General features: G+C 34.6%; 3 protein-coding genes across 3 annotated transcripts; 2 read left to right on the forward strand and 1 right to left on the reverse strand.

Annotated features, from left to right (window-relative positions):
* Positions 1-5770: 5770 nt before the first annotated feature.
* LOC139858863 (expansin-A7-like) lies at positions 5771-8028 on the reverse strand. The gene is made up of 3 exons (XM_071847697.1): positions 7842-8028; positions 7105-7414; positions 5771-6083 (listed from the first exon to the last, which is right to left on the reverse strand). The coding sequence occupies exons 1-3, from the start codon at positions 8026-8028 to the stop codon at positions 5771-5773; spliced, it is 810 nt and encodes a 269-aa protein (XP_071703798.1).
* Positions 8029-15990: 7962 nt separating this feature from the next.
* LOC139860546 (uncharacterized) lies at positions 15991-18702 on the forward strand. Its single transcript, XM_071849297.1, has 8 exons — positions 15991-16060; positions 16125-16211; positions 16295-16366; positions 16475-16710; positions 16791-17042; positions 17139-17215; positions 17902-18208; positions 18661-18702. Exons 1-8 carry the CDS (start codon positions 15991-15993, stop codon positions 18700-18702), a joined length of 1143 nt encoding a protein of 380 aa, XP_071705398.1.
* Positions 18703-20315: 1613 nt separating this feature from the next.
* Positions 20316-22326, forward strand: LOC139860587 (uncharacterized). Its single transcript, XM_071849333.1, has 4 exons — positions 20316-20493; positions 21336-21451; positions 21556-21797; positions 21871-22326. Exons 1-4 carry the CDS (start codon positions 20350-20352, stop codon positions 21957-21959), a joined length of 591 nt encoding a protein of 196 aa, XP_071705434.1. The 5' UTR covers positions 20316-20349; the 3' UTR covers positions 21960-22326.
* Positions 22327-72089: the final 49763 nt, after the last annotated feature.

Consider the following 72089-nt stretch of genomic DNA (forward strand, 5'->3'; position numbering starts at 1 on the left):
ATGTAATATGGATTTAATGAGTTAATATTATATTAATCTCATTTGGTTTACGGTTGGAACTAGAAATGAATAATCCCTAAAACTTTAGAGATTACATAATCGCCGCGGAATATTTCTTCAACGTAAATGAAATAATGAATTAATACTTCATCACTCATTATTGTTGGTATCCCTCAGTGCCTGCGATGCGTATGATGTTAATGCTCGTAATGCGGCTTATGATGTTGTTGGTACTGCTGGTGCTGGTGCTGGTAGTGGTTTGATGTGAGTATAGATGATGAGAATTTGTTTTATTTTGTATTGTGAAAGAAGATGTTTAAAGTTTCTTGAATAAAAAGAGAGGTCAAGAGCTTTATAAAGGGAATGAAATGATGTAGGATGCACTTGCTAATGAAGTTTTGCTTTTCATGACAGTAAATAATTCACCATACAAGATACGGAGTAAAGGTCGGATAACCTCAATAATATTAGTAATATTATACTCGTTGCGGCATATCCTGGAAAGGAGAGAGAAAATGGTGTTACGAACGGGTCCGCCGGTAAGTGCCTCATGTTCTAACCGAGAGGCGAATTAGATTCATGAAAGAGATCGCCTTTTTCTTGTCTAAATTGGTTGATTCGTCCACGAACTCACCCCAGTTCATCCAAAAAAAAGTGATGACTAATTGGTTGGTTCATTCCGGTTAAACTGCTCTCGGAGCTCAAATGAAATTCCATATCGGAATAGCTTTTAGAATACGATGAACTCGAGCTTTGTGAAGGATCCACCTTACACGATCAGAGAAATGATTGTTGATATGAATAAAAAAATTAGGACTTAGATTGATATTCTTAATACATAATTTACACATGTATATTTAATACCAAAATCCCATAAGTTACGAAGGAATTTACGAAAGATGTCAGGCAGAGTCTAACGTGATAGATATGATAAGATATGAATATGTCTATGCACTATCTATGCAATAATTGCAGTAAAACGTGTCTAGATTAAAAATTGATAGGCAGGTAATTTCTGACAAAAATGATAAGTAAAATTTATAATATGCAGATACGGTCGAAGTTCAGACTCACTAATGCATCCTAACAACTACTGGTTAGACACACTAATGCAAATTCGGGTTCGCTAAGACCAACGCTCTGATGTTAACTGAAACAACCCGTCCATATTACTATAAAGGCGGTACGTTATTAATTGGTCTCATAGCGAGGTATTTGACCTCTATATGATACGTTTTAGAAAATATTGCATTCGTTTCATAAAAAGCACACTATTATTATACACAATGCATGTTTTAAACAAGTGGGCGATTATTTAAGAAATAATCCCCATAATACATCGGTTTCTAAATACTACACACGTGACATAACAGTCGAATATAATACATGACAAAGGTTTTATTGAATGCAACACTTCATTTAAAAAAAAAAAACAAAACATGAGACTCCATGCACAGCTTGCTCAGATAATGCAACAGCGGAAGACTTTCTTAAGGACCTGAGAATAAACATGCTTAAACAGTCAACACAAAGGTTGGTGAGATATATAGGTTTAGCATCGATATAAATATAGACCACAAGATTTCATAGTTATAAATATATGCACACTCGTAAGTGTATAAAAGTATTCTATAAGTTGTTGAGCGCTTCGGTAACCATACTTAACCATAAATGCAGCATATTCCCTTTACTATGAAATCTCCCTACACTGTACCAAGTGTAGTAAAAACGAAGTACTATGCAACCGTTTACGATACTAGAGCGACTAGCCCGGTTGGGGTTGTCAAACCCGATAGATCTATCAATAGGATTCGCGCTTACATGTTCTTACAACATGTAAATATTAGTTACCAAGCTATTATGGAAGATATGCAAGGTGGTATAACTCAACGTAGAATATATTTTAAGTACTTGTGTCCATGGCGTAAAACATAAAATGCATGTATTCTCATCCCAAAATATTTTTAGAGTTTAAAAATGGGACTATATACTCACGCTAGTAAAAAATTGTTAATAATAAGTTTTCAGCTTATTAAAAATATGGCCGTCGTCCTTAGATTCACGAACCTATAATAATAATAATGATTCAGATAAAAATACGACATGTGAATAAAATAAAACAAGTTCATAGAATACTTATATATTAATTTTTAACATTTTTATGTTAGTAGTCATTTGTTAGTAGTCCAAAATAGTCCGAAATGTCCAACAGTCCAATAATCGTTATATATATAATCTTAGAATTACCCCATGACGTATTGTATACGTATTGTCTTTGCATCAATCCAGAGACGTATTGTATACTTATTGTCTTAGGATTTATCAAAACGTATTGTATACTTATTGTCATGGAATGTACCAAGATTATTATATATATATACAATCTCGGAATTAACTAAGATTATAATATTTTGTTATACTAATGATAACATGTCCAAATATATATAGGATATAGGAAAAGTTAGTAAGGATATGGTTAATATAGTTTTTACAATATAAATTTCGTCCATACAACGTTAATTTTAGCAGATTTTGTTTTACTTGCCAAATATTCATTACAACTCCGTTTAAAGTGAATCAAATTGCTATGGATTCCTTAAGAAGTTAATTTTTTAAAAACAATTCGAAAAGTTCAGCCCATATATTAATATTCAGAGTTTTACCCTCTTTTTGTGCTGGTGGACAGATTTGGAAGAATCCCGGCACCCACCCAATATATGATTTTTGATAAAATACTTCCACTTTGTCTAAAATCATGAAAAAAATACTGAAAGTCTTATTTACATATATTAACATATTTCCAAAGTCTTAGCCTCGAACTCAAAGTCTAAGATAGGTTTTTAATTTCCAACCCAAAACAGCCCGCTTTTTACCAAATGGAGATTAAAGGATATATGTTAAGTTTCAAGGTGTTCTTCATATGTACAAGTTATAAGTTCTTATATTAACTTAATATAACATCATAATACATATAAATAAGTGTTATTAGAGTTATGTTAGAAAGATTAGATTAGTTTTTCAAACAAGTTTGGTGTTCACCAAAACAATTTCTAGTTTTTACAAGTTTTATAAGTATAATAAGATAGCAACTATACAAGGAATTGAACAAGGATTTTGAGAAGTATTTTACCTTGATTATGAAGAGAAAAGTTGCTGAGATTAAAGTATGATATGAGAGCATTCAAGTGTGTGTTTTTAGTTTAAGAAAATGTGGATTAAAAATGAGTTAAAATGGTCTTTATTTATAAGCTTATAATTTTGGCTTTTAGTGTGAATATCTAAGATAAGTTAAATTGTATTAAGTCATGCATGCCATATTAAATTGATTAGGTCATGGATGACATATTACACAAATAATTGCAGATTTCTATTGGTATATACTAATAGTAAATACTTCTAGAAGCTGTGTATAATACGGATAAAAATATCGTATGAATGCGAGTAGAATTCTTGAGGAAATTGAACGAAAATACGAGTATAGCTATCCTTTATATGTATTGGTATATTATAAAGTGTATTCAATACTTGTAAGGATGTATTTACACTCGTAATACATTATATGTAAATACATTTTAACATAAGTTAATTACGTCGTTTAAATAGTAACATATATATTGTTTGAAAACTCTTTAAATTAGTAGTATATATATATATATATATATATATATATATATATATATATATATATATATATATATATATATATATATATATATATATATATAATACTTTGTTAATATACTTAATGAGATATTTAATTATCATATTTTCAAGTTAAATATATATAAATCCATATATATATACACAATAATTAAACAATTAAATAATTAAATCAAGTTATGACGTTCGTGAATCGTCGGAATAAAAGGGTGACCAAAATCTTGTGTAAAACTCTTTTCGGAGGTTCAAAATTTATTAAAATTCATTGCTTATCAAGTCGGAATTATATAAAGATTAAGTTTAAATTTGGTCGAAAATTTCCGGGTCGTCACAGTATAGGACTATCAGAGCGAGACCTTTCAATTGTAATCGTTTGTTTACTCCACCGGATCTTTACGATCTTTATATATATATTAATATTTTCGCCGTAAAAAAAATTAATCCTAATACTTAAAAGAACGGTTTTATTAATTTTTTTTTAAAAAATAGGGTTTGTAAATTTGGAAAATAACAAGATCAGCAAGCCTCAAATTCAGGTGAAGAAGAAGGGTATAAAGACGGTTTTACTCTCACATGCAATGTACATGTCAAGAATTAACGGACTTATTTAACGGAAGTTAGACGGAGGGATGCTGATTGTCCCTTTTTCAAAATCAAAGGATTTTGAAGCAAAAAAAACCCCAAAGTACAGTGATTGCAATATTAGATATAACAGAAGTAGCAACGGAGCAAAAAAAAAAAAAGTCTAAATATAAAGCAAAATTTACAATAAGTATATCAGCGGGCAAGTAGGAATAGTACCCGGCTGACGTCATGCTGACGTCATCATGGCGTCAGCAAATTCGTCCTGTAGTTTTTTTTTTTTTTTTTTTTGAATTTTGGAGTTGTTGACTTTGTTTTAAAAATATATTATTTCCGTATAGCGATTGGCCATGGCCCAATATGGCCTAACTACTAGTTAAATGTAAAAATGATACTAACTCTTTATATTTTATAGTCGACCAAGACCATATCCGTTTCCAAGACCATAGTATCAGTCTATCCGATGAATAACGGACATCCACCACCTGCTCCAGCGGCACAACGACCATCTTCGGGGCCCTCTTTTCGTAAATTCTTAGCCGAAATCGTCGGATCTCTGGCCGGAGTTGCTGCACCAGGTGGGTTGTTTCACTTGTTGATGACAGCGTACATACTGTCGCAAAGAGTTTGTTCATTTCATGTTTGGGTGAATTTTAGATTTATATTTAAGCAACAGATGTGATAACGATGACAACAGTAGCTAGAAAAGCATTAGTGAGATGTTTGATGATGGCTGTAGCAACAAAAAGCATTGATATATTTGATATATAGAGGATGAAACGAATTTGAAGATTGAATTTGATTTAGCTTTACTAATTGTTAGGTTTGTATATATGAATATTTTTACTTTATGTTTTTAAGAAATAAGAATTGATGATAAAATTAGTTGAAGATGAGTTTGATGATGGTTAAACAAACATGACAAAATTTAACGATTATAACTAACCGTCGTTAATTAGTGGGTTGGCAATGATGATCACGTGATGTTCACGAGGAGTTAAAGTGGCGTCTAGGTTGTCTATCTCACATTTTCCAAATCGTAATTTTCTCAGAACAAAATTAAAGTACACAATTCTTTTCGTGCATCATAAAAAATATTACTTTTATTGTCAATTTAAGTAACTTATGTTATCTTTTTGTTTCATTAGACGAAATTTTATTACATAATTTACACAACGAATTTGACATTAATTCCTCACAAAAAGTTGGTATGAATCTTAAGCATATATTTTATATTTTTTTCATTATTATTTATTATATTATTTTAAACTACTATACAAATACAATACAATACAAAAATATATACAAATATAGTGATATACAATATACAATAGAATTATAAAATTGAACAAGAAAAGGTTTTCTCATCCTTGAACAAATTCTTAATATCGCAATCATCAATAGTGGAAATCGTACATTTTATAATGACAAAAAAGAAACGTATCACAAATCCTATATATATAATAAAAAATAATTGCAAAAATATTTGAATATATCGGCCTAAAATTGAGGTGGGTCGATAGATTAATTAATGGAAGTTGACATTGGCTTGGTAAGTCAACCCAAGGTTCCAGTTAGCCGGTGCAACATTATTACATATAATGGTCTGTTTTGTTGTGTAGGAAGTTAGCCTAAATGAGAGTGCTTGACCTTTAAGTGTTGCAAAAGCTTGATACGATGCACCCCAATTGTGGCTCATGCTAATCCATGCCGTCTTGGTTCCTTTGACCCACATGTTACTAATGTCACCCGCACCACCAACGTTCATTACGTAAACAAGTAGCCAGTAGCCATTGCCCTGAAAAGAAAATCTAAGACCACCGATCCTGGCGCAGGGCACCCTACAATTAAGAAAATATAAAACATCTTATGTCAATACCGATTATAATTGGGCACTAGATGATGTGTCATGTAATATAAAAGAGAACTATATTAAGTAAAAGAAAAAATTGAATCCAATTTTATTAAGTAGTTGACGTCCTGTTATTACTGTTGTAAAAGTTGGTTGACGCATCTGTTTGGAGACTAGCTCATCCTGACTCGCTCAAAAACACTTTAAAAGTCGATCAACGCTAAAATGTCGGGTCAAAGTCAGTGTGGCTGAATCGGTCGAGTCCTTGAATCGGCTGACCGAGTCAGGCCTGAGTCGGTCAAAGTCAAAATTAGATTAAATTTTTATTTTTTATTTTTTTAAACTTTAGATCTTTTGCCACATGCACGCACATATATATGTGCGTATGTAATGTGTGTGTGTGTGTGTGTGTATATATATATATATATATATATATATATATATATATATATATATATATATATATATATATATTGACGGCGATTGGGATCACTCGAGGGGGACTAAACCACCCGTTGCAATCATCTCCCATTTCGACTATGTCGATGCAGCGATAACAACCCCGCCCCCATCGCTGCCCGGGAGGAAACCTTGCTAGTAGAGGAAACAATCACATGATCAATTGGAACACACAAATCTGAGTAAATTACTCATCATTTTCCTTGATAATCGGGAAACCTCCTTCGTTTATTTTGTATTCTCTTCGATCCATTATAAGTGTTCAGGTTATTATTGTAGGGTTGTCCGATTATAAGTGTTAGTTTTTGTTTAACACTTTAACAAATCATAAAATATGTAAGTGGTAGAAATGAAAGTTGATTGATAAAAATTTTGTAGCTAATGAAATTTTTTATGAGTTATGACTAGTCAAAGTTGACACGTTGACTGTAGTCAAAGAGAGTATATGTAGTTTCTATTTATTTATGTTTTTAATTTTTTTTTTAGTGTAACATTATTGTATACTTGTTGCATATGTTGAGTTTAATGATAAATTTTTTTAGTGTATATACCTGCGGTACATGACTGGAACAATGCCAGCTTTCCATTGGGCAATTTTCTCGAAAGCAGGCTTAGCCATGTCGAAATGGGTTCTGGGCGGGTTGCACCATCCACCTTTATTTGAATCCTCGGACCAGTTAGGGGGGCAGAGGTTTGTTGCGGTTATAGTGACAATGCCTTTCGAGCACCATGGAGACGTGACACACCTCATCTGGAAGCATTGGCCGCACGCATACCCATTGCTAAAGATTGTTGAGCTCAGTGCAGCTGTATTCGTCCCGTATCCATTTGTCAGAATGTTTCCATATCCGCAAGCACCTCCTGATATCATTCATTAAGAATAGTCGTTAAGCATACCATATACTATAATTTAATTCCATTTTCATCCCTGTCATGAAGTATCCACCCATGGCACATTTCCCATATCATTTGGGGGGTAAAGGGGAGAGGGGTTTTACTTGGCCGTGCCCTTGGATCGGTTTCAAGGTTTCCTCCCGGGCAGCGATGGGGGCGGGGTTATTATCGCTGCATCGGCATAGTCGAAACGGGAGATGATCGCAACGGGTGGTAAAGTCCCCCTAGGGTGATCCCAATCGCTGTTAAAAAAAAAAAAAAAAAATATTTATACTTTGTAATTAATTAAACAGAGTTTAAGTTTATAAATTCAATCATGGTATGCTTAAATGTAACTCTACATATAGTTGTCCAAAATATTGTGTATATATATATATATAAAGAGATGTAATACCCATGGTTGAAGCTGCCGATTCGTCCCCATAAAACGTGGCATGGGCCAGAGTCCACGGACTAGGGCGGTACACAACCGGTACATGAGGACGTGCATAAACAGCTTCAACCAACACAGAACCAAATGACACAAATATGGTGATCATAATGAAGAGGTATAACACCCATGTATTTTGAAATGAAGCCATTGTAAAGCTTTTTAACTTATGGTATTGCTTATTGACTTAAAAAATGTTATAGACATTTATAGGACCCAAAACAATGCAAAAAAACAGAGTGGGTTTGTGACCCTCACGAATAGCTTGGTGTTTTTTAAGTCAAATCCTTTTATCTTATTTAAAATAAAATGTTATGACTTTTATTTCGAAGCTATATGAATATGTACTAATAGAAAATTAGTTGATAACGTGCGAGCAGGTTTTATTGTTTTTAAGTGAAAAAGAATGGGTTGTTGGATGACAAAATCCGTAGACATGGGCATACGTTTCAACTACAAGTTGCTTACTTTCTAACCCAATTTATGTTCGATATACATAAAAATTGTTTTACATGTACAGTACATAGCAACTAATTCATTTCTTGCGTGTTGTCAAAACAATTTCAACACTTTTAGGTAAAGTAGAATATATGTTGAAAGTATAGTAGAGGGAGCTGTTTTGATTTGGTTGCCTTGGTTAAAATAAAAGATTAGTTAAGAATAATTGGGAAGCCATGGTGTGGGTCATGAGTCATGACATACTTAATAGGAGAACGATAAAAATTAGAGAATGATAAAGTGTTCGGAGTTTTTAGGGTAAAAATTGGCCAGTCACAAACGTTTCAACTTTTGAATAAGCTAATTCGGAGTTTTAAAAAAAATATAATTAAAATGATGAAAACTCATAATTATAAGGCGGCATCGAAAAAAGTCAGAAACAATTATGGAATAACTCGGTCAGGGCAAGTCCATATGTGTAATATACTAATATTACCCTTTTCTCGAGTAACCAACCTATATGTGAAAAATCTTATTCATTTTCTTGTTTACACTTTATTCTTAAATAGTTTTCGCCTTCCAAAACTTATGTAGATCATCCTTCATTGCAATAGGGGTTGAACTATTCCACAAAGTGTAGCTTAGAAACTTCGAGTGGATGAGACAGACAATTAAAAAGGTGAATTTTGATTGGTATTTAACGTTCATTATGTAGACCTTCATGTCACGTTTTAGTCGAAAGACTTTTAAACAAAATTATCTCAAAAGCAAACAGAACCTAATTATAATTACTAATTATTGAGATGACATACTTATAAATGTTGGTCTGGTCGTCATTACTCTTTTGTTTCTTATGTCGATGCTTCTGATGTTTCGAAGGCCATTACGGAGTAAAATGGTTCCTCAATCCTTGGTAAAGCTATTCATGTTGGTAAATCGAATCGCTCTTCGGTGAGTCATGGTGATCGTCAAAAAGTTGTTGTGAACCATATTCTTAGATGTAAAATTGTACCAAATTTTGCGGTTACTAACAGGGTTGAGCTTTCGATTTTAGTTGTTGATTCATTACCCATGGTGGAAACGAAGGTGTCTACTTTTTAAATGCTTGTAATGTATATGTTGAAAACATTAGTAAAATCGGACCATTTGAATGTGTTTTAACTTGAGGTGATCATGAAGGCTATGCAAAGACTTTAGCTTACAATTCGGATGAACATGTTGTGATTCGACCGTCGTCAGAAGCAGCTGAAACTTTTTCAGTTTCGCGTGGATTGAGATTTCGGGTAACCCGAACACTTGTGTGTACAATATAGCGCTTTGGATGTGGCCGCTCTCTCTGGGGATGTGATTATTGTGGCTGTATCATCATCTTCGCTTGAGAATATTGTTTTTTTTTTTTTTTTTTTTTATTCAATCAAAATGTGCTAAACATATTCATGGTTTGGTTGAGGTTGACATCAAGGACAAAAACGGTTGTAAATGTAGTGTTTGAGTGTTGGAAATCTGTGATCACTCTAGCCTTAACCGAATTTTATTCTATAATTTCGATCGTAAGCTTATTAAATCGCCAAATTGTTTCGTAGTGTCGAATGGGATTAGTGCTCCTATTTTTGTTGATATGAGATTAGGAGGTGGTTAACTTGCATCCTTGTTATATTGAGGAGGCTTATGTTAAGGTTTATAATGTCAAAAACGATTATGTTGGAATTTGCGAGATGAGCCTGATCAAAATAAAACAGATGAATCAAAACAAATTCTTGATTTAGGGTCAAAGGTTAATAATTCTGGACAGGGTTTTGGGTCAGACTTGATATATAGTAACGCATCTAGATTAGATGTTGCAAACTCTTTGGTTCATGGGGCTTCAGAAGCAAATGGGATTGGGTGCAATCTTGAAGCAGATAATGGACTGTGCAGTGGGCCAAATAGGGTTGTAGATACTGGCCCGTATGATGAGGGGGTTAGGGTACCCATTATCAAGTTTGAAGATATCAAGTTTAAAATGACGTCTATGAAGAGAGATAAGCAAAAGGTCTTCTCGGATTCCAACAATAAACTTGATGTTGATAGCGTTTATATGCCGACGGAGCGACGGATTTTGGTCAGGGTGGTAGGAGGTATTGTGATTGTTTGGAACCGAGGAGCGGGAGGTTTTGTACGGAGTGGTATAGTTTAAATGGCCATTTGAAAAACCGCAAGAAGAAGCTTTGGCTAAATCAATTTTTAGAAAGAAGAAGGAAAAGATTGTTTTGTGTCCGTTTAATCTATACGATAATGTTAATGATATCGATTTTGGTGATGTTGTCCAAAGGTTGTTTATTGATGATCAAATCAGGGTGAGTGGGGAGTGTTCTTCGGCCGTGGGATTAAATTCGGGTGCAAATAGGTGGTGAGAGGTTTCTTCCAAGATTTAGAATATCGTGGTGTTATTATTCATTTCGAGGCTATTTTAGTTGGTGACGTATCATCAAATATCTTGACTTATAAGATCGTTAAGATCATCAATGGTAAGATGAAGATAGTGGTCCCCTAGTGCGTATGTGAGGTTATTTTTTTATTTTTCCGTAGGTTAATTTGCTTGGTTCTATATAGATGATTAATTTGTTTTTTCGTGGTTTTTATGATAGTTTAGTTTTTGTCAAGGTTTGAGCCTCTATGCTATTGTTTTGTATCCTTTAGTTGAGAGAGTTTTCTGTTTGAAAACGTCTTGTCTTTCATACGAGTTCGCGTTATTTTTGAATTTTTTTTATCTTAATTAAATTTTAAATAGAAAAATACTCCGTGTAAACAAAAACTCTAATTAAACCCGAATCAATATAGCTTTTGGACCCGGGTAAGGAAAGCCTAGAGATTTAAAATTGGGCCAAACTAATGGGGCTATCGAGTCAAAATTAGGGCACATCTTATCTGTAATCACCATCGGAAATCCACCCTCTCCTTTTTACAGGATCATCGTTCTTCACACAAGGTACCATTATCTCTTGTTAATTCCATTATCTTCATCGTGTTCTTGTTCACATTTTGATGTGTTATATAAAATTTACCGACAAAGCATGTCGAATCCATTGTTTGTTGCTGAACTTTTAAATCATGCTGTCAGTTGTCACTCGCAATGTTGTTAACTAAATTACTTGGTTAATGTTTATACCCGCTAGGTTTCGTGTTGAACTACACCCTTTAGTTATCGTCAATTATGGCTTAATAGTGGTTTCAGTGGATTATTTTATTATATAGTTAAATTAAATTGATAGATTATTAATTTCAGTAGTTTATGTCACTGAAGTAGTAATAATGTAGTAAGTAGAATTTAGCTGATACTAACATTTCATGGTAAGTAACAAACCTATAGAGAATTAATTTTGAAGAAGGTTGAGATAAAACTGAGTAATAAGTTGATAATTTTAAGAGATGGAAGAAAATAATGACTAGGGCTATGTTTGGGGAGGAGCTTTTTGAAGCTTTTTCGAGCTTTTAGCGTTTAACTTTTATGAAAAAAGCTCCTATAAAATAAAAAGCTTCGTTTGGTTATGAAAGCTTAAAGCTTTTGTTGGGATGGAAAAAGCTTCAAGAAGCTAGTTTATGAAACGCTAAGTTGAGTAGCGTTGAAGAATTTTTACTAGCGTTTGGTGTTGACTTTACCTACATACCCTTCAAATTATTAGAACCCTCCACGTAAATCCAATTGCCAGGCATCCAGATTTTTAATAATTAATATATAGAGACATATCAATATCAATTAATATTTAATTTAATTAATAATCGATGTACTTTTTATATATAGAGATATAGATATAGATATACCGATATAAAAGATATAAAAGCTATTGATATTTTTAATTTATAAATATTCAATATATAATCGATGTATTTGAATATAGGATACTGTGATATTATTATATACTCCGTATTAAAACATAAATTAATATTATTATTATGATATACAAATATAATATATATATATTTACACATATGTGTGTGTGTGTGTGTGTGTGTGTATGTGTCTATATACATACCAAATTAATGATATTTTTTCCGTGTCTATTATATATGTTTTCGGTTATTTGGTAATAACTATGTTTTATTAAACTAAAATAATGATATTTAAGTATTTTTTTCTAGTGTCCATTTTTGTCATTTTACTCATTTTATAACAGCTCCAGCTACTTTGCCAAACAATTAAATACATTTAAAAAGCTTCAGCTAAACGCTTTCAGCTAAACGCTTGCAGCTTCCAGCTAATTTTACCAAACATACCCTAGGCAGTAAGAATGTTTACTTATAGGCACTAGGCATAGCGATATAGCGCCTTTGGGTGACTCTAGGCAAGACACATACGCGAGGCACTGCCTTGGCGCTTTTTGTAAGTAGTTGGTTTTCCACAAGTAAATGCGTTCTTCTTTTTACTAAGCCACTTTAATGGGATATTATTTCATAATTTGATATCAGTCCATCTATTGTAAGGATCGTATAGCCCAAACACAATGTCCTGCAATATAAGCTCAAAAGTCCATCATTTTCTAAAACCAATTGGTGATAGAGGGACTTCCCCTTAGACTTATATACATACATTTGTTTTATCCCATGACCGATGTGGGACTTTGGTTTGCACCCTTACAAACCTCCCCTAAACCAATTGGTGATAGAGGGACTTCCCCTTAGACTTATATACATACATTTGTTTTATCCCATGACCGATGTGGGACTTTGGTTTGCACCCTTACATCTATACCAAATTATTCTTAATGTAAGTTCCTAACACAACTAAACGGATTTAACACAACTAACAACTCAAGCCTCCAAAGTCTAAATTACCAAATTGAAGCATTGATACTGTTTGAATTCTAAATTGTCACTAGATATTACTATTACTTGTTTACTAAATTAGAGACTAATTTGTTTAGCAAATTTTTTTTTTTTTTTGTCGTACTAGTTCATGTTAGTCAAAGCAAAGGTAGTCAAAGTCCGACTATTCCCCGGCTTGACTGACTAGCCTCTATGAGGTCTTGACCGACTAGTCCTCGACTAGAAACTTTTATAAGCTTGCCTACTTTGGTTGCTGGTAGTACGTATTTGCTGAATTGCTTTTGACATTGCGGGGAATAGCGATATATATGTCAAATTTTGACTAGTTTAAGTATGTAGGTGAGCTACTAACATATATGTGATATTAATTATGTAAGTGAACTACTAAAATATATGTGATAGTAGTTATGTTAGTGGACTAATAAAACATATGTGATGTGTAAACATAAAATGTTCCGAAGAAACCATTTATGAGTATTTTATGCATTAGGGTGTTTCATCTATGTAAGGCGCTTGCCTTAGCCTATTGCCTATTTAAACCAAGGTAGATGGGTGTGTTTAAAGAGTTATATTTGGAAGACCAATTTGGAATACCTTATGATTTAACGGAGTTATATAAGTTTTGTTTCATCTGCCTTTTTAGTTGCATGTTGATCAATCCTAGATGCAGCCTGAGACGTTTCTCCTTCTTCAAAATGACGCGGAATGGGCGTGGGAGGCCTTTTGCGTTTTAATTTGGCAATTTCAGCCACCTCCTGGATCACTTTCAGAATTTTCAGAATTCTGCAATAGAGTTTTAGTGCTTCTTGCCTAATTTAAAATTAATACCTGCGAGCCAAAAGCATTTTGGTCTTGAATTTCATCTCTCGCGCTTTCATCATGATTTATTATTAATCTTTGCGCATTCGGTGATATTTCACTGAGCGGCCATTCATAGTTGTTTGGGATGCGGAGGTCAAAACCTCTTTCCCTCAACAATTGTTTTGCCTCTAAGGGCGTAAGCACTCTTTTCGCAGTCTTTTTGGGCATTTTCGTCTCCGCGTTTTCAGTGGTATTACGCGCATTGCTTTCATTCAAGGTTTAAAAAAACGGAAACGCGCCTTGAGGCGTTTTCTCTTTGTGAGGCGAGGCGTATGCCTCGAGGCGAACTGAGGCGTACGTTCGAGGCGGAGTTAAAAAAATACATAGAAAATTATAAGTTCATTACAAGTTTCAATCGTTTCAAAATATAAGTTCATTACATCAACAAATACTCATAAAAAACACAAAACAAAGATTATAATCAAGCTCAAATAACATAAGGAATCATCATCATCATCCGAGTCATCATGATCTTCCACATTCAAATTCACTTCGTCATCATCCTCATCAATCAAATTAAGTTGAACTACCAACTTCCTAAATCCTAATGAATATTGTGTTATGTAAGTACGACGTATTTATTTATTTATTATTTATATACTTTAAATAATGAGAAAAAGGAAAGGAAGGATAACACATTTGAAAAGCATGTGGCTGATGGCAAGGACACGTATACATCTATTTTCATCAATTATATTACAGTATATCTTTTTCTTCTACAGACTAGATAGTCAACTTCTTTTTCCTTCTGCAAACTTCTTTTGGAGGCCAAAAGCACTTTACTAAAACATAAAAGCTGCCGCCCTAGTTTCCCTCCACACCAAATTTCCCTCCAATTTTAATAAAACATAAAAAAGCACTTTAATAAAACATAAATAAGCCGCCAATCGATGATTTTTGCCGCCACACCAATTTTCCCTCCAATTTTCATTGAGGCGTACGTTTTTTACTAACATGTGAGGCGCAGCAAAAGCTAACCGCCTCTACTTTTGAGGCGTACGTTTTTTATTGCTCTTTGAGGCGGACGTTTCAGAACGGCAAAATTGAAAATCGCATAGAGGCGCGCCTCGAGGCGATTGAGGCGTACGTTTTTTTAAACTATGCTTTCATTGACTAGACTTTTGTCCGCCTTTGCCTCTGCACTTGTAGAGGCTAATTTTAACCTCATTTCTTCTGCTTTTTGTCATTTTCTCAATCATAACATTTGATTGTGTTTCTTCATTTACTTTGGCGTTTGCGGATGCCTTTGTAAGTAACTCTTTAGTTTGTTGGCTAACTTCAGGACTTGCTTGAAAGTCAAAATTCGAGGCATTTTTCTGGTCAGATGCACCTATAGTGCTTGTACTCTTCTTTTTGTTGCACATAGTCATTTTCACTTAAGAATGCTTTCAAGCTTTTCGCTTTTTTTTTTATCAAGAACACTTTCTTGCAATGTAACAAAGAGAATGGCATGATTAGAATTAAGAAATGAGTTTAATAGCTCGATTAAAACGAACGTGAATTTCTCATTTCAATTCTATTCGTGTCCCACGGATGGCGCCAATTGATCAATCCTAGATTATCCAATAAAGGTTAATCAAGGATTGAGTGCAATGAGGGGGTACAATGGATGTCGATTAGGATTTTGGGACCTTATTGTCATATTTCGTTAAGTGCTAAACGATCAACAACCATGTCCCGGTCTTCGTAAATTACCTTAGCCAACAAAGATCAAGTCTCGGGCGAATTCACAAGAGAGATCAATATGACTAGGGCAATCCTTCCGGAATCAATAACCTCAAATGAGAGGCCAAGCTCCCTATTTATAGGTTTGAGACCTGCGCGGAAGTAAGATGCACACGCACTTAGGCATTCCGCACAAGTACTGCGAGAAGCCTACGCACTCTTTAATATTCCGCGCAGTCCCACCGCGTACATTTATACTTACTGCGGTTTAATATCTTGTGTCTTTTGCCTTTAAGTAGCTTTTCGCACTAAAAATATACATATACATGTGTATGTATATGATCACATGTCTTATAAATTTGCCGATCTTCACTCTAAAATATCTTATAGGCTGCTAATTGAGAAGATGGGAACTGGTTTGTTCATTTTGTTATTTTGTATAATGGATTGATGACTGTTCTTTTGTTTATATGATCTCAGGAAGCAAGACCATGTCCATTGATAATTCTGTAGTTGATTCATCGGTGACTGAATGGAAGCATGAAGTAGACCGTAACAACAAACAAGGTAGTGATCCCTAGTTATAATATTAATTTGGAGAATAGATAAAAAGATTATGTAATATGTTGTCATTTTATTCAAAGATACAGAGTTTACTCTTAGATTAGGCTTTTCTGTCATGTATATGTACCAACTTTTGATTATTTGTGGTGGGACGCCAGGTTGTGCTCATTTTTATGTTTATTATTGCTTGTACCAAAATAAATTTTGTTCATTTATTAAATCAGTGAATTAGTAGTTAAAATGAATGAGCTAGAATGTTGTTATAGAGAGCCCAAATGAGAAAGTAGACAAGGATGGCTATCGTTTTGGGGTGGATGATGAAGACCATTCTTGCGAACAGGTGGAAACCTCAAATGCGAATAATAAAAGGAATAAACCGAATGGTACAACAAGATATTTCATCATTAAGAGTTTAAACCATGAAAATATCCAATTATCAATTCAAAGAGGGATCTGGGCTACCCAAGTCATGAATGAACCTATTTTAGAAGACGCCTATCATGTAAGTTCATTTTCGGTTCAATATCCTTCATAGAAAAATGGGTGGGTCAGGCAGTGATACTGATATTCTTTATCTTGCAGAATTCTGGGAAAGTGATACTGATATTCAGTGTCAATATGAGCGGGTCGTTCCAAGGGTATGCGCAAATGATGTCATCTGTTGGGTGGAGAAGAGACAATGTTTGGAGCCATGGACATGGTGGAGGCAAACCTTGGGGTCGTAGTTTTAAGGTCAAATGGCTCCGACTACATGACTTGTCTTTCCCGAAAACTCTTCATTTAAAGAACCCGTTGAATGATTTCAAACCTGTTAAAATTAGTAGAGATTGCCAGGTCAGCAGTGCTGACATGTCTTAATTTTGCTGTTAATTATGGTTTATAATGTGGAGGCTTCGATCATTTATGTATAAATGTATTCATTTGTTTCAGGAGTTACCTCAAGATATTGGAGAAGCTCTTTGTGAGCTGATTGATACTGAGAGTCGTTTGGATGAAAACCACAATAGGTCTGCTTTTCTTTTTAATAAAGGTGGCAAATTGGGTGGGTAATGGGTCAAAATGTGTTATGTTTAAATTCATTAGTTTTCTAAAACGGGTCAAAAGGGTCTGGTCCATCTCTCAATCACATTTTTTTTTTTAACATCTTTTTTTTTTTCCTTATGACTTTTATTAATAATTATTGATCTACTTTTGTTTAGGGGTGTGCATAACCGGACCCAATTAGTTTGGTTCGGTTCTGTTCGGAGTTCCAACTTGTAGCAGAAATTTGAACCGAAGACCGGACCATATATTCTCGTTTTGTTTCGGTTAATTTTTGGTGTTATTTTCGGGCTCGGTTCGGTTCGAACCGAAGACCGAAAATATGGTAAAATGTGGACTGAGGACCAGACCGAAATAGCTCGGTTTGGTTCTTCATTATCGTTTCGTTTCCTCATAATCGGTTTGGTTCCTCGTTTTTTCCTGTGATATGTACACCCCTACTTTTGTTACATGACCCTATACTATTAAAAAATCACAAAAAGAATCTAACTTTTGTTACAAAAACAATTTTGGAGGTTTATGCCTTTAAATACACTTTGGGATGACTTTTGACCCATTTGACCATTGTGCTACCTGGTTAATTTTTTCTATGCTGTAACGATATATGTGGTTTCGAATCAATGGGTACTTGATATGGATATGTTGTATGCAGTTACGACTTTTGTGGTTTACGGGATGCGGAAAGTCATGTGGACCCTATGCATATATCCATGGCGGGTCCACCTTTGATGTATCCTACAAATTTCTACCATCATAAATCAGACGCAAGCAGATTTCATGTAGCACAACATAGACAAACGGGATCATTTCGTAACACATCAGAAAATTCTTTTACTAACAGAAACGTTGCTAATGTGGATACGGGCGGTGATGGTTCTTTATCATTTGATGGTTGGGATATGTCTGCAGAAAGAACCCAACATGATAATGCCCTTACCGATGATGATATTCTTGAAATGGTACGTTACAAAATGTCTGTTTTCCTTAAAATGTTTTCTGTTGTAATCATGGTTGCAAACGGCGGTTGCGTCGGCCGTTGCGGTACTTTGGTGACTAACCCGTCCCGTTTAGGCCAAAAACGTCTAATTAGTTGGTCAACGCTAAAAGTCAGGTCAAAGTCGGTCAAAAGTTGACTTTTTGTCTAGCCATATTCTGGTGTAAACGAAAAACCCAAGCCCATTTTATTACTATTAGTTTGGAAAAACACTGACTTAAGGTTGCGTTCGATAAAACTGAATGATTTAGCGCCGAAAAGGTTCATAATCTGAACGATTCAAATTCTCTGAATAAACTTGGTTTCGAATAAAAATAAGCCGTTTGATAATCATTTTGAATAAACGATATGAATTGGGTAAAATTACCTTATTAACGTGTTACATGAATTAGTAATCTAATATACTTGTTTGTTAAGTGTTATGGATATGATTTGAGCATAGATTATTTAAGTGCTTAAGGGTTAAGAGGTAAACAAACACACCCTAATTCTTAATAAATTAATATATACCCTATAATTATTTTATAAGTATAGAAAACATTATAAAAAAACCTATATACTATTTAAACTAACACCACGTCACTTTATTTGTGAATCTTCTATTTTCAAAATTATTATGTTTGAAATATGATTTATGACTGTAAATATATGCAGACTTATGAAGAGTATCTAGAAGCCCATGGGAGGGGCAGCCAAATGTTACATCAACCTTTTAACGCGACTTCTCGAAAAAGTCGTGACTCGTCTGTTAGTAAAGATTATGATGATGACTCGTAAGTACGCGTTTACTTTTAATTCCAGAACTGCAGAAATAGATATAAATACAATATGTAATAACTCGGTATTTTAACGTGTTATCTAGTTACTCACGGTCCCGTTCAAAGAAGAGGAGTCGTCATCACCATCATCATAGTCATAGTCACAGTCATCGTCACCATTCCTCTTAATGAGAGCAGGATGATTTTAGGTTTATTTTTACATCAATTGTTGGGCAGATATCGAATGAAGAACGTGAAGATGTTTGTACTGTTGGTTGATCTCTATGTACCATTTAACATGTGTAAACTAAATTTGTTAATCAACTTGTATATATAAATGTAGACTGATGAGGAGCAGTATAAGCTGTAACCTTATTACTTTTGTTTTCTTCTTTGGTGCTTAATTTTTGATGTTGATTGGCACATGGTTAAAGGTGTTAATTTTTTGGGCTAGTATATACAAAACTAGGTTTTTGAACCGTGTGTGAATGTGTTTTAACTAATATTTCTAATTCTAATTTATTGTCAATTATTCCATGACAAGAGTAACATTCAAGGTTGAAAATAATTTTATCTATAGTTCTTCTCCTTAAGACATGAGTTAAGAAAGGAAATAACTATACTAAGACACTTGGGGTGGTGACGTGTCAACTCAAAGTTTTGTTCGAAGTTCTGTTGTAACTTTAAAGTGAAAATATTGGAGTGGTTCAGAGTATAATTTGACCGATAAGAAAAAATAATGAAAAAAAAAGGGCTGGAGCTTAGCAAAACCCAGTGACTGACCAATTAAGGGTCAATCGGGGTCTGCCACCCCTAAGGACCCAATTCATTTTCAGGATATTATGTGCTAAAGTTCGACGTTTAATGTATTTATATGTTAAAAGTCAACATTTTATCCCCATTTATTTGTTGTTTTTTTTTTTTTTTTTTTTAAATTTTTTTTACATTTTGCACAAGTCGAAGATAATTCCAAGATTCACCACTGACATACCCAATGTCCAAAACACAATGCTGGCCTTGAACGTCACCGGAACGCCAAAGGGAGAGTGACGGAACTTCGAACTCACGGCATTCCGGATGGTAAACGGCAAAAAAATGTATCACTCGGCAGTCACTTCTTTTTCCTTTTCTTCTTTAAAAAAATTCAGCAACATCAAAATCTTTTTTATTTGTTTTTATTCTTTTTTTTTTCTTACTGAATAAATAAAAACTCTATAACACAGTGTGAAGTCGTATCTGAGTCTGAAACATAAAAATTGAAAGTAGCGATTTACTGTTTTGAAATCCCCTTATCCCCAAGCGGAAAATAATAAAATACCCTTATAATTTGTTCGATCTAATTATTTGAATGGAAAACGGCAATGGCGGTGGTGTAGAACATAATAATCCTCTGAACAAGAAGAGCAGATGCGAAGATGTAATCTCGAAGCTTAAAGATGACGGCGATTTCGATAGGCTCCGTCTCAGTATCATCAGGAAGCTTAAAGATAACGTAAGCTTCAAAAAATACATTCAATTTAGGGTTTATATATTTATATTTTATTGGATAACAGTAAATTGATACTGCTCATTTGCAGTAATTTTCTATATATGATATTAGGTGAAATCAGACTTAATTTGGTGAATCTGTGAACGAATTGTATATAACTAAAGGTGGAATGATTATTTGGAATACTTTATGTGCAGCTAAATTCATATACTGTATGTCAAACTCTAATTGCAATTGCTTCAAGCAATACTATCATATTGGGAGACTCGTAGTTGTTTGAGTGACAGTTTCATCTATATGCTTTTAGGGTTTGCATTCTTAGTTATTAGATACTTGTTGAATCGTTCTTTTTTTTCCTTAAGTGAAGCGGTTGGTTGTTAATTGTATTAAATTACTACTTTTCAATGTACGGTGAAAATTGGTTAGCGGCAATTTAATGAGCAATGTTTGGAGCTGGTTAGGGAGTTAAAGTGTGCAGTATACGACTTGGTTGCTGGATCATACGATTCTTAGTGTGAAAACCGAGGGAACTAGTTAATGCCTTAAGTGGAAAGATTGTGAATATTCAGTTTGTTGATAAATCATTGAACCAAGCGGGATTATGTATGGAAATAGATGAAACAGTTTTTAAATGATTTATATTTAGCATAAGGCAAGATAAAAAACATGGCTGGCTGCAATTTAGTTGTTTCAGTGTTATAGAAAAGGATGTACTTACACTTAGTTTCTTGATCGTATTAGAAAATTTGCTATTTGAAAAGGCTGTTATCTGTAGTTCTGAAATACTGCCAATTATTCACTTTTATTGCTGAAAACTAGTTTCCTTAATTTTATGTTTATTGCAGGAAGAGTTGCGTAATAGCATTGTGTCAATAGTGAAGCAGTCGGAGGCAATTAACCGTCCTGGGGCCGAGAACTTGAAGCCTCGCCAACTGTCTGATGCTATCCATCTAGAAGTTGGGTAGGTTATAGCCACATTGCTTTAAAGATGATGCCGTAACATTTATTAGTAGTGGCAAGGTTTCAGGGATTTGATTTTAATGTTATATCAGTTTTGATTTATAGGGGCAAATTAAATGAGAAGATTTCTGATGGAATTTGGGAAATCATGCGATCACCCGATGGCATGAAAAGCGAGATTACAGAAACTGTGAAATCAGTTTATTATAAACTCACAAGACCAACAAGAAACGAAAAACTCGAGTCCTCAGGACACAATCAAGAACGATTGTGTATCGAACACAATGGTCATAGATCCAATATCGAGGTTGATGGCTTATCGGCTAATGAACCAAAAGAACCTTCAGGTATCTCCCATACCGTACTGTTACGCATCATATTGATATCGTAAATCTAAACTTGATTATAATCTCTCTACAGAAGAACTGCAGAAAGAAACGATTCGGGATAACAAAGAACAAGGTGATGGTAGCGATGATGACCTCGATGCGCCACCTGGATTTGGTTAATGGGGTATCGTTTATTTTAGTTTCTAACTGCTAACAATCTTCTCACTTGATGGACCATTATGTTTTTTTAGAAAGTTTTCTTAAATATGTTTTTTATTTCAATCAATCTTTTAACCAACATTTGTGTCTCAGTACTTTGAACTCGTTGATTGTTCTTTACATGTTGAAATCAATGGTCAGTTTTTGTGACTACTAGCAATCTTTACCCAAAAGTTTATCGTTATTAACCTTGTGTTTAGTGATCCCGTACTGCTGTTAAAAAAAAAAAAGTTTATGGTTATTACTTTGTATTTATACTGAATTATGATATGATGTAGTGGTCCCAAGTCCCAATATTTATAAATCATGCATCAGAACGTGTCGAAAGCTATTAGCACCCGATGTTTATATGTATAATTATATAAGTTACTATAGTTGACATCTAAAATTTAAACATATAGTTCCTTGCACACATACATTTATCAGGAAGATAAAAAGTAAAGTCTGGAAGATTATTATAATATTGTGAAAAACTGAGTTTGATCAAACTTGATATATAAATGAGAGCAGATGATTTTGTTAGAAAGACAATTAACTGACATACCCACACAAATTCATACTTTTTCCACAAATATATACAAATGTCGACCGTTAGACTTATAGATGGGCAAAAAAACCGGATCCAGATCCGATCCGGTGACCCGATCCGGAACCGGATCCAAGCAAAACCGGACACAGCAAAAACCGGATCCGGATCCGAGATCCGATCCGGTTCCACCCGGATCCAGTTTTTCAAGAAAACCGGATTTTTTCCGGATATAAACCGGATTTTATCCGATCCGGTTTTTCAAAAAACTAGCCGTTTTTTTTTTTTTTTTTTTTTTTTTTTTTTTTTTTGCAGTTTCAGCCTTTTTTTAAAGAGGCATCAACAATGTTATCGGGTGTTTATTACCCAACTAGCGTACTAGTTTTAGAACAATTTTATATAATGACGGAAAAAATATGCGAATTTGCGAACTCAAATAATGTTATTTTTAGACAAGCGATTTTTCATATAAGAAAAAAACTAAAAAATATTTTGGAGAGATACCGAAGGTATTTTTATGTGCGGCCGCACTTGACCCACGATTAAATTTTAATGGGGTTGAACGATTGATGACAACAATATATACCAACTTTGATTGTGTGCATGGTGTTTTTGATGCCGAACCCAACTACCTTTTGAACCAAGTACACGCTTTTAATGATGTTTTTGAGAATATGTTTGGTATTTATGCAACAAAATATGGTCGACAATCAAACCCAATTGTTGACCAACCCGGATCATCTTCTCGAAGGAGCCGAGACCTCAAAATAAGTCTTTTTAACTTGGTACGTGAAGACGCTTCCAAACGCGCACGAACATCGGCACCCACAAGCGAGTTGGGAAATTATAAGATGACAAACTTTGCACTAAACATGAGTGAAGAACAATTTAACAACCTTGACATTTTAAAATGGTGGGAAACAAAACAAGACACATATCCAATATTAAGCATTATGGCTCGTGACTTATTTACCGTTCAAGCTTCAACCGTAGCTTCCGAATCGGCCTTTTCTTTGAGTGGTCGAATTATATCGGAAAGAAGGTCAAGACTTACCCCCCAAGCTGTGAAAGTATGTGTATGTTTGAAAGATTATTTGGATGGGGTAGATAGGATACAAGATCAAACTTCATTAGAAGGTCCGTTATATAACGACATTGAAGAATGTATAGAGTTTGAAGAAAATTTAGCGGGATTATCACCTACAACAACCGAAGAGAATTCCGACAATGAACTAAACGAAGTGGATGAAGGTGACTATGAACCGTTTGATATGGACCAAACCGAAATGAATGTATCGGGTTACCAACAAGCTTACCTTTCTCTAGTTGATGACCCCGCTTTTGAAGACTACGATCGAAGGCACCATCCTCAACGCGCTCAACAAGATAACACATTTGGGTCATTTGACGACTAAAGTATAACGGGTGATGGCCATGCCGAAGCTCGATATACTTTAGTCTTAATACATTATTGGGTGATGGCCATGCCGAAGCTCGAAATGTATTAATTATAATTGTATTGTTCGAATAAAAGTGTTTTTATTTTTATTATTGTATCGTTCGAATAAAAGTGTTATTTATATAATTGTATTGTTCGAATATTGTTATTTATATTATCTATTGTGTTAAGCAGTTGAGCATTATAACTTTTCTTTATACCGATTATATTATTGTTGTCAAACGTTAAAAAAATAGAACCGGTAAAAATATAATTCGCAAAATCGAATCCTAGTCCAAGAAAAATCCGAAAAAATCCGATCGAGATCCGAAAAAGAACCGGTTCCGGAAAAAAATCCGAAAAAAATCCGACGCCGAGAACCGGAACCGGATCCGGAACCGGTTCCGAAAAATCCGGACAAAAAAATCCGGTTTTTTTTTGTCCGAATCCGGTTTTTTATCCGGTTTGTGCATCACTTAGACTTGAACCCAAACGTACAAACTATATGATTAGAAGGTTCTTCGATACTGCGAGTCCATTGTCTATTTGGTAAATGATAGTAGTTGGTTATCCTTAAAAAACAAACAAGTACTAAGGGAGTATAAGGACCAACTGAATCTAAAGCAAAAGGGGTTGATTAAAATTATAACTAATCAATTATTGCAGCTAAAAGAGAAGTTCAATTGAAGAACAAAGTGTGGATGCATATATATTAAACAAAAACAATATAAAACCAAATGACGAATTATTGTTGTTATTATTAATATTAATATTAATATTAATATTAATATTAATATTAATATTAATATTATTTTTTTAGTTAATTATTTATTATATATATTATACATATACTATGAGAGATTGAGAGCAGATAGATTTGGTTTAGATTTGTGTCTGGAACTTGATTGAGACAGAAAATCATACATATATTCTGGACAATAACTAACAACAACTTAAGTCTTTTTTTTCTGTGTAAAACTTATTCTGTGATAAATAAACTGATTCTTTTTCCCGAAAAACAAAATGAGGAAATAAATATAAGGGGAGCTTTTATCAATAAATGAAAGTCCCAACAACCGAAACAACAGAATACATGAAAGGGGCAGGTCCTAGAGGTTGATTATAACGGTCCGTTATCTTTCTTCGGTTGATTTATTTCATTGTATTGTTGTGTATGTATTGATTTATGCTCCATTGGTTAGTTGTTTGTTAGTTTTTTTTTTACGGGGTGTTAGAGAAGCTCGTTTATAGATAGTTTTAGCTTTGATGGTTACTTTCTAGGTGCGAGCTTCCGCGTTTCACCCGTGGCCATTTGTATTTCCTGTTGAGGGCGTTTTCCTTTAGAAATCGACCTCGTTTCTATATGAGTATTCGTTTTTTCGCAAAAAAAAAAAAAAAAGAAAAAAAAGAAAAAAGAAAAAAAAAAATGAACAACCAAACATAAGAGACGAGAAAAAAAAAAAAAAAAAAAAAAAATCTAAACTCAACAAACGAAAGCTATAAAGCTAGGCCAAAGCAAACTACTACCACAAGAACCTACCACCGTTAAATACTAAAAACCAAACCGGATACCGAACAAACAACTCGGATCAAACTAAACCAAGACAACGAACACGAACAAACACTCCCTACCCCCAAACAATTATGCGGAGGAGTGACGTCATCTTTGTGCCCGCTTATAAAAACAGTGAACCTCCCGAGTGATCCTCTCCGATTCGCTCTATGCTTTCTTTTTCTTAGGATTTATGAGTTCACCTTTGACCTTTCAGAAACTAAAAATCTTGCCCGGCTTAGAAGAACCTTTCGGAGGCACACCCGAACCCATCGTCGTAGAAGTCTTCATCTTGTCGGCACCCCAACAACCAACCTCGAACGCATAATCATCCTCAAAACCATGATCACTCGAACAAATTGAATCGACGTTCGAAGAAGTCTTTGACTTAACCTTTTTATATGAGAATTTGAAGTCGCGCCGACATCCACACTCTTACCTTTATCCAACTGAACCTTATGCAACACACTGTTTTCCCTAAACTTATCATATGAGTCACTACACGTGTTACCTATACAATTCTCCCTATCGAGCCATCTGTATGCAAAGCAACAACCGGTTTCAACCCGACATTACCAAAACGCGCCTTAAAATCAAGTTCAATTGTTGAGAATAGACTAAAGAACAATGGAGAATCGATTATCCCTTGTCACGAAGACGTCCATCACAGGAATTTGAACAACGCCACATGCTCCACACCTTCCCGAGCAACATGGCAATCCAAGCCAACACTAAGACCATATGCATACGTTGTCACCCTTGTTGTCCCACAACACCTACAACTTAGCCTTGTGGGGCTGTTGTTAATGTTAGGAATTCGGTAGGCCCTAACAAGACACGTAATTCATCAAACCACCAAACCCACAAACGACAAACCATTAATAAAGCTAGAACGATAAATAAAAACGATAAACGACACAGGGTATTTAACGTGGTTATATCCCAACTCCAAAACACGGAGAAGGGTTTACTCCACGGGCGCAAACCAGAGATTTTTCACTATTAATTTTGTGCACACATTACAATGAGGCTAGGGGTTACAATTTATAGGAAGAGTTAAACTTGTCCACCAAGTTAAACTTGTCCTTCAAGCAAAAGACATTCATAAATATCTATTACTTGCTCCATACTCCATTCCTACTAGAAGATTTAATTAAGGCAACAAAATCTCTACGACTTGTTCACCAAGTCAAGCTCCCTACAACTTGTTCACCAAGTCAAGCTCCCTATGACTTGTTCACCAAGTCAAGCGCCTTGTTCATCAAGTCACGTCTTGTTCCTTTGATCAAATTCTTCACACCTTCAACAATCTCCCACTTGAAGACTTTGAGCAAACTCTTCACTACTCAACAATCTCCCACTTGAAGATTTTGAACAAACCTGAACATCAATCTCCATTTCTGACCAAGAACGTCAAACCACCATTATACCGCCAAACTCCATTTGGGACACACACTCATATCATATGCCGAATGAGTAGACTTTCGATACAAGGTCTTCAACACTACTTGTCTAAACTAGAAATCAATAACCGCCTCAATTGTCAATGTTGTTCAAATACCTATAGCAAATCCTGATCTTCTCTCAGCTACGACTTTTGATACCGCCGGAATCAAACATCCGGGTCACGCCGCTCTTCCACACCTGAGGGAAGGAAGTCTTTCGACATCAAAACCGCTAAGCTTCAACCCGATCTCCAGTTACTAACTTGGGGCCATCTCGGTTTTTTGCACCACCATCTTCTTACACAAGAAGATCAATTGAAGTATGCAACTCTTCAATTATAGGATTCTTCATGAGACTACACCACCTCACCGATCACTCTAGACATGTCCAATCCCGAACACACATGTCAATGATATAACTACCCTCAATTTTTCCATTCTATATTTTTCCTTATTAAATGCCCAACTAAATAATTAAACTTAACAATTATACTTTAATTAACGATTGTTAAGAATTATATTAATTAACTTAATGTAATAATTAATAAGTTAATAAAAGATAAAAATAATAAGCTTATTAACTTTTGTGAATAAATAAATAACTTTAAAACTTGTGTACTTAAAATATTTAAACTTGAATAATTAAGGCACCATTTAAGCTAAAATAAAGTACAAGGACTTAAGTGAAAAAGTTAAACCCTAATCCCCATAAACCCTAGCCGATTTTAGGAGGGTAAAATTACCCTTTTGCCCCTAAAAATTTCGGCCCTAAGCTACCCGCTTAACCCCCTCTTCAAGCTAACTTGTTCCCTAAGTAAATCTAACCCTAACCCTAATTCTAGAATTTTCCTAACACTCCTATAAATAGAGGCCTAACCTAAACCTTTTCATTGTACCAAATCACAATCAAATCTCTCTCCCAAAAATCTCTCTTCTCCCTCTTATTTTCGGCTCAAAACCGAAACCATCACCATCATCACCATCGAAATCCACCACCACCTTCAAGGGATTTCCAAGTCATCTTCAAGTGTTCTTCGCGTTCTTCGTGTTCTTCAAGAATCTTCGAGGTGTTCTTCGAATCTTCAAAGGCTTTGATCTTCAATCTTGATCGTGTTCATCTTTTCTTTGTTAGTCGTCTTCGAATCTTCAAAGGTATAACATAAACCCTAACTTATTTACATAAACTTTGAGTTTTGTTTAATTCATGTTCATGTTATAAACTTATTCATAAACATATACATAAACACACCTAGATCTATACATGAAAAAATATATATTAATATGTATGTATGTATGTCGACTAGAAAAAAAAAGGGGGAAAAGGAAAGTTTGATCTTCAAAACCCTAGATAACAATTAGGAGATTTGTTTGTGTTAATTAAGGAAACAAAATAAACCTACATATATACATATACATATCGATACATACATATATATACATGTAAAAAAATATATTTTATATGTATATATATATATATATATATACATATACATGAGTTACATACATATATCTATACTAAACCCTAATTACACCTAAACTATACTACTTTAATTAAAACCCTAAACCTAACCCTAATTTATTAAAACCTTAATTAATTATTAAACCCTAGACATTAATTAAACCCTAGTTATTAATTACTAAACCCTAATCATTAATTACTACTCTAATTAATTAGACCTAATTAATTAATGAAACCCTAATATTACTTATACTATTATTTAACACTTACACTTATACTATTATTAACACATATACTATACTACCTATATTATAACACATAAAAACATTTTTGGATATATATTGGATATATATAGATCTTCGAACTTTCTTGACGAATGGTTTCTACGAAACTCTAGGCGGAAGGGTTTGGATTTTTCGATTTAAAGGATCCTATAGCTCAAGCCCCTAGACCTGAAATGGCCATTCGAAGGGAAAGGGGTGATTGGAAGTATATCTAATATGACAAGTATCCTAAAATGGAAACACTTTTAAAATAGAAACTTTCTAATTATAAACTTACTAAAAATAGAAACTTTCTAAAAATAGAAACTTTATAAAAATGGAAACTTTCTAAAAGTAGAAACTTACTAGGAATGGAAACTTAGTAAAACAAACTATACTTAAACACTTACATACTTAAACTTAAACTTGGGCAAAACACTTACTACTCTTAAATGTCAATATGTTGACTTTTCTGCTCACTCATCCAACTTTCTATTCCGAGGAATAACTAGCTCATCTCTCTACTTACTAAGGTGAATTCATAGCCCCACTCTTTATTGCTAGAAAACTTATTTACTTTTATTGGGGTGAGACACATGCTACTTTTACTATTTACAATTTAGACACAAGTGCCAACTGTTAAAACTATGCTATATCCGGCTATGTTCGACTAAGTCCCTACAGTGATATTTTTAATTGCTCTTTGAATGCATGCTTAATTATTGGGGGTAGGCCTATCGGGAGTAACATCCCCGATACATTTGACCAAGTCATTGTATTACTTAATAATGAAATTAAACCGACAAGTATAAACTACAACTTGTCTTTGGGGCAAACTTGAACGTTTAGTCTAAATATCACGCATTGGCATAACTTTTTGATCCTGCGAGATCAACTTTACAAACTAAATCTTGTGGTCTAAAACAACGGTCAAACTTATTTGTTAAACCTATAAACTTCACTCAACCTTTTGGTTGACACTTTAGCATGTTTTGTCTCAGGTGCTGATTGATTCAAGCTTTCTTACTTACTACTTATGTGATGCTACTTGGACATAGGATCAAGAGATATCGCATTTACTACTTTTGCATTTGAACATTTACTTTATTCCTTTGTAACGACATTTCATTTTCCGCTGCGTACTCAATAAAGTTTATTTTATCATTTAGTATTGTTCTCGTATATTATAAAATGTTGGTTTATTTGATATTAAGTCACATTTCGCCCAGGCCCTAACTGGGGGTGTGATAAATTGAAATGTCCCGTTCTTATTGATTAAAAACGTTCCATATTAATTGATTTCGTTGCGAGGTTTTGACCTCTATATGAGACGTTTTTCAAAGACTGCATTCATTTTAAAACAAACCATAACCTTTATTTCATCAATAAAGGTTTAAAAAGCTTTACGTAGATTATCAATTAATGATAATCTAAAATATCCTGTTTACACACGACCATTACATAATGGTTTACAATACAAATATGTTACAACAAAATAAGTTTCTTGAATGCAGTTTTTACACAATATCATACAAGCATGGACTCCAAATCTAGTCCTTATTTAAGTATGCGACAGCGGAAGCTCTTAATAATCACCTGAGAATAAACATGCTTAAAACGTCAACAAAAATGTTGGTGAGTTATAGGTTTAACCTATATATATCAAATCGTAACAATAGACCATAAGATTTCATATTTCAATACACATCCCATACACAGAGATAAAAATCATTCATATGGTGAACACCTGGTAACCGACATTAACAAGATGCATATATATAAGAATATCCCCATCATTCCGGGACACCCTTCGGATATGATATAAATTTCGAAGTACTAAAGCATCCGGTACTTTGGATGGGGTTTGTTAGGCCCAATAGATCTATCTTTAGGATTCGCGTCAATTAGGGTGTCTGTTCCCTAATTCTTAGATTACCAGACTTAATAAAAAGGGGCATATTTGATTTCGATAATTCAACCATAGAATGTAGTTTCACGTACTTGTGTCTATTTTGTAAATCATTTATAAAACCTGCATGTATTCTCATCCCAAAAATATTAGATTTGAAAAGTGGGACTATAACTCACTTTCACAGATTTTTACTTCGTCGAGAAGTAAGACTTGGCCACTGTTGATTCACGAACCTATAACAATATATACATGTATATTAAAGTATATTCAAAATATATTTACAACACTTTTAATATATTTTGATGTTTTAAGTTTATTAAGTCAGCTGTCCTCGTTAGTAACCTACAACTAGTTGTCCACAGTTAGATGTACAGAAATAAATCGATAAATATTATCTTGAATCAATCCACGACCCAGTGTATACGTATCTCAGTATTGATCACAACTCAAACTATATATATTTTGGAATCAACCTCAACCCTGTATAGCTAACTCCAACATTCACATATAGAGTGTCTATGGTTGTTCCGAAATATATATAGATGTGTCGACATGATAGGTCGAAACATTGTATACGTGTCTATGGTATCTCAAAATTACATAATATACAATACAAGTTGATTAAGTTATGGTTGGAATAGATTTGTTACCAATTTTCACGTAGCTAAAATGAGAAAAATTATCCAATCTTGTTTTACCAATAACTTCTTCATTTTAAATCCGTTTTGAGTGAATCAAATTGCTATGGTTTCATATTGAACTCTATTTTATGAATCTAAACAGAAAAAGTATAGGTTTATAGTCGGAAAAATAAGTTACAAGTCGTTTTTGTAAAGGTAGTCATTTCAGTCGAAAGAACGACGTCTAGATGACCATTTTAGAAAACATACTTCCACTTTGAGTTTAACCATAATTTTTGGATATAGTTTCATGTTCATAATAAAAATCATTTTCTCAGAATAACAAATTTTAAATCAAAGTTTATCATAGTTTTTAATTAACTAACCCAAAACAGCCCGCGGTGTTACTACGACGGCGTAAATCCGGTTTTACGGTGTTTTTCGTGTTTCCCGGTTTTAAATCATTAAGTTAGCATATCATATAGATATAGAACATGTGTTTAGTTAATTTTAAAAGTCAAGTTAGAAGGATTAACTTTTGTTTGCGAACAAGTTTAGAATTAACTAAACTATGTTCTAGTGATTACGAGTTTAAACCTTCGAATAAGATAGTTTTATATATATGAATCGAATGATGTTATGAACATCATTACTACCTCAAGTTTAGTAGGTAAACCTACTGGAAGTGACAAGAAATGATCTAGCTTCAAAGGATCTTGGATGGCTTGAAAGTTCTTGAAGTAGGATCATGACACAAAAACAAGTTCAAGTAAGATTTTTACTCGAATTAAGATAGTTTATAGTTATAGAAATTGAATCAAAGTTTGAATATGAATATTACCTTGAATAAGAAAGATAACCTACTGTATATAACAAAGGTTTCTTGATCTTAGATGATTACTTGGAATGGATTAGAAAGCTTGGAAGTAAATTAGTAAACTTGAAGGGATTTTTGAAGTGTTCTTGAAGTGTTCTTCCTATGATGATTATAGCTTGATTCTTGAAGTGATTTTTGATGAAGATGATGATTAACTACTGGAAAAATACATTCATAATAGTGTGTGTGTGTTGAGAGAGAATTAGAAAGAGAATTGGAAGTGAAATGGAGTGAATGATGAGTGGTAATTGGTGAGTGGTGAGTGGGGTTAAAAGGAGTTCTAGTTAGTTGACTAGCTCATGGTAGAAGTTAAAATTGATTATTCATACATGACATAATCAAGAGTGGAATCCCATGCTAGTTCCTATTGGTATATACCCATAGTAAGTACGTTTTGAAGCTGTGTATAATACGGGTAAGAATACGACTAGAATTCTTGATGAAAGAAAAGAATGGGAAAGTAACTGTAACCATTTTCGTTAAGTATGAGTGTTTTAATATATGTCTTGAAGTCTTCCAAAAGTATTTTAATACATCTAAATACACTACATGTATATACATTTTAACTGAGTCGTTAAGTCATCGTTAGTCGTTACATGTAAGTGTTGTTTTGAAACCTTTAAGTTAACGATCTCAATTAATGTTGTTAACCCATTGTTTATTATATCTAATGAGATGTTAAATTATTATATTATCATGATATTATGATATATTAATATATCTTAATATGATATATATACATTTAAATGTCGTTACAACGATAATCGTTACATATATGTCTCGTTTCGAAATCCTTAAGTTAGTAGTCTTGTTTATATGTATATAACTCATTGTTAATATACTTATGGAGATACTTACTTATCATAATCTCATGTTAACCATATGTATATCCATATATATATATCGTCATGTCGTTTTTACAAGTTTTAACGTTCGTGAATCGCCGGTCAACTTGGGTGGTCAATTGTCTATATGAAACATATTTCAATTAATCAAGTCTTAACAAGTTTGATTGCTTAACACGTTGGAAACAATTAATCATGTAAATATCAATCTCAATTAATATATATAAACATGGAAAAGTTCGGGTCACTACAGTACCTACCCGTTAAATAAATTTCGTCCCGAAATTTTAAGCTGTTGAAGGTGTTGACGAATCTTCTGGAAATAGATGCGGGTATTTCTTCTTCATCTGATCTTCACGCTCCCAGGTGAACTCGGGTCCTCTACGAGCATTCCATCGAACCTTAACAATTGGTATCTTGTTTTGCTTAAGTCTTTTAACCTCACGATCCATTATTTTGACGGGTTCTTCGATGAATTGGAGTTTTTCGTTGATTTGGATTTCATCTAACGGAATAGTGAGATCTTCTTTAGCAAAACATTTCTTCAAATTCGAGACGTGGAAAGTGTTATGTACAGCCGCGAGTTGTTGAGGTAACTCAAGTCGGTAAGCTACTGGTCCGACACGATCAATAATCTTGAATGGTCCAATATACCTTGGATTTAATTTCCCTCGTTTACCAAATCGAACAACGCCTTTCCAAGGTGCAACTTTAAGCATAACCATCTCTCCAATTTCAAATTCTATATCTTTTCTTTTAATGTCAGCGTAGCTCTTTTGTCGACTTTGGGCGGTTTTCAACCGTTGTTGAATTTGGATGATCTTCTCGGTAGTTTCTTGTATAATCTCCGGACCCGTAATTTGTCTATCCCCCACTTCACTCCAATAAATCGGAGACCTGCACTTTCTACCATAAAGTGCTTCAAACGGCGCCATCTCAATGCTTGAATGGTAGCTGTTGTTGTAGGAAAATTCTGCTAACGGTAGATGTCGATCCCAACTGTTTCCGAAATCAATAACACATGCTCGTAGCATGTCTTCAAGCGTTTGTATCGTACTTTCGCTCTGCCCAATCAGTTTGTGGATGATAGGCAGTATTCATGTCTAGACGAGTTCCTAATGCTTGCTGTAATGTCTGCCAGAATCTTGAAATAAATCTACCATCCCTATCAGAGATAATAGAGATTGGTATTCCATGTCTGGAGACGACTTCCTTCAAATACAGTCGTGCTAACTTCTCCATCTTGTCATCTTCTCTTATTGGCAGGAAGTGTGCTGATTTGGTGAGACGATCAACTATTACCCAAATAGTATCAAAACCACTTGCAGTCCTTGGCAATTTAGTGATGAAATCCATGGTAATGTTTTCCCATTTCCATTCCGGGAATTCGGGTTGTTGAAGTAGACCTGATGGTTTCTGATGCTCAGCTTTGACCTTAGAACACGTCAAACATTCTCCTACATATTTAGCAACATCGGCTTTCATACCTGGCCACCAAAAATGTTTCTTGAGATCCTTGTACATCTTCCCCGTTCCAGGATGTATTGAGTATCTGGTTTTATGAGCTTCTCTAAGTACCATTTCTCTCATATCTCCAAATTTTGGTACCCAAATCCTTTCAGCCCTATACCGGGTTCCGTCTTCTCGAATATTAAGATGCTTCTCCGATCCCTTGGGTATTTCATCCTTTAAATTTCCCTCTTTTAAAACTCCTTGTTGCGCCTCCTTTATTTGAGTAGTAAGGTTATTATGAATCATTATATTCATAGATTTTACTCGAATGGGTTCTCTGTCCTTCCTGCTCAAGGCATCGGCTACCACATTTGCCTTTCCCGGGTGGTAACGAATCTCAAAGTCGTAATCATTCAACAATTCAATCCACCTACGCTGCCTCATATTCAGTTGTTTCTGATTAAATATGTGTTGAAGACTTTTGTGGTCGGTATATATAATACTTTTGACCCCATATAAGTAGTGCCTCCAAGTCTTTAATGCAAAAACAACCGCGCCTAATTCCAAATCATGCGTCGTATAATTTTGTTCGTGAATCTTCAATTGTCTAGACGCATAAGCAATCACCTTCGTTCGTTGCATTAATACACAACCGAGACCTTGCTTTGATGCGTCACAATAAATCACAAAATCATCATTCCCTTTAGGCAATGACAATATAGGTGCCGTAGTTAGCTTTTTCTTCAATAACTGAAACACTTTCTCTTGTTCATCATTCCATTCAAATTTCTTCCCTTTATGCGTTAATGCAGTTAAGGGTTTTGCTATTCTGGAAAAGTCTTGGATGAACCTTCTGTAGTAACCAGCTAGTCCTAAAAACTGGCGTATGTGTTTCGGAGTTTTCGGGGTTTCCCACTTTTCAACAGTTTCTATCTTTGCCGGATCCACCTTAATACCCTCTTTGTTCACTATGTGACCGAGGAATTGAACTTCTTCCAACCAAAATGCACACTTTGAAAACTTAGCGTACAATTCTTCCTTCCTCAATACTTCTAACACCTTTCTTAAATGTTCACCGTGTTCTTGGTCATTCTTTGAGTAAATAAGTATGTCATCAATGAAAACAACGACAAATTTGTCAAGGTATGGTCCACACACTCGGTTCATAGGGTCCATGAACATAGCTGGTGCATTAGTTAAACCAAATGGCATGACCATAAACTCATAATGACCGTAACGTGTTCTGAAAGCAGTCTTTGGAATATCATCTTCTTTCACCCGCATTTGATGATACCCGGAACGTAAGTCAATCTTTGAATAAACAGACGAGCCTTGTAGTTGATCAAATAAGTCGTCGATTCTCGGTAGTGGGTAGCGGTTCTTGATGGTAAGTTTGTTCAACTCTCGGTAGTCGATACACAACCTGAATGTACCATCTTTCTTCTTGACAAACAAAACAGGAGCTCCCCACGGTGATGTGCTTGGTCGAATGAAACCACGCTCTAAAAGTTCTTGTAATTGGATTTGCAGTTCTTTCATCTCGCTGGGTGCGAGTCTGTAAGGAGCACGAGCTATTGGTGCAGCTCCTGGTACAAGATCAATTTGAAATTCAACGGATCGATGTGGGGGTAATCCCATTAATTCTTTCGGAAATACATCGGGAAATTCTTTTGCAATGGGAACATCATTGATGCTCTTTTCTTCAGTTTGTACTTTCTCGACGTGTGCTAGAACAGCATAGCAACCTTTTCTTATTAGTTTTTGTGCCTTCAAATTACTAATAAGATGTAGCTTCGTGTTGCCCTTTTCTCCGTACACCATTAAGGGTTTTCCTTTTTCGCGTATAATGCGAATTGCATTTTTGTAACAAACGATCTCTGCTTTCACTTCTTTCAACCAGTCCATACCGATTATCACATCAAAACTCCCTAACTCTACTGGTATCAAATCAATCTTAAATGTTTCGCTAACCAGTTTAATTTCTCGATTCCGACATATATTATCTGCTGAAATTAATTTACCATTTGCTAATTCGAGTAAAAATTTACTATCCAAAGGCGTCAATGGACAACTTAATTTAGCACAAAAATCTCTACTCATATAGCTTCTATCTGCACCCAAATCAAATAAAACGTAAGCAGATTTATTGTCAATAAGAAACGTACCCGTAACAAGCTCCGGGTCTTCCTGTGCCTCTGCCGCATTAATATTGAAAACTCTTCCGCGGCCTTGTCCATTCGTGTTCTCCTGGTTCGGACAATTTCTAATAATGTGGCCCGGTTTTCCACATTTATAACAAACTACATTGGCATAACTTGCTCCGACACTACTTGCTCCGCATTACTCGTTCCGACACCATTTGTTCCTTTCGTTCTATTAACCCCTGGTCCGTAGACCTCACACTTCGCCGCGCTATGACCATTTCTTTTACACTTGTTGCAAAATTTGGTGCAGAACCCCGAGTGATACTTTTCACACCTTTGGCATAGCTGCTTCTGATTGTTGTTGTTGTTGCGGTTATTATTGTTGTTGGGATGATTGTTGTAGTTGTTGTTGTTGTTGTTGTTGTTGTTGTTGTTGTTGTTGTTGTTGTTGTTGGGCCGTTTGTTGTAGTTGCGATTGATGTTGCGATTGTTGGGATAAATGTTGCGATTATTGTTGTAATTGCTGTTGTTGTTGTATTGGTGATTCTTATCACTGTTTTCCTCCCACTTTCTTTTGACTTGCTTCACATTGGCCTCTTCAGCAGTCTGTTCTTTAATTCTTTCTTCAATATGGTTCACTAGTTTGTGAGCCATTCTACATGCCTGTTGTATGGAGGCGGGCTCATGTGAACTTATATCTTCTTGGATTCTTTCCGGTAATCCTTTCACAAACGCGTCGATCTTCTCTTCCTCATCTTCGAATGCTCCCGAACACAATAGGCACAATTCTGTGAATCGTCTTTCGTACGTGGTAATATCAAATCCTTGGGTTTGTAACCCTCTAAGTTCTGTCTTGAGCTTATTAACCTCGGTTCTGGGACGGTACTTCTCGTTCATCAAGTGCTTGAATGCTGACCACGGTAGTGCGTACGCATCGTCTTGTCCCACTTGCTCTAGATAGGTATTCCACCATGTTAACGCAGAACCTGTGAAGGTATGCGTAGCGTACTTTACTTTGTCCTCTTCAGTACACTTACTTATGGCAAACACCGATTTGACCTTCTCGGTCCACCGTTTCAATCCGATCGGTCCTTCGGTTCCATCAAATTCCAAAGGTTTGCAGGCAGTGAATTCTTTGTAGGTGCATCCTACACGATTTCCTGTACTGCTAGATCCAAGGTTATTGTTGGTATGTAGCGCAGCCTGTACTGCGGCTATGTTTGAAGCTAGAAAAGTACGGAATTCCTCTTCATTCATATTCACGGTGTGTCGAGTAGTCGGTGCCATTTCCTTCAAAATAGTCAAATGGAACAAGTTAATCATACAGAATATTAAGAGTAGTTAATAGTATTTCGTAGCATAATATGAACTCATTTATAAAAGCTTTTTCTTCATATTAGCGTTTTATAAGTTTAAATTCGGGTAGTACCTACCCGTTAAGTTCATACTTAGTAGCTAGTATACAATTCAACTACTACAATTCTATATGAAAAACTGATTATAATAATATTTCGCCTTCAAACTTTTACACAATATTTTACAAACTTACAATACCGCTTATTTTACATATAGCATGAAATATAGCACACAATAAATTTGATACAAGATGGTTGTGAAGATAATTCTAGCTAGTACACAAGTCATTCAGTAAAGGCAATAAAGACACGTAATTTATACGTACAGAAACAAGTCATGCATTCTGGTTTTACTAGGATTACTTCCCATCCTTGATCTTGTGGAACATAACCGTTATGGCCGTTGATAAGACAGCGTGTTGTAACGTCGTCAAAGGGACGAGGGTTACGTAATGTCCAACAGTCCCGTAACAATCTAAAAACTTCATTTCTTATCCCAATTACCGACTCTGTCACTTGTGGGAACGTTTTGTTTAATAGTTGTAGCCCGATGTTCTTGTTCTCACTTTGGTGAGAAGCGAACATTACTAATCCGTAAGCATAACATGCTTCTTTATGTTGCATGTTAGCCGCTTTTTCTAAATCACGAAGTCCAATATTCGGATATATTGAGTCAAAATAATTTCTTAACCCATTGCGTAAAATAGCATTTGGGTTCCCCGCAATATATGCGTCAAAGTAAACACATCGTAACTTATGCATTTTCCAATGTGATATCCCCCATCTTTTGAACGAAAGCCTTTTATAAACCAAGGCATTCTTGGAACGTTCTTCGAATGTCTTACAAACTGATCTCGCCTTAAATAGTTGTGCCGAAGAATTCTGACCGACTCTAGACAAGATTTCATCAATCATGTCTCCGGGTAGGTCTCTTAAAATATTGGGTTGTCTATCCATTTTGTGTTTTTATACTGTAAAATAGACAAGAGTTAGATTCATAAAAAAAAATACTTATTAATACAAGCAATTTTTACATATATCATAAAGCATAAGCACACTATATTACATATATTACACCACACGAATACAACTATCTTATTCCGACTCGCTTGTTTCTTCTTCTTCGGCTTTGGTTCGTTTTGCCAAGTTTCTAGGGATATATGATGTTCCCCTAATACGAGCCGTCGTTTTTCACATTGGTTTAGAAAAAACCTGGTGGTTTAGAGGTTCCCGGGTCATTATTACAACTTAAGGACTTCGGGGGTTGACGATACATATAAAGTTCATCGGGGTTGGAATTAGATTTCTCTATTTTTATGCCCTTTCCCTTATTATTTTCTTTTGCCTTTTTAAATTCAGTTGGGGTAATTTCTATAACATCATCGGAATTCTCGTCGGAATCCGATTCATCGGAGAATTGGTAATCCTCCCAATATTTTGCTTCCTTGGCGGAAACACCATTGACCATAATTAACCTTGGTCGGTTGGTTGAGAATTTTCTTTTACTTAACCGTTTTATTATTTCCCCCACCGGTTCTATTTCTTCATTCGGTTCCGATTCTTCTTCCGGTTCCGATTCTTCTTCCGGTTCCGACTCTTCTTCCGGTTCCTCTTCGGGAACCTGTGAATCAGTCCACGAATCATTCCAATTTACATTTGACTCTTCATTATTATTAGGTGAGTCAATGGGACTTGTTCTAGAGGTAGACATCTATCACATAATATCAAACGCGTTAAGAGATTAATATATCACATAATATTCACATGTTAAAAATATATAGTTTCCAACAAAATTTGTTAAGCAATCATTTTTCAAGTAAACACGGTCGAAGTCCAGACTCACTAATGCATCCTAACAAACTCGATAAGACACACTAATGCAAAATTCTGGTTCTCTAAGACCAACGCTCTGATACCAACTGAAATGTCCCGTTCTTATTGATTAAAAACGTTCCATATTAATTGATTTCGTTGCGAGGTTTTGACCTCTATATGAGACGTTTTTCAAAGACTGCATTCATTTTAAAACAAACCATAACCTATATTTCATCAATAAAGGTTTAAAAAGCTTTACGTAGATTATCAAATAATGATAATCTAAAATATCCGGTTTACACACGACCATTACATAATGGTTTACAATACAAATATGTTACAACAAAATAAGTTTCTTGAATGCAGTTTTTACACAATATCATACAAGCATGGACTCCAAATCTCGTCCTTATTTAAGTATGCGACAGCGGAAGCTCTTAATAATCACCTGAGAATAAACATGCTTAAAACGTCAACAAAAATGTTGGTGAGTTATAGGTTTAACCTATATATATCAAATCGTAACAATAGACCACAAAATTTCATATTTCAATACACATCCCATACATAGAGATAAAAATCATTCATATGGTGAACACCTGGTAACCGACATTAACAAGATGCATATATATAAGAATATCCCCATCATTCCGGGACACCCTTCGGATATGATATAAATTTCGAAGTACTAAAGCATCCGGTACTTTGGATGGGGTTTGTTAGGCCCAATAGATCTATCTTTAGGATTCGCGTCAATTATGGTGTATGTTCCCTAATTCTTAGATTACCAGACTTAATAAAAAGGGGCATATTCGATTTCGATAATTCAACCATAGAATGTAGTTTCACGTACTTGTGTCTATTTTGTAAATCATTTATAAAACCTGCATGTATTCTCATCCCAAAAATATTAGATTTTAAAAGTGGGACTATAACTCACTTTCACAGATTTTTACTTCGTCGAGAAGTAAGACTTGGCCACTGTTGATTCACGAACCTATAACAATATATACATGTATATTAAAGTATGTTCAAAATATATTTACAACACTTTTAATATATTTTGATGTTTTAAGTTTATTAAGTCAGCTGTCCTCGTTAGTAACCTACAACTAGTTGTCCACAGTTAGATGTACAGAAATAAATCGATAAATATTATCTTGAATCAATCCACGACCCAGTGTATATGTATCTCAGTATTGATCACAACTCAAACTATATATATTTTGGAATCAACCTCAACCCTGTATAGCTAACTCCAACATTCACATATAGAGTGTCTATGGTTGTTCCGAAATATATATAGATGTGTCGACATGATAGGTCAAAACATTGTATACGTGTCTATGGTATCTCAAGATTACATAATATACAATACAAGTTGATTAAGTTATGGTTGGAATAGATTTGTTACCAATTTTCACGTAGCTAAAATGAGAAAAATTATCCAATCTTGTTTTACCCATAACTTCTTCATTTTAAATCCGTTTTGAGTGAATCAAATTGCTATGGTTTCATATTGAACTCTATTTTATGAATCTAAACAGAAAAAGTATAGGTTTATAGTCGGAAAAATAAGTTACAAGTCGTTTTTGTAAAGGTAGTCATTTCAGTCGAAAGAACGACGTCTAGATGACCATTTTAGAAAACATACTTCCACTTTGAGTTTAACCATAATTTTTGGATATAGTTTCATGTTCATAATAAAAATAATTTTCTCAGAATAACAACTTTTAAATCAAAGTTTGTCATAGTTTTTAATTAACTAACCCAAAACAGCCCGCGGTGTTACTACGACGGCGTAAATCTGGTTTTACGGTGTTTTTCGTGTTTCCCGGTTTTAAATCATTAAGTTAGCATATCATATAGATATAGAACATGTGTTTAGTTAATTTTAAAATTCAAGTTAGAAGGATTAACTTTTGTTTGCGAACAAGTTTAGAATTAACTAAACTATGTTCTAGTGATTACGAGTTTAAACCTTCGAATAAGATAGTTTTATATATATGAATCGAATGATGTTATGAACATCATTACTACCCCAAGTTTAGTAGGTAAACCTACTATAAGTGACAAGAAATGATCTAGCTTCAAAGGATCTTGGATGGCTTGAAAGTTCTTGAAGTAGGATCATGACACAAAAACAAGTTCAAGTAAGATTTTTACTCGAATTAAGATAGTTTATAGTTATAGAAATTGAATCAAAGTTTGAATATGAATATTACCTTGAATAAGAAAGATAACCTACTGTATATAACAAAGGTTTCTTGATCTTAGATGATTACTTGGAATGGATTAGAAAGCTTGGAAGTAAATTAGTAAACTTGAAGGGATTTTTGAAGTGTTCTTGAAGTGTTCTTCCTATGATGATTATAGCTTGATTCTTGAAGTGATTTTTGATGAAGATGATGATTAACTACTGGAAAAATACGTTCATAATAGTGTGTGTGTGTTGAGAGAGAATTAGAAAGAGAATTGGAAGTGAAATGGAGTGAATGATGAGTGGTAATTGGTGAGTGGTGAGTGGGGTTAAAAGGAGTTCTAGTTAGTTGACTAGCTCATGGTAGAAGTTAAAATTGATTAGTAATACATGACATAATCAAGAGTGGAATCCCATGCTAGTTCCTATTGGTATATACCCATAGTAAGTACGTTTTGAAGCTGTGTATAATACGAGTAAGAATACGACTAGAATTCTTGATGAAAGAAAAGAATGGGAAAGTAACTGTAACCATTTTCGTTAAGTATGAGTGTTTTGATATATGCCTTGAAGTCTTCCAAAAGTATTTTAATACATCTAAATACACTACATGTATATACATTTTAACTGAGTCGTTAAGTCATCGTTAGTCGTTACATGTAAGTGTTGTTTTGAAACCTTTAAGTTAACGATCTCAATTAATGTTGTTAACCCATTGTTTATTATATCTAATGAGATGTTAAATTATTATATTATCATGATATTATGATATATTAATATATCTTAATATGATATATATACATTTAAATATCGTTACAACGATAATCGTTACATATATGTCTCGTTTCGAAATCCTTAAGTTAGTAGTCTTGTTTATATGTATATAACTCATTGTTAATATACTTATGGAGATACTTACTTATCATAATCTCATGTTAACCATATGTATATCCATATATATATATATCGTCATGTCGTTTTTACAAGTTTTAACGTTCGTGAATCGCCGGTCAACTTGGGTGGTCAATTGTCTATATGAAACATATTTCAATTAATCAAGTCTTAACAAGTTTGATTGCTTAACATGTTGGAAACATTTAATCATGTAAATATCAATCTCAATTAATATATATAAACATGGAAAAGTTCGGGTCACTACATAAATGATCACCTTCGTACAGCATTTCCCATCTATCTATGATTTCCTTTTACCAGCAATCAGAAAATTCAACAGACGTCTTTGTAGACTCTTCATCAAGGCTCCAGTGAGAACAACCTCAAAATCTACCACCTTTTTAACTTTTCGCATTCTCGCTGGTACACTGACCTCCTCTGTAACGACCCGACTTTTTCGACTTGCTTTCGTGCCTTGTGTTTTTGCGAAACTGCGATTTTGTGCGTACTGTGTTACTTTATACTCCAGAAACTTGATATACGTGGTTTACTTCCAATTATATGTTAAAACGTGCCTTAGAGTACGTAGGATACTTAGCTTTTTCAACGGAAGCCTTTATAACCGTTAGCGTTACTTGACGTTTTGATTAAACCGCGAACTGCGCGTACGTTTGACTTTTGTCGTAACCGGAATATTATGACTGCGAAATATTAATTATTATTTTATAATAATAATTACCTGAGTTTTTGGATGCTTAATTTTATTTAATTATTTACTAGATCACAATAGTTAGTCTTGTTGGACTTTCTACCTTATTGGACCTTAGCCCACCCTACACTAGCTAGTGGCCCAATTAATTAGCCCAAGTATTATTTACTAGTGACCCATAATAAATAAAATAAATGCCCATTTAATTGGATGAGTCATACTAGCATTTGGATAAGGATTATCCATAATGTTACATGGGATCCTAGCATAAGTACATACTTTAGACAACCACTAACCAAAAAGAAAGATTTTGTCCCCCCTCCCCCTTTGAAAATCACGGCCATAAGGCCCCTCCATCTCACCAATCCATGTCAAAATTTGCCTATAAATACTAGCCATATTCCTCTCATTTTACACTTGCTTCCATTTGTATTTCACACACACTTATTCACCTATCTTCTTTCTAGTCTTTCTCACTCTAGAAACTTGTAAGTATTTAATTTTTCTTCTTCCTTTATTCCTTTCTAATTCGTGAACATCATCATCATGGAAGATCAAGCTCTTTAGCCTTGATCTTGATTATATCTTGTTGATTCAAGCATGAATCCTTCAAGAACATGGAAGATTTAAGCTTTCTAGCTTTGAATCTTCACCAACTTTGCAGATCTATATTTTTCTTACTTTAATCTTGTTATTTTGTTATAAAGATTCAAACTTGTGTTTGTAATCTTCATGTATCTTAAAGATCCAAGCTTTATGCTTCAAGATCTTCAAGAACAACCAAGATGCAAGCTTTCTAGCTTGAATCTTCATATCTTGTTATTGGATCTAAGTTTTCTAGCTTATGATCTTGTTGTTTTGTTATAAAGATCAAAACTTGTATTTATGGTCTTCATGAAACTTAAAGATCCAAGCTTTATGCTTCAAGATCTTCAAGAACAATAAAGGTTCAAGCTTTCTAGCTTTGCAACCTTGTAACTTGTGTGAATAGGATCCAAGCTCTCTAGCTTAGGGTTCTATCACCTCATTTGACTTAGATTGTGCTCATACTTGTTTGATTGATGTAAAGTTTGTAACTTTGTTTGTAAATAGGACTTGTATTTGTGTTAAGACTAAGGATATGATGTAACATTGGTTCATCATCCATCTAAGACTCTTAAAGGAGTTGTGTTACCACTTGGTCTTAACATATTGTGTATTTATGGTAGAATCTTGGTCAAAAGTGATGCTAAACCATCAACGAGTTGTACACTTGAAGCTACAAGCATCAAGGATGAGAACCGTGATGAGCATCAAGCACCAAGAACCCCACTGGAGTACTTGTCCACTGATTTTCGTATCCTATCAAGCCACCTAGGCTACTGGAAAGTTGATTTTCAGTTAGCTCGGTTCGATTAGATGATTTTCTGTTTAGGCCTCGTCTTAATCCGAGTTACGATTTAGGATTTATGGCCCTCCGAGAGTCACTACACCCTATTAACGTTGTGCTGAAATTTCTGACCTACTCGCACTTAAACCGTCTCCACGGTCAAACGAAGACGAGTTAGGTTCTGAAAATTGGTCAGCGGTTAGGGGACTCACATACGGAGCCATAGCCACTGACTATGCTTCTTTTCGATTTACGTAGAGGTCGTAGCAGCTGACCGAAGTCAGCCTATTGTTTCGATCTCTATTCTTGTCGAACTTACTTAGATTTTATGATGATGAACGATGATGATGATTGTAGTGACCCGAACTTTTCCATGTTTTTATATATTAAATGAAATTGATATTTACATGATTAAATGTTTCCAACATGTTAAGCAATCAAACTTGTTAAGACTTGATTAATTGAAATAGGTTTCATATAGACAATTGACCACCCAAGTTGACCGGCGATTCACGAACGTTAAAACTTGTAAAAACTATATGATGACATATATATGGATATATATATATAGTTAACATGATATTATCATAAGTAAACATATCATTAAGTATATTAGCAATGAACTATATATGTAAAAACAAGACTACTAACTTAATGATTTTGAAACGCGACATATATGTAACGATTATCGTTGTAACGACATTTAATGTATATATATCATATTAAGATATATTAATACATCATGATATCATAATAATGTAATAATTTAACATCTCATTTGATTTAATAAACAATGGATTAACAACATTTAACAAGATCGTTAACCTAAAGGTTTCAAAACAACACTTACATGTAACGACTAACGATGACTTAACGACTCAGTTAAAATGTATATACATGTAGTGTTTTAATATGTATTCATACACTTTTGAAAGACTTCAATACACTTATCAAAATACTTCTACTTAACAAAAATGCTTACAATTACATCCTCGTTCAGTTTCATCAACAATTCTACTCGTATGCACCCGTATTCATACTCGTACAATACACAGCTTTTAGATGTATGTACTATTAGAATATACACTCCAATGATCAGCTCTTACCAGCCCATGTGAGTCACCTAACACATGTGGGAACCATCATTTGGCAACTAGCATGAAATATCTCATAAAATTACAAAAATATGAGTAATCATTCATGACTTATTTACATGAAAACAAAATTACATATCCTTTATATCTAATCCATACACCAACAACCAAAAACACCTACAAACACTTTCATTCTTCAGTTTTCTTCATCTAATTAATCTCTCTCAATTTCTATCTTCAAGTTCTAAGTGTTCTTCATAAATTCTACAAGTTCTAGTTTCATAAAATCAAGAATACTTCCAAGTTTGCTAGCTTACTTCCAATCCTGTAGAGTGATCATCCAACCTCAAGAAATCTTTATTATTTACAGTAATATATCTTTCTAATACAAGGTAATACTCATATTCAAACTTTGATTCAATTTCTATAACTATAACAATTTTAGTTCGAGTGGAAATCTTACTTGAACTTGTTTTCATGTCATGATTCTGCTTCAAGAACTTTCAAGCCATCCAAGGATCCTTTGAAGTTAGATCCATTTTTCTCATTTCCAGTAGCTTTATCCGGAAAACTTGAGGTAGTAATGATGTTCATAACATCATTCGATTCATACATATAAAGCTATCTTATTCGAAGGTTTAAACTTGTAATCACTAGAACATAGTTTAGTTAATTCTAAACTTGTTCGCAAACAAAAGTTAATCCTTCTAACTTGACTTTTAAAATCAACTAAAAACATGTTCTATATCTATATGATATGCTAACTTAATGATTTAAAACCTGGAAACACGAAGAACACTGTAAAAACGGACATACGCCGTCGTAGTAACACCGCGGGCTGTTTTGGGTTTGTTAATTAAAAACTATGATAAACTTTGATTTAAAAGTTTTTCTTCTGGGAAAATGATTTTTCTTATGAACATGAAACTATATCCAAAAATCATGGTTAAACTCAAAGTGGAAGTATGTTTTCTAAAATGGTCATCTAGACGTCGTTCTTTCGACTGAAATGACTACCTTTACAAAAATGACTTGTAACTTATATTTTCGACTATAAACCTATACTTTTTATTTTTATATTCATAAAATAGAGTTCAATATGAAACCATATCAATTTGATTCACTCAAAACGGATTTAAAATGAAGAAGTTATGGGTAAAACAAGATTGGATAATTTTTCTTGTTGTAGTAACGTGAAAATTGGTAACAAATCTATATTAATCATATCCTAGCTAACTTATATTGTATTATACATGTATTCTAATATATTATGTAATCTTGGGATACCATAGACACGTATGCAAATGTTTTGACAAATCATATCGACCCATGTGTATATATTATTTGGAACAACCATAGACACTCTATATGCAGTAATGTGGGAGTTAGCTATACAGGGTTGAGGTTGATTCCAAAAATATATATACTTTGAGTTGTGATCTAGCCTGAGACGTGTATACACTGGGTCGTGGATTGATTCAAGATAATATATATCAATTTTTTTTCTGTACATCTAACGTTGGATAACTAGTTGTAGGTTACTAACGAGGACAGCTGACTTAATAAACTTAAAACATCAAAATGTATTAAAAGTGTTGTAAATATATTTTGAATATACTTTGATATATATGTACATATTTGTTATAGGTTCGTGAATCGACTAGTGGCCAAGTCTTACTTCCCGACGAAGTAAAAATCTGTAAAAGTGAGTTATAGTCCCACTTTTAAAATCTAATATTTTTGGGATGAGAATACATGCAGGTTTTACAAATGATTTACAAAATAGACACAAGTACGTGAAACTACATTCTATGGTTGAATTATCGAAATCGAATATGCCCCTTTTTATTAAGTCTGGTAATCTAAGAATTAGGGAACAGACACCCTAATTGACGCGAATCCTAAAGATAGATCTATTGGGCCTAACAAACCCCATCCAAAGTACCGGATGCTTTAGTACTTCGAAATTTATATCATATCCGGAGGGTGTCCCGGAATGATGGGGATATTCTTATATATGCATCTTGTTAATGTCGGTTACCAGGTGTTCACCATATGAATGATTTTTATCTCTATGTATGGGATGTATATTGAAATATGAAATCTTGTGGTCTATTGTTACGATTTGATATATATAGGTTAAACCTATAACTCACCAACATTTTTGTTGACGTTTAAAGCATGTTTATTCTCAGGTGAATATTAAGAGCTTCCGCTGTTGCATACTAAAATAAGGACAAGATTTGGAGTCCATGTTTGTATGATATTATGTAAAAACTGCATTCAAGAAACATATGTCGATGTAATATATTTCTATTGTAAACCATTTTGTAATGGTCGTGTGTAAACAGTATATTTTAGATTATCATTATTTGATAATCTACGTAATGCTTTTGAAACCTTTATTGATAAAATAAAGGTTATGGTTGTTTTGAAAATGAATGCAGTCTTTGAAAAACGTCTCATATAGAGGTCAAAACCTCGCAACGAAATCAATTAATATGGAACGTTTATAATCAATATGAACGGGACATTTCAATGATGTCACTTAAACTTATTTTATGCACTATTAGAATTTATAAAGACAACCTACTGACCTAGTAACCCTTGATTTAGGTTGACGACCTTTCGGACCGACTTACTACTTGCGTAATTTCATTACCGACTTTACCGCTTTTATCACTGTGAGTTATAGCATCCATTTTTACTTTAATTATTTTGGGACTGAGAATACATGCGCTTTTTACGTTTTACATACCAGGCACGAGTACTTAAACTTTATATGTGTGTGGGTTATACAACGGCATAAACATTTCCCTTAGCACGGTAACGTTTAGTCATTGGTTTTGAACCGGTGAACCGTCCCACATCAGTTGGAGAGGGGAACGAAGCATGCCTTATAAGGGTGTGGAGACCTTTCCTAGCATGACGCTTTTTGGGACCACAAGCGCAGCAGATCTCATGAGAACTCTGCAGTTAAGCGTGCTCAGGCGAGAGCACTACCAGGATGGGTGACCTCCTGGGAAAGTGCTCGTCGTGTGTGGTTGCCAAGAAAAATCCGTGCGCCTACGGGCAAAGCGGACAATATCATGCTACGGGGAACGTTTACCTGGGATGTTACAGATGGTATCAGAGAGGTGGTCTTAGCGAACCAGGTCTTGCATTAGTGTGTCTAACTGATAGTTGTTAAGATGCATTAGTGAGTCTGGACTTCGACCGTGTCTGCATGTCAAAAGTTTTGTTTATCATTTTTAGTCGGAAATCATCTACTTACCATCCTTAGGAAATTACCTGCTTATCATTCTTAGTCTAGACACGTCTTGCTGCATTGATTGCATGAATAGTGTATAGACAAAATTCATATCTTAGCGTATCTGCTAAATCATATCTTATCGTATCTATTACCGTAAACTTTGCCTGACATATTCCGTAAATTCCTCCGTAATCTATGAAATCTTTTGATCAATATAAATATAGATATTCTATGTAGTTAGAATACCACCCGATAGCCGGAAAATCATTTCGTATCAAAAAAAATCCTTTATCAAATCGTACGAAATGGAATTCGTCATCAGTTCAAGTTCCTCGAATTCCGAAATGGAATCCCACTCAAGCTCCGAAAGCAGTGTGATTGGAATGGATCAACCAATCAGCCATCATCTATTCTGGATGAATTGGGGATGGGTCCGTAGCCTCCTTAATCATTGGAGACAAGAAGAAGGCGATCCTTTCCATCCACCACATTGCCCTCTTGGCAATGAACCTGAAGCACTTACCGGCGAACCTGTCCGAAACACCATTTTCTCTCTCATTTCCAGAGTATCTCGTCATGATTATATACTACATCAAATTCTAGATCTTATTTATCCGCTCGTCCGAACCGACAATCACCCCGGTGTAATAGAAGAAGTCAACGAGCTTCGCGCTCGGGTAGTGGCTTTGGAGAATATGGTGCAAATGTTACAAACACCAGCAGCAGCACCAGTAGCATAACCAGTACCACCATCAACAACATCAACAGTACCATTACCACCACCAACAACAACCGCATCGCAAACCTCAACTTCACAATCTGTCCCACGAGCATCGACGTCATACGCCATGTAGATACCAAGGAATACCACAACGATGAAGTACTGATTCATAACTTCATTGGGAAAACATTCTACGACGATTATGTAATTTCTAAAGTTTAGAAATTATCTATCCTAGCCTTAACCATAAATCAAATGAGTTTAATTTAATATTAACTCATTAAATCTATATTACATCTTAAGAAATATACACATATATATTTCCATAAAGACTGTAATAAAATTCTTTTGTACAAAATATTAATTGTGAAATTTTTTTTAACGGGTAGGTAATGCCCGAGAGATATATAAATTCACAATTAATATGTTACATTCTTCGAATCTGATTCAGCAAATCATCCATTATACTCCTTACTTTCACAACAATATACATTCTTTTATAGAAATCAATACAACCATACTCATTCAAAATCTAATTACATATTCTGATTTTGAAATCCCAGAATTCGATTCAAGATATAACCGAAATCATCACTCTTATATTTCTACATCTTTCAAAACTATACTTTGACTTCAAAACTGTCCTAGAACCTCATTTCTATTCATGGAACTCACAAAAATATTTGTATCATTCAAAATCTTAGAACATCATATGTATATTAACAATTACAATATGTGTTCAAACACTTCGAAATTATTAAAGACATGCGAGATGATGATCCAACCACACATTACCCACTGCCATGCACCTAAAAAGCTCTCGAAACCAAATTTATAGTTTAACACGTATCCGTGTCAGATCCTTTGATATTTATTACCAAATATAATTTTTCAATCTCTTTCCAAAATAGACAGTTTTGTCATAGCTTCAACAAATCACCTTCATTTGTTTATACGAATAAACCTTATTATAACAATTACCCCTTCATCATTGTTACCCGAGAACCTTTCATATCTCGCCACATTAGCAGTAAACTTATCAACAACTTCATTAACCTTCGACTTAAGCCTCTCCGAAAAGCCACTATACTTATTCATTAAAACCCCATCATGTACTCACCTACATCCTGTAACAATAATTATCACACCAACTACTGGGAATTAGCAATCAGTATTTTGAATTTCGCGACAATTTTACGTCAAAAGTTATATGTATACATATAACGTCTATCTCCTAGACTTACATACTTCGAATGTGAATTTTCTGAAAAACATCCCAAACTATGAACTAGTTCTCCGAAATTAGAAAAATGCTGATGAAGCAGCAAAAACTGTAAACGACTTTAACAGTCAAAAGTTTGATGATAAAGAATAGTATGGTGGTAAAGGTGAGAAAAAGAGAAGGTTTGAAACTGGAAAACGGATTGAGCAGACCATGAAGGAGGGTGTGGACAAATCACAAAGACTAAACCTGCCTTCAAAGGATCCAAATGATTCAGTGTCTACTGAAATAGTTAGCAAACACCTTACTTCTTATTCTAAACCTTCACAGACAAATCTTCTTCATCATCCATCTATGTTAAGAATTCTAAGATATGATCGTATCTTTTATTATAAATATCTTCGATATTCCTGAAGATATTTTCACAACTATTCTTATCCAAAATCTTCTATCTATTCGCAATATCTGCGTTACAACATAAAAAGAAACTGTGTTAGTTTCTAAATTCTGAAGAAAAAAAAATTCGAATTTAAAATAGGAATGTTTTTGAAGTAGTATTTGAAATGTCCCGTTCTTATTGATTAAAAACGTTCCATATTAATTGATTTCGTTGCGAGGTTTTGACCTCTATATGAGACGTTTTTCAAAGACTGCATTCATTTTTAAAACAAACCATAACCTTTATTTCATAGATAAAGGTTTTAAAAAGCTTTACGTAGATTATCAAATAATGATAATCTAAAATATCCTGTTTACACACGACCATTACATAATGGTTTACAATACAAATATATTACAACAAAATAAGTTTCTTGAATGCAGTTTTTACACAGTATCATACAAACATGGACTCCAAATCTCGTCCATATTTAAGTATGCGACAGCGGAAGCTCTTAATAATCACCTGAGAATAAACATGCTTAAAACGTCAACAAAAATGTTGGTGAGTTATAGGTTTAACCTATATATATCAAATCATAATAATAGACCACAAGATTTCATATTTCAATACACATCCCATACATAGAGATAAAAATCATTCATATGGTGAACACCTGGTAACTGACATTAACTAGATGCATATATAAGAATATCCCCATCATTCCGGGACACCCTTCGGATATGATATAAATTTCGAAGTACTAAAGCATCCGGTACTTTAGATGGGGTTTGTTAGGCCCAATAGATCTATCTTTAGGATTCGCGTCAATTAGGGTGTCTGTTCCCTAATTCTTAGATTACCAGACTTAATAAAAAGGGGCATATTCGATTTCGATAATTCAACCATAGAATGTAGTTTCACGTACTTGTGTCTATTTTGTAAATCATTTATAAAACCTGCATGTATTCTCATTCCAAAAATATTAGATTTTAAAAGTGGGACTATAACTCACTTTCACAGATTTTTACTTCTTCGGGAAGTAAGACTTGGCCACTGGTTGATTCACGAACCTATAACAATATATACATATATATCAAAGTATGTTCAAAATATATTTACAACACTTTTAATATATTTTGATGTTTTAAGTTTATTAAGTCAGCTGTCCTCGTTAGTAACCTACAACTAGTTGTCCACAGTTAGGTGTACAGAAATAAATCGATAAATATTATCTTGAATCAATCCACGACCCAGTGTATATGTATCTCAGTATTGATCACAACTCAAACTATATATATTTTGGAATTAACCTCAACCCTGTATAGCTAACTCCAACATTCACATATAGAGTGTCTATGGTTGTTCCGAAATATATATAGATGTGTCGACATGATAGGTCGAAACATTGTATACGTGTCTATGGTATCTCAAGATTACATAATATACAATACAAGTTGATTAAGTTATGGTTGGAATAGATTTGTTACCAATTTTCACGTAGCTAAAATGAGAAAAATTATCCAATCTTGTTTTACCCATAACTTCTTCATTTTAAATCCGTTTTGAGTGAATCAAATTGCTATGGTTTCATATTGAACTCTATTTTATGAATCTAAATAGAAAAAGTATAGGTTTATAGTCGGAAAATAAGTTACAAGTCATTTTTGTAAAGGTAGTTATTTCAGTCGAAAGAACGACGTCTAGATGACCATTTTAGAAAACATACTTCCACTTCGAGTTTAACCATAATTTTTGGATATAGTTTCATGTTCATAATAAAAATCATTTTCTCAGAATAATAATAACTTTTAAATCAAAGTTTATCATAGTTTTTAATTAACTAACCCAAAACAGCCCGCGGTGTTACTACGACGGCGTAAATCCGGTTTTACGGTGTTTTTCGTGTTTCCAGGTTTTAAATCATTAAGTTAGCATATCATATAGATATAGAACATGTGTTTAGTTGATTTTAAAAGTCAATTTAGAAGGATTAACTTTTGTTTGCGAACAAGTTTAGAATTAACTAAACTATGTTCTAGTGATTACAAGTTTAAACCTTCGAATAAGATAGCTTTATATGTATGAATCGAATGATATTATGAACATCATTACTACCTTAAGTTCCTTGGATAAACCTACTTTTAAAATAAAAAAATGGATCTAGCTTCAACGGATCCTTGAATGGCTCGAAGTTCTTGAAGCAGAATCATGACACGAAAACAAGTTCAAGTAAGATCATCACTTGAAATAAGATTGTTATAGTTATAGAAATTGAACCAAAGTTTGAATATGATTATTACCTTGTATTAGAATGATAACCTACTATAAGAAACAAATATTTCTTGAGGTTGGATGATCACCTTACAAGATTGGAAGTGAGCTAGCAAACTTGAAAGTATTCTTGATTTTATGTAACTAGAACTTGTAGAATATATGAAGAAAACTTAGAACTTGAAGATAGAACTTGAGAGAGATCAATTAGATGAAGAAAATTGAAGAATAAAAGTTTTTGTAGGTGTTTTTGGTCGTTGGTGTATGGATTAGATATAAAGGATATGTAATTTTGTTTTCATGTTAATAAGTCATGAATGATTACTCATATTGTTGTAATTTTATGAGATATTTCAAGCTAGTTTCCAAATGATGGTCCCCACATATGTTAGGTGACTCACATGGGCTGCTAAGAGCTGATCATTGGAGTGTATATACCAATAGTACATACATCTAAAAGCTGTGTATTGTACGAGTACGAATACGGGTGCATACGAGTAGAATTGTTGATGAAACTGAACGAGGATGTAATTGTAAGCATTTTTGTTAAGTAGAAGTATTTTGATAAGTGTATTGAAGTCTTTCAAAAGTGTATAAATACATATTAAAACACTACATGTATATACATTTTAACTGAGTCGTTAAGTCATCGTTAGTCGTTACATGTAAGTGTTGTTTTGAAACCTTTAGGTTAACGATCTTGTTAACTGTTGTTAACCCAATGTTTATAATATCAAATGAGATTTTAAATTATTATATTATCATGATATTATCATGTATGAATATCTCTTAATATGATATATATACATTAAATGTCTTTACAACGATAATCGTTACATATATGTCTCGTTTAAAAATCATTAAGTTAGTAGTCTTGTTTTTACACATGTAGTTCATTGTTAATATACTTAATGATATGTTTACTTATCATAGTATCATGTTAACTATATATATATCCATATATATGTCATCATATAGTTTTTACAAGTTTTAACGTTCGTGAATCACCGGTCAACTTGGGTGGTCAATTGTCTATATGAAACATATTTCAATTAATCAAGTCTTAACAAGTTTGATTGCTTAACATGTTGGAAACATTTAATCATGTAAATATCAATCTCAATTAATATATATAAACATGGAAAAGTTCGGGTCACTACAGTACCTACCCGTTAAATAAATTTCGTCCCGAAATTTTAAGCTGTTGAAGGTGTTGACGAATCTTCTGGAAATAGATGAGGGTATTTCTTCTTCATCTGATCTTCACGCTCCCAGGTGAACTCGGGTCCTCTACGAGCATTCCATCGAACCTTAACAATTGGTATCTTGTTTTGCTTAAGTCTTTTAACCTCACGATCCATTATTTCGACGGGTTCTTCGATGAATTGAAGTTTTTCGTTGATTTGGATTTCATCTAACGGAATAGTGAGATCTTCTTTAGCAAAACATTTCTTCAAATTCGAGACGTGGAAAGTGTTATGTATAGTCGCGAGTTGTTGAGGTAACTCAAGTCGGTAAGCTACTGGTCCGACACGATCAATAATCTTGAATGGTCCAATATACCTTGGATTTAATTTCCCTCGTTTACCAAATCGAACAACGCCTTTCCAAGGTGCAACTTTAAGCATGATCATCTCTCCAATTTCAAATTCTATATCTTTTCTTTTAATGTCAGCGTAGCTCTTTTGTCGACTTTGGGCGGTTTTCAACCGTTGTTGAATTTGGATGATCTTCTCGGTAGTTTCTTGTATAATCTCCGGACCCGTAAGCTATTTATCCCCCACTTCACTCCAACAAATCGGAGACCTGCACTTTCTACCATAAAGTGCTTCAAACGGCGCCATCTCAATGCTTGAATGGTAGCTGTTGTTGTAGGAAAATTATGCTAACGGTAGATGTCGATCCCAACTGTTTCCGAAATCAATAACACATGCTCGTAGCATGCCTTCAAGCGTTTGTATCGTCCTTTCGCTCTGCCCATCAGTTTGTGGATGATAGGTAGTACTCATGTCTAGACGAGTTCCTAATGCTTGCTGTAATGTCTGCCAGAATCTTGAAATAAATCTGCCATCCCTATCAGAGATAATAGAGATTGGTATTCCATGTCTGGAGACGACTTCCTTCAAATACAGACGTGCTAACTTCTCCATCTTGTCATCTTCTCTTATTGGCAGGAAGTGTGCTGATTTGGTGAGACGATCAACTATTACCCAAATAGTATCAAAACCACTTGCAGTCCTTGGCAATTTAGTCATGAAATCCATGGTAATGTTTTCCCATTTCCATTCCGGGATTTCGGGTTGTTGAAGTAGACCTGATGGTTTCTGATGCTCAGCTTTGACCTTAGAACACGTCAAACATTCTCCTACGTATTTAGCAACATCGGCTTTCATACCCGGCCACCAAAAGTGTTTCTTGAGATCCTTGTACATCTTCCCCGTTCCAGGATGTATTGAGTATCTGGTTTTATGAGCTTCTCTAAGAACCATTTCTCTCATATCTCCAAATTTTGGTACCCAAATCCTTTCAGCCCTATTCCGGGTTCCGTCTTCCCGAATATTAAGATGCTTCTCCGATCCTTTGGGTATTTCATCCTTTAAATTTCCCTTTTTTAAAACTCCTTGTTGCGCCTCCTTTATTTGAGTAGTAAGGTTATTATGAATCATTATATTCATAGATTTTACTCGAATGGGTTCTCTATCCTTCCTGCTCAAGGCATCGGCTACCACATTTTCCTTCCCCGGGTGGTAACGAATCTCAAAGTCATAATCATTCAACAATTCAATCCACCTACGCTGCCTCATATTCAGTTGTTTCTGATTAAATATGTGTTGAAGACTTTTGTGGTCGGTATATATAATACTTTTGACCCCATATAAGTAATGCCTCCAAGTCTTTAATGCAAAAACAACCGCGCCTAATTCCAAATCATGCGTTGTATAATTTTGTTCGTGAATCTTCAATTGTCTAGACGCATAAGCAATCACCTTCGTTCGTTGCATTAATACACAACCGAGACCTTGCTTTGATGCGTCACAATAAATCACAAAATCATCATTCCCTTCAGGCAATGACAATATAGGTGCCGTAGTTAGCTTTTTCTTCAATAACTGAAACGCTTTCTCTTGTTCATCATTCCATTCAAATTTCTTCCCTTTATGCGTTAATGCAGTCAAGGGTTTTGCTATTCTGGAAAAGTCTTGGATGAACCTTCTGTAGTAACCAGCTAGTCCTAAAAACTGGCGTATGTGTTTCGGAGTTTTCGGGGTTTCCCACTTTTCAACAGTTTCTATCTTTGCCGGATCCACCTTAATACCTTCTTTGTTCACTATGTGACCGAGGAATTGAACTTCTTCCAACCAAAATGCACACTTTGAAAACTTAGCGTACAATTCTTCCTTCCTCAATACTTCTAACACCTTTCTCAAATGTTCACCGTGTTCTTGGTCATTCTTTGAGTAAATAAGTATGTCATCAATGAAAACAATGACAAACTTGTCAAGGTATGGTCCACACACTCGGTTTATAAGGTCCATGAACACAGCTGGTGCATTAGTTAAACCAAACGGCATGACCATAAACTCGTAATGACCGTAACGTGTTCTGAAAGCAGTCTTTGGAATATCATCTTCTTTCACCCGCATTTGATGATACCCGGAACGTAAGTCAATCTTTGAATAAACAGACGAGCCTTGTAATTGATCAAATAAGTCGTCGATTCTCGGTAGTGGGTAGCGGTTCTTGATGGTAAGTTTGTTCAACTCTCGATAGTCGATACACAACCTGAATGTACCATCTTTCTTCTTGACAAACAAAATAGGAGCTCCCCACGGTGATGTGCTTGGTCGAATGAAACCACGCTCTAAAAGTTCTTGTAATTGGCTTTGCAGTTCTTTCATCTCACTGGGTGCGAGTCTGTAAGGAGCACGAGCTATTGGTGCAGCTCTTGGTACAAGATCTATTTGAAATTCAACGGATCGATGTGGGGGTAATCCCGGTAATTCTTTCGGAAATACATCGGGAAATTCTTTTGCAATGGGAACATCATTGATGCTCTTTTCTTCAGTTTGTACTTTCTCGACGTGTGCTAGAACAGCATAGCAACCTTTTCTTATTAGTTTTTGTGCCTTCAAATTACTAATAAAATGTAGCTTCGTGTTGCCCTTTTCTCCGTATACTATTAAGGGTTTTCCTTTTTCTCGAATAATGCGAATTGCATTTTTGTAACAAACGATCTCTGCTTTCACTTCTTTCAACCAGTCCATACCGATTATCACATCAAAACTCCCTAACTCTACTGGTATCAAATCAATCTTAAATGTTTCGCTAACCAGTTTAATTTCTCGATTCCGACATATATTATCTGCTGAAATTAATTTACCATTTGCTAATTCGAGTAAAAATTTACTATCCAAAGGCATCAATGGACAACTTAATTTAGCACAAAAATCTCTACTCATATAGCTTCTATCCGCACCCGAATCAAATAAAACGTAAGCAGATTTATTGTCAATCAGAAACGTACCCGTAACAAGCTCCGGGTCTTCCTGTGCCTCTGCCGCATTAATATTGAAAACTCTTCCGCGGCCTTGTCCATTCGTGTTCTCCTGGTTCGGGCAATTTCTAATAATGTGGCCCGGTTTTCCACATTTATAACAAACTACATTGGCATAACTTGCTCCGACACTACTTGCTCCGCCATTACTCGTTCCGACACCATTTGTTCCTTTCGTTCTATTAACCCCTGGTCCGTAGACCTCACACTTCGCCGCGCTATGACCATTTATTTTACACTTGTTGCAAAATTTGGTGCAGAACCCCGAGTGATACTTTTCACACCTTTGGCATAGCTGCTTATGATTGTTGTTGTTGTTGTTGCGGTTATTATTGTTGTTGGGATGATTGTTGTAGTTGCTGTTGTTGTTGTTGTTGTTGTTGTTGTTGTTGTTGTTGTTGGGCCATTTGTTGTAGTTGCGATTGATGTTGCGATTGTTGGGATAATTGTTGCGATTATTGTTGTAATTGCTGTTGTTGTTGTATTGGTGATTCTTAGCACCGTTTTCCTCCCACTTTCTTTTGACTTGCTTCACATTGGCCTCTTCAGCAGTCTGTTCTTTAATTCTTTCTTCAATCTGGTTCACTAGTTTGTGAGCCATTCTACATGCCTGTTGTATGGAGGCGGGCTCGTGTGAACTTATATCTTCTTGGATTCTTTCCGGTAATCCTTTCACAAACGCGTCGATCTTCTCTTCCTCATCTTCGAATGCTCTCGGACACTATAGGTACAATTCTGTGAATCGTCTTTCGTACATGGTAATATCAAATATTTGGGTTCGTAACCCTCTAAGTTCTGTCTTGAGCTTATTGACCTCGGTTCTGGGACGGTACTTCTCGTTCATCAAGTGCTTGAATGCTGACCACGGTAGTGCGTACGCATCGTCTTGTCCCACTTGCTCTAGATAGGTATTCCACCATGTTAACGCAGAACCTGTGAAGGTATGTGTAGCGTACTTCACTTTGTCCTCTTCAGTACACTTACTTATGGCAAACACCGATTCGACCTTCTCGGTCCACCGTTTCAATCCGATCGGTCCTTCGGTTCCATCAAATTCCAAAGGTTTGCAGGCAGTGAATTCTTTGTAGGTGCATCCTACACGATTTCCTGTACTGCTAGATCCAAGGTTATTATTGGTATGTAGCGCAGCCTGTACTGCGGCTATGTTTGAAGCTAGAAAAGTACGGAATTCCTCTTCATTCATATTCACGGTGTGTCGAGTAGTCGGTGCCATTTCCTTCAAAATAGTCAAAAGGAACAAGTTAATCATACAAAATATTAAGAGTAGTTAATAGTATTTCGTAGCATAATATGAACTCATTTATAAAAGCTTTTTCTTCATATTAGCGTTTTATAAGTTTAAATTCGGGTAGTACCTACCCGTTAAGTTCATACTTAGTAGCTAATATACAATTCAACTACTACAATTCTATATGAAAAACTGATTATAATAATATTTCGCGTTCAAACTTTTACACAATATTTTACAAACTTACAATACCGCTTATTTTACATATAGCATGAAATATAGCACACAATAAATTTGATACAAGATGGTTGTGAAGATAATTCTAGCTAGTACACAAGTCGTTCAGCAAAGGCAATAAAGAAACGTAATTCATACGTCCAGAAACAAGTCATGCATTCTGGTTTTACTAGGATTACTTCCCATCCTTGGTCTTGTGGAACATAACCGTTATGGCCGTTGATAAGACAGCGTGTTGTAACGTCGTCAAAGGGACGAGGGTTACGTAATGTCCAACAGTCCCGTAACAATCTAAAAACCTCATTTCTTACCCCAATTACCGACTCCGTCACTTGTGGGAACGTTTTGTTTAATAGTTGTAGCCCGATGTTCTTGTTCTCACTTTGGTGAGAAGCGAACATTACTAATCCGTAAGCATAACATGCTTCTTTATGTTGCATGTTAGCCGCTTTTTCTAAATCACGAAGTCCAATATTCGGATATATTGAGTCAAAATAATTTCTTAACCCATTGCGTAAAATAGCATTTGGGTTCCCCGCAATATATGCGTCAAAGTAAACACATCGTAACTTATGGATTTCCCAATGTGATATCCCCCTTCTTTCGAACGAAAGCCTTTTATAAACTAAGGCATTCTTAGAACGTTCTTCGAATGTCTTACAACCTGATCTCGCCTTAAATAGTTGTGCCGAAGAATTCTGACCGACTCTAGACAAGATTTCATCAATCATGTCTCCGGGTAGGTCTCTTAAAATATTGGGTTGTCTATCCATTTTGTGTTTTTATACTGTAAAATAAACAAGAGTTAGATTCATAAAAAAAAATACTTATTAATACAAGCAATTTTTACATATATCATAAAGCATAAGCACACTATATTACATATATTACACCACACGAATACAACTATCTTATTCCGACTCGCTTGTTTGTTCTTCTTCGGTTTTGGTTCGTTTTGCCTAGTTTCTAGGGATATATGATGTTCCCCTAATACGAGCCGTCGTTTTCCACATTGGTTTAGAAAAACCTGGTGGTTTAGAGGTTCCCGGGTCATTGTTACAACTTAAGGACTTCGGGGTTGACGATACATATAAAGTTCATCGGGGTTGGAATTAGATTTCTCTATTTTTATGCCCTTTCCCTTATTATTTTCTTTTGCCTTTTTAAATTCAGTTGGGGTAATTTCTATAACATCATCGGAATTCTCGTCGGAATCCGATTCATCGGAGAATTGGTAATCCTCCCAATATTTTGCTTCCTTGGCGGAAACACCATTGACCATAATTAACCTTGGTTGGTTGGTTGAGGATTTTCTTTTACTTAGCCGTTTTATTATTTCCCCCACCGGTTCTTTTTCTTCATCCGGTTCCGATTCTTCTTTCGGTTCCGATTCTTCTTCCGGTTCCGACTCTTCTTCCGATTCCTCTTCGGGAACTTGTGAATCAGTCCACGAATCATTCCAATTTATATTTGACTCTTCATTATTATTAGGTGAGTCAATGGGACTTGTTCTAGAGGTAGACATCTATCACATAATATCAAACGCGTTAAGAGATTAATATATCACATAATATTCACATGTTAAAAATATATAGTTTCCAACAAAATTTGTTAAGCAATCATTTTTCAAGTAAACACGGTCGAAGTCCAGACTCACTAATGCATCCTAACAAACTCGATAAGACACACTAATGCAAAATTCTGGTTCTCTAAGACCAACGCTCGGATACCAACTGAAATGTCCCGTTCTTATTGATTAAAAATGTTCCATATTAATTGATTTCGTTGCGAGGTTTTGACCTCTATATGAGACGTTTTTCAAAGACTGCATTCATTTTTAAAACAAACCATAACCTTTATTTCATAGATAAAGGTTTTAAAAAGCTTTACGTAGATTATCAAATAATGATAATCTAAAATATCCGGTTTACACACGACCATTACATAATGGTTTACAATACAAATATATTACAACAAAATAAGTTTCTTGAATGCAGTTTTTACACAATATCATACAAGCATGGACTCTAAATCTCGTCCTTATTTAAGTATGCGACAGCGGAAGCTCTTAATAATCACCTGAGAATAAACATGCTTAAAACGTCAACAAAAATGTTGGTGAGTTATAGGTTTAACCTATATATATATCAAATCATAATAATAGACCACAAGATTTCATATTTCAATACACATCCCATACATAGAGATAAAAATCATTCATATGGTGAACACCTGGTAACCGACATTAACAAGATGCATATATAATCATATCCCCATCATTCCGGGACACCCTTCAGATATGATATAAATTTCGAAGTACTAAAGCATCCGGTACTTTGGATGGGGTTTGTTAGGCCCAATAGATCTATCTTTAGGATTCGCGTCAATTAGGGTGTCTGTTCCCTAATTCTTAGATTACCAGACTTAATAAAAAGGGGCATATTCGATTTCGATAATTCAACCATAGAATGTAGTTTCACGTACTTGTGTCTATTTTATAAATCATTTATAAAACCTGCATGTATTCTCATCCCAAAAATATTAGATTTTAAAAGTGGGACTATAACTCACTTTCACAGATTTTTACTTCGTCGGGAAGTAAGACTTGGCCACTGGTTGATTCACGAACCTATAACAATATATACATATATATCAAAGTATGTTCAAAATATATTTACAACACTTTTAATATATTTTGATGTTTTAAGTTTATTAAGTCAGTTGCCCTCGTTAGTAACCTACAACTAGTTGTTCACAGTTATTGATCAATCGATAAATATTATCTTGAATCAATCCACGATCCAGTGTATACGTATCTCAGTATTGATCACAACTCAAACTATATATATTTTGGAATTAACCTCAACCCTGTATAGCTAACTCCAACATTCACATATATAGTGTCTATGGTTGTTCCGAAATATATATAGATGTGTCGACATGATAGGTCGAAACATTGTATATGTGTCTATGGTATCTCAAGATTACATAATATACAATACAACTTGATTAAGTTATGGTTGGAATAGATTTGTTACCAATTTTCACGTAGCTAAAATGAGAAAAATTATCCAATCTTGTTTTACCCATAACTTCTTCATTTTAAATCCGTTTTGAGTGAATCAAATTGCTATGGTTTCATATTGAACTCTATTTTATGAATCTAAACATAAAAAGTATAGGTTTATAGTCGGAAAATAAGTTACAAGTCATTTTTGTAAAGGTAGTTATTTCAGTCGAAAGAACGACGTCTAGATGACCATTTTAGAAAACATACTTCCACTTCGAGTTTAACCATAATTTTTGGATATAGTTTCATGTTCATAATAAAAATCATTTTCTCAGAATAATAACTTTTAAATCAAAGTTTATCATAGTTTTTAATTAACTAACCCAAAACAGCCCGCGGTGTTACTACGACGGCGTAAATCCGGTTTTACGGTGTTTTTCGTGTTTCCAGGTTTTAAATCATTAAGTTAGCATATCATATAGATATAGAACATGTGTTTAGTTGATTTTAAAAGTCAAGTTAGATGATTAACTTTTGTTTGCGAACAAGTTTAGAATTAACTAAACTATGTTCTAGTGATTACAAGTTTAAACCTTCGAATAAGATAGCTTTATATGTATGAATCGAATGATATTATGAACATCATTACTACCTTAAGTTCCTTGGATAAACCTACTGGAAAAGAGAAAAATAGATCTAGCTTCAACGGATCCTTGAATGGCTCGAAGTTCTTGAAGCAGAATCATGACACGAAAACAAGTTCAAGTAAGATCATCACTTGAAATAAGATTGTTATAGTTATAGAAATTGAACCAAAGTTTGAATATGATTATTACCTTGTATTAGAATGATAACCTACTGTAAGAAACAAAGATTTCTTGAGGTTGGATGATCACCTTACAAGATTGGAAGTGAGCTAGCAAACTTGAAAGTATTCTTGATTTTATGTAACTAGAACTTGTAGAATATATGAAGAACACTTAAAACTTGAAGATAGAACTTGAGAGAGATCAATTAGATGAAGAAAATTGAAGAATAAAAGTGTTTGTAGGTGTTTTTGGTCGTTGGTGTATGGATTAGATATAAAGGATATGTAATTTTGTTTTCATGTAAATAAGTCATGAATGATTACTCATATTTTTGTAATTTTATGAGATATTTCAAGCTAGTTTCCAAATGATGGTCCCCACATGTGTTAGGTGACTCACATGGGCTGCTAAGAGCTGATCATTTGAGTGTATATACCAATAGTACATACATCTAAAAGCTTTGTATTGTACGAGTACGAATACGGGTGCATACGAGTAGAATTGTTGATGAAACTGAACGAGGATGTAATTGTAAGAATTTTTGTTAAGTAGATGTATTTTGATAAGTGTATTGAAGTCTTTCAAAAGTGTATAAATACATATTAAAACACTACATGTATATACATTTTAACTGAGTCGTTAAGTCATCGTTAGTCGTTACATGTAAGTGTTGTTTTGAAACCTTTAGGTTAACGATCTTGTTAACTGTTGTTAACCCAATGTTTATAATATCAAATGAGATTTTAAATTATTATATTATCATGATATTATCATGTATGAATATCTCTTAATATGATATATATACATTAAATGTCTTTACAACGATAATCGTTACATATATGTCTCGTTTAAAAATCATTAAGTTAGTAGTCTTGTTTTTACATATGTAGTTCATTGTTAATATACTTAATGATATGTTTACTTATCATAGTATCATGTTAACTATATATATATCCATATATATGTTATCATATAGTTTTTACAAGTTTTAACGTTCGTGAATCACCGGTCAACTTGGGTGGTCAATTGTCTATATGAAACATATTTCAATTAATCAAGTCTTAACAAGTTTGATTGCTTAACATGTTGGAAACATTTAATCATGTAAATATCAATCTCAATTAATATATATAAACATGGAAAAGTTCGGGTCACTACAGTATTGGGAACTGAAGCATGAGTTAGTATAATATAATGACACTTGATCAATGTGATTATATTACAGTAAGTCATACTGAGTTTCTAATGGAACGTGATGATTCACAGGACATACCGTCATCATGTACTATTTACACGACTCTTACATTCTACCCAATTTCCAAACATATTAAGAACATATCATCTTGATAGCTCTATATTTTAGGATATTCTGGTAATTTGCCAAATCAAGATCGTGCCATTACGATTTTCTTCTTGGAACATTAACTATGTTCATCCAAAAATTCATATCTACAAATTCTGGACCATTATCCGCTTGACTTAAGGTCGGGAAGAGAAAACGAAAGCATGAAGCTCCGAAATATAATGGAAAATATAAAGCCCGATAACAACCCCGAAATTACAAACCTTGTATATCAATGCGTATAGCAATATAAAGACACGGGAGAATGAAAAACACAATAACCCCAAGGTAATCGTAGAAGAAAATAACTTCCTCCGGTGGTAGATGAAAAAGAAGAATGACAGATATGAAAGTTAAGAGTATATCAAGAATCAATACTGGATGAAGCATATTAACGAATGCTTTAAAGTATGAATTGGGGAGAAAGACTAGAAGGTGTGAGCTGTGGAAATAAAGAAACGAAGGGGTGGATTTATAGTAAAATATCAGACAGAGAAATCGAGACAGATTATCGCATTTAATCAAATAAGATCTTGATTTCCTTAATCGCCAAAGAACCAAATCTTATTGCAAAGATTTTCTTTAAATTCCATGAATTCCGAAAATCAATCATAACTACGTCATTGGTTAAAACGAATATACGTTTACTCATTTTACTCTCTTGCGATAGCTTCACTTATACTCTTCGCGTAATCAAATTGTTTTATCTATATTACTCAATGATGATAAAACTCTATTTATCAACTCATATTCGTCATGAAAACATTTTTAAAGTTAGCCATGACGACCTCGATCAAATTTCGGGACGAAATTTCTTTAACGGGTAGGTACTGTGATGACCCGGAAATTTCCGACCAAATTTAAACCTAACCTTTATATGTTTCCGACACGATAAGTAGAATTTGTAATGTTGAATCTCAAAAAGTTTGGAACTACATTCATGTAATCAATTACCCTTTGACCGTGTTCGACGATTCACGAACAATTATGTGTATATAGATATGTATATATAATATATAATAACTGAAAACATTAACAAAGTATTTGATATATATGATACTTTACATGAACGTATTTATTTTGATATATTTATCGACAGAATTAAGAGATAATATCAAATGATTGAATTATCAGATACATTATGATATGATTACGGGCCAATGTTATGAGGTCCACTGTGATTTAAGAAATCTATTCTTTTTGACAATATTCGGAAAATGGTAAAGTGATCTATAAGTAAGAACGTGGAGTGTAAATAACTTAGATGTTGGATATCGACAAGTTAAGTAACTCGACATTTTTCATTAAGATGATTTCACACGTTTATTAAACCTTTGGACTTTATCTCATTCTTCACCAACAGACTATAATTTAAAAACTTGAAACCTATTATGAATATATATAATTCTACTTTTCTAATATGTTTTATGATATAACGATTTAAATTAATATTAAATATATTTATACACGTATTATACGTACATAGTTTTATACTTTTACTATACTTTAACTTTACCTTTACTTTACTTTTACTTTACTTTTACTTTACTTTAACTTTAATAATTCACTTTAATAATTCACTTTAATAATTCACTTTAATAATTCATACTTTAATAATTCACTTTAATAATTCATACTTTAATAATTCACTTTAATAATTCATACTTTAATAATTCACTTTAATAGTTCATACTTTAATAATTCACTTTAATAATTCAAAAATCTATTATAAATAGAATTCAATAGGTTTTATTATTTCATAGAAACTTGAAAATATATTTCTCTAAACTCTCTCAATCGAATTACATATATATATTTACTTAGTATTATTTCAAGATATTATTAGTATACATAAAATACTACGACGAAGTTATATTCAGACGATTTCAAAATAAGTTTTCAAACGGGATAGAGCTAAGGAAATTATGGGTTATAGCTATGGAGGTTATGGATATTGTTCGAGGGTATTGCTCGTGAGGTCAACCTAACGTTTATCATTTTCGTTGCGTCTACGTACTTTCCTGCAATATTGAATCACAATATTGATACGTGAGCATTCATATATTATCTTTTATATATTAATAGTGTATCCCTGACTAGTGCTCGAGTATATATGATTATGCATGTTTGTATGCTAAGTTTCGTCGTTAAATAGTTTATGATAAATCACGAATTTGATACATATGCTACTGAGATAAGGTATATGATATGCATGTCGTTGAAAAGCTAAAGAAAAATTAATAACTTTTCATTTAGAAATCGTGTGGGTTCGATGAACGGATTAAAAGATATGGTCAACTGAATTATTATTAATTTTAATATTATTATTAAAACGATTATTATAATTGTTATCAGTTGATGTTATTACTAAAATTATTTTTATTACTAAAAATTAATATTTTTATTGAAACTATCATTTTATTATTTTTATCATTATTATTATTATCAATATTATTTAATCAAATAAATATGCGTACAAAGATATTTTTACCACACGTAATATAATTACATTAATAATACATACAAATATATTTTTATGATATTAAGTGAATTTTATAAATTTTATTACTTGAGATATATAAAAGTATATTTTTATCATATATGAATTTAAATATAAATTTTTATTTATTAATAAATGACTTGTATTATTTAGTATAATAAGATCTGATAAATATATTTAAATATATAAAACGACTATATATAAGTTATATAATAAACATGTATAGATTTTGGAAGTCATTTTGGGTCAAGTTGACTTTTGTTGACTTTTGCATGTCGGTCTCGAGCATTAGGATTGTGATACACTACGACCTGACCTAAATTGTTAGACAGATATTGACCAACATATAAATATATATATACTTAATATAGGTTCATGAATCCGAGACAAACCCTGCACTTGTTCAGTGCCGTCATATACATAATTGCTACGAAATACAGTATTGTGAGTTTCATTTGCTCCCTTTTTTAATTGCTTTTGCAATATATATTTTTGGGCTGAGAATACATGCGCTGTTTTATAAATGTTTTACGAAATAGACACAAGTACTAAAACTAATTCTACGTGGGTTTAAACCAGAAATATACCCTTAGCTTGGTAACATTAAACTACTTGTCTATGTACGGTAGGCGCGAATCCTAAAGATAGATCTATTGGGCCTGACAAACCCCATCCTGACTATGGGATGCTTTAGTACTTCGAGGTTATATTAAACACACCTGATCTGGTGTACTTCAGAGGGTAAAACATGAATGTTAAGGCTTGTTACCGGGTGCCTACAACTTATAGAATACTTTTATACACTTGCGAGTGTACATATATTTATAAACGGAAATCTTGTGGTCTATTAATATATTGAAATGATTGATATGATAAACCTATGAACTCACCAACCTTTTGGTTGACACTTTTAAGCATGTTTATTCTCAGGTATTAAAGAAATCTTCCGCTGTGCATTAGCTCATTTTAAGGATATTATTTGGAGTCATTCATGACATACTTTGAAAGACGTTGCATTCGAGTCATTGAATTCATCAAGATTAATATTAAGTCAATTATAGTTGGATGTAATATGAAATGGTATGCATGCCGTCAATTTTTGATGTAAAGAAAGTTTGTCTTTTAAAAACGAATGCAATTTTTGTAAAACGTATCATATAGAGGTCAAATACCTCGCGATGTAATCAACTATTGTGAAGCATTTATAATGTATATGAACGGGTCCTTTCAGTTGGTAGCAGAGCTGGTTCAATGCCATTTATTAGCGGGTTAATCGTAGAGGAGGTTCTCACAGTGTTACCTGTGACGAAGCATTGGCTCTTACTCCTCGCGGTCCCTATTAGGGTTGGCTGTACTGCCGAGAGGCGGGCCGTAAAATCAGTGTCTGAGGTACGCTCAGTGGTCACAGGCGGTTAGCTGAGAAGGCACTGAGTGGGATGCGTCCCCAACTTTCAGATGGTATCAGAGCCAGGCCCCGGACTAAACGTGCACAGCGAGGACGCTGTGTCCCATTAGGGGGGAGGATTGTAACATCCGTGTTACATCCGTCCCACATCGGTTGGAGAGGGGAACGAAGCATGCCTTATAAGGGTGCGGAGACCTTTCCTAGCATGACGCGTTTTGGGACCACAAGCGCAGCAGATCTCATGAGAACTCTGCAGTTAAGCGTGCTCAGGCGAGAGCACTACCAGGATGGGTGACCTCCTGGGAAAGTGCTCGTCGTGTGTGGTTGCCAAGAAAAATCCGTGCGCCTACGGGCAAAGCGGACAATATCATGCTACGGGGAACGTTTACCTGGGATGTTACAACGCGAATCTTAGATATTGATCCATAGGGTTTGACATCCCCACTCGGGCTAGTCGCGCTAGCATTTAACGGGTGTTTAATACTTCGTGAACATATGCACTCGCCAAGTGTACTTTCAGGGGGTTATAAACGTTAAGTCTAGTTACCGGGTGCCCACGGTTATACATATACTTTTCATACTATTTTGTTACACTGAAATCTTGTGGCCTACCTTACGTTACTGTTACAACTTAAACTATAGCTCACCAACATTGGTGTTGACTTTTAAGCGTGTATTTCTCAGGTGCCTAGAGGTTTCTTGCTTCCGCTGTTAGATTTGCTGTCTTGCTATTAAGGACCTGCTGTATTAGTTATCCGCTGCATTACTAGAGATGTCTCATTCATGGAACTTTTCTTTTGCATTCGTAGTTTATGTTAATTTCAAACAATGGCTTTGTAACGACCTTAGGGTCAAATACTTATGTTTATGCTCCTATTCGTAGGATGCACGTTATCTTTTGTAAAACGCTATCTTTTTATGAATGCAAACTGGTTTTCAAACAGCATATAGTGTTTGACCGTGTGAAGATCCTGTTGTTGATGAATCGTACACGATGGTTTTGTACGGGGCGTCACATTTGGTATCAGAGCATTGGTTGTAGGGAATTAGGTTGCATTAGTGAGTCTAGACCGAACCCAAGTAGGATTCACTAAAAGGACTAATCTACAACTTGCTAGTTTACTTGTTTCTGCGAAACTTACTACATGCTTTTGTCTACATTTTCAGCTGTATGATCTTACTGCATGCTATTGCTTATCTTCACTGCCATGCGAACTTGTTGTATGCTTATTTCCGCTATTGCATGATTACTATCTGCTTTCACATGTTATTTCTGTTTAGCACTATTATTATTTCTGCCATGCTAGGTTGCTGTAGTGCCTAATACGTGCTTGCTTTATGACTTACTGACATGGAAAAGTTATTTTTCCTTGTTCAGATGTCGGATATTCCACCTGTCATCATTTTGGGCAGCGATTCAGACTCCTCAGCCACTTCACCTACCACTGTTGCCGATCCTCCGATCCCATCGGCGACACCCACCAGTGACCCCGGCGCTTCAATCTCCGGAACCAGCAGCCATACGCCTGCCCCAGTGGTTACCTCAGGCGGAGCCCAGGACCCCCCGGAGATTCCAGCTCTACTTGCCCCAGGACCCTCGGAGCCACAGCCCCGCTCCGGTAGTGTTGTGATTCCCGGAGAATACGGGGACGTTCTGTTCCGTAATGAGCATAACCATTGGTGCCGACGCCTTCCCGATGGACGTGTCATACCGATCCCACCTTTCAGATACCGGATCATGACTACCGGTCGCCGAGCGCCGCCACCTCCAGCTGTCTTCGACGATTCATCATCCGACGACTCATCCACAGACGACTCTAGTGACGATGACTCCGACGAGGAGGACCCTGATGATGCACCTGTACAGCCACCCTCCACCCCGCCGAAGAAGCGGAACCGTTTCGACGGCACCTTTATTCCGGGGATCAACGGAGGTCGAGCGTTCACTGACGCACATGGTCAGCGTCGTAGGGTTACCACCCGTAAGCGGGGTGTGCCTTACCCTGCTAATCCTTTCATGCGTAAGCCTTACCGCTATGCAGCATCTACTCCTGGTGCTGGACCATCTGCACCACCGGCACCACTTGCACCAGCAGCACCGCCTACTCTGCCAGCCCCTCCCTCTATCGAGGAACTGACGAGGGAGGTGGAGATCCTCCGTGCTCGGGTAACTGAGCTCGAGGACCAGATGTCCCACGTAATGGACATCCTTTACCCACCGTCACCATAGGGCTTTGTAGTAGATTTCATTATGTAATCTCGTTTGTAGTTCATGTTTTAATTATGTATTGTACGAACCTATGCGAATGTATACAACTCTTTATTAATGAATGGAACTTTGTATTGTTTAATTCTTGTGCAGTGTTCTATTTACTGTATGTTGGTTTTGCGGTATTTATACCTGGTTGCGTTACTTAATTGGCATGCGTTGTGTTGTTCCCCTGTTTACTATATACTGTATGATTATATATTAAATGCTGGATTTTGACTTAAGTCAAAATTTCTTTCTAGAAGAGCAATGGCAAACGGAAGAGCAGCACCCACAGCAGCACAAATTGAGGAAATGATTGCGGAACGAGTAGCCGCAGCCATGGCAAATGCTATTCCCCCAGCCCCACCGGTTAACCAGAACGTCCAGAACAATTGCACTTATAAAGAGTTTCAAAGCTGCAAGCCCCACAACTTTAGTGGTACTGAGGGGCCAGTTGGTTTGACTAGGTGGTTTGAGAAATTAGAAGCTGTGTTCCGCGTCAACAACTGCTCAGAGGCGAACAAAACCAAGTATGCCTCATGTACGCTGTCAGACGGCGCCCTAACCTGGTGGAACACACTGGCTCAAGCAAAGGGTATTGATGAGGCTTATGCCATTCCGTGGGAAGAATTCAAGGGGGCCATGATCGAAGAGTACTGCCCCAGGATAGAGATACAGAAAATGGAGGCTGAGTTCTGGGAGTTAAAGGTTGTGGGCAACGATCTTGATGGTTACAACCGTAGGTATCTGGAATTAGCGCTGATGTGTCCCACGATGGTCACCCCGGAATTTAAGAGAATGGAACGATACTTGTGGGGACTTCCCAAGTCCATTCAAGGAAATTTCACCTCTTCTAATCCACCTAACGTCCCGGCAGCTATGTGCATGGCGCATACCCTTATGAACCAAATTATC

This window comes from Rutidosis leptorrhynchoides, chromosome 7 (assembly GCF_046630445.1).
Source record: "Rutidosis leptorrhynchoides isolate AG116_Rl617_1_P2 chromosome 7, CSIRO_AGI_Rlap_v1, whole genome shotgun sequence".
Taxonomy (NCBI): domain Eukaryota; kingdom Viridiplantae; phylum Streptophyta; class Magnoliopsida; order Asterales; family Asteraceae; genus Rutidosis; species Rutidosis leptorrhynchoides.

Bases quoted from the DNA above. Each gene is read 5' to 3' on its own strand.
- LOC139858863 (XM_071847697.1), bottom strand. From the start codon at position 8,028: ATGGCTTCATTTCAAAATACATGGGTGTTATACCTCTTCATTATGATC. The intron at 7,415-7,841 runs GTATTACATCTC...GAATGATATCAG, and splicing joins ATCGGCAGCTTCAACCATGG to GAGGTGCTTGCGGATATGGA. The intron at 6,084-7,104 runs GTATATACACTA...TCTTAATTGTAG, and splicing joins GTTCCAGTCATGTACCGCAG to GGTGCCCTGCGCCAGGATCG.
- LOC139860546 (XM_071849297.1), top strand. From the start codon at position 15,991: ATGTCTTATAAATTTGCCGATCTTCACTCTAAAATATCTTATAGGCTG. The intron at 16,367-16,474 runs GTTGTGCTCATT...ATGTTGTTATAG, and splicing joins TATTTGTGGTGGGACGCCAG to AGAGCCCAAATGAGAAAGTA. The intron at 18,209-18,660 runs GTACGTTACAAA...TTGTTTGTTAAG, and splicing joins ATGATGATATTCTTGAAATG to TGTTATGGATATGATTTGAG.
- LOC139860587 (XM_071849333.1), top strand. From the start codon at position 20,350: ATGGAAAACGGCAATGGCGGTGGTGTAGAACATAATAATCCTCTGAAC. The intron at 21,452-21,555 runs GTAGGTTATAGC...TTTGATTTATAG, and splicing joins GCTATCCATCTAGAAGTTGG to GGGCAAATTAAATGAGAAGA. The intron at 21,798-21,870 runs GTATCTCCCATA...ATCTCTCTACAG, and splicing joins TGAACCAAAAGAACCTTCAG to AAGAACTGCAGAAAGAAACG.